Raw genomic sequence first — 71,158 nt, forward strand, 5'->3', positions numbered from 1 at the left:
ATTTTTTATCTTAATAAATAAAATATATTGTTATTTATAAGAAAAGTTATTATTATTTTCAATAAAAAATTATTATTGTAATCAATAAAATTTATTATTTTTTTAAAGGATCGATAATGGTTTTGTATTAAACATGTGATGACTCAACCCATTTAATCTTTTGAATAGATCGGGAGCTTGTTACTTACTCAACCTGACATCATCATCGAACCAGGAGTATTATTTTTGGGGATAAAATTTACATTTACTATGAAAAAAGTCGTAGTATTTAATATATAAAATTTATTACTCTAATATAGTTTAGTTGCAGCCAAGAGCTATTTTATTTTTTGGATAAAGTTATTTAATTTTGCTATTTTACAAGAGTTATTATAATTTTGAAAAATATCCATTTTAATTAATATTATCAATAAAAGCATTATTGTAACAAATAAAAGTTTATAGTTCTAGTAAAATAAAATATTGCTCCAATAAATAAAAGTTATTATTCTTATGAGTAAAATTTATTATACTAGTGAATAAAAGTTAAGGTTTTTGCGAATAAATGTTACTCCTAAATAAAAGTTATTATTTTATAAATAATGGTTATTATTCTTATTGATAAATAATTTTGATCTAATGAATAAAAAGTTAGTATAGTATTAATTTTGTGAATAAAAGATGTCAACGAAAGTTACATTTTTGCTAAAAACTTTCTTTTATTGTGAATAAAGTTGGTGTTTTAATAAAAAAAAGGTTATTCGTTCAAACTAATAAAAATAATAAAATTCTTGTAAAATAAATTTTATGTGAATAAAAACTACTACTATTTTTTTGAATAAAGATTATTAGTTTCATGTATAAAATTTTATTGTAATAAAAAAATTCATTGATCTTGAGCATAAAAAATATTTTTCTTGCTAAAATGTTATTTTTATAATTTAAAATTATTGTTATTCAGAATAAACTATTTTGAATAAAATAATTAATTTTAAAAATAAAAATTACGAATGTATATAAATAAAAGTTTATTTTCTTATAGTAGATAATAATTTTAATCATAACACATAAAAGTTATTGTTTTTATAAAATAAATTAAATTTGTATGAATAGCTCAATATAAATTTGAATTACCCTGATTTATCAATTAATAAGAAATTAAAAATGTTTATGGTATATAAAACTTGACAGAAGAATCAAATTTTTTCGTAAATGGTACAGATAGTGTAAAACTAGAGAAAACTAAGAACTGTATTTTTTATTAAATTATTAATTTATTTAAACTAAAATTTATGAAGATTAGTTTGATCACCATTATTTGTTTTCTAAATGATGGTAGTACATCATTAAATTATTCGTAAACTAAATATACAATAAATATATAAATACAATGATATTATAATATTTTATTTAAATATATATATATATATCTATAAATAAATGCAGTATAAAAAAGAAACAAAATTAAAAATGTTGATCATAAATAATGTGGATCTCTGATGCACTATTTATCAGCACTAAAAATACTTGCAAGTTTACAGGGTAGATCTAGTATAGCTAAAGGTCAGTACCGGGGTATCGAACACAGGGAATAAGATTGCAACTGTCTATCATATACTAAGCGTCATATACTATCTAGAGACACAGAGTTTTTGGGTTTTGGATTTTATAAACTAGGCAAAAATAAATAAACTAAAAATAGAAAACAAAATAATACAAAACAGGCTAAAGAATGTAGAGTTTTAGGATTCAACCACTACGACCTAGTGATGATTAATCTCATAGAACCTTTACCTTTATGTGTCTCTAGGATTATTAGGAAAGTCGCGATTCTAGAATAAGCCCTCTCTCGAGTGCACCTATCCAGTAGATTAGATTCTAACTATCAAAGTCTCCTTCCAATAGATTAGATTCTAACTCCTTAAGTTCCTAAGACTCAAGTCCTCACAAAGGGTTCTCTTCTCTCGAGTGCAGATAGACCTATGTGTTGTACTCGTTCCTTTTACCACGTAAAACTAGCTATCTCTCGATTAATCTAGTTAAACGGACATAGTTCTAAAGTTGGCCAGACAAAAGAACAATAAAAGCACAAGAACAAGCAAAACAATCACAAGAGCTAGGAAAATGTTCAATTCAATAAATCAAAACATGTTCATAATAGTCTTCACCAAAACTTCTACAAAAAAATATTTAACTACTCATAGACAAGTAGTAAATACAATAAAAGTACGAGAATGAAAGAAATTGATAAAACCCAAGGTTGAATCTTCAATCTTCATTCTTCTCTTGCCTGGATCTGCAGAGCTCCGCTCCAATGGAAGATGGATGAATTATGTGTGGAAGATGGAATGGAAGAATGTGTAGAGGGGGAGGATTGACGGCTCTGAGATAGAGATTGTGAATTAGGTTTGGGTATTTATAGGCTAGAAAAAGGGTTTAGGAATGGTAAAAATTATCCTCCAAGAAATATAGAAGATATTATTTTCGAATTCTTCAATTAATAGGAGAGATTTGAGCAATAACTTATTCCTTCGCCTAATTTCCCTCAGCTTTGACTGCATTGCGCAATGTTCGTAGAATAGTCATAACTTTCTCCACAAAAATCTGATTGAGACGTGCGAGATGTCCACGCGAAGCTCTTTCGAAGACGAAGAGAATGATATGAATTAAGCACTGATTGGACTTCAAACTCGCTGGCAGAATGGGCTCGAACAGAGGCTGCTGCACCTTGGTCTTTTTGCACATTTTTCTATCTTTTTCTATCATTTATCAACAAACACATTAAAAATACCAAATGTATAACATATGCAATTTAAGAACATAATTTGCATGATTGACATTTAAAACGAGTCAAATCTAGCCCTTCAAAACATGCAAAATCCGTGTTTGTCATGAAAGCAAATTACTCTCATACATAACTTCAAAGTTTAAGCTATATCCTTAAAATAGATCTAATTAATATGCACAATTAATGTAAAGGGTAACATAGTAAACATACGAAACATAAATTTAAATAAAAATATAAAATAATCTAAAATAACTATTTTAACCTCATTATAGTATTATGGCTTGGAGACATTATGTCTCTAAAACATTTTCCTTTTCTTTTTTTTAATATAAATCTCAAATAAATCGTACTACAGTTTAAAGAGGCACATCTGGACACATTTTACAAGGAAACTTTTAAATACAATTAATTGTCACTTTTGTAGTGCAAGTCATCTTCATTTTTTATTTCTTGAACGTTGATTCTTCAGCCCCTCTTTACCATACAATTTATAATGATTTAGTCTTAGACAACATGGGGCATATTAAGTGCCACTACTCCTTAAAATAACACCATACCACCATTTCTAGCCAATTATTTGTATACATGGACGAATAATAAGCTGCCACGTGGCAAAAAAAAAAACCCTCCAAAAAAGACGGGCAACAATGTGCTAGTCTTTAAACAACAATTTTTCTTAAACAGCAATATCCAACACGTTAGATAGCAATCTATAGATTGCTATCTAACGTGTTGGATATTGCTGTGTAGCGTTTATAATATTGCTGTATAAGCGTTGTCACGTTGTCATTTTAAGAGGAGTTTGTCATTTTAACACAAACCTAGACAACATAACTTAAGTAAGGACGGGAGATAAATTTCTGGATTTTTTTAAATTTAGCTAATAGAAAAAAAGGATATTCACATCTAATATCGTGAAATTTTTAAAAAGTTGTTTTTTCCATGAATTTTGAAATTGACAAATAATATCACGAACATTACCACGAGTTTGTTATTTCTCACCAATGAAAAAATTTCGGCTATAGTAATAGATTGAAGAACAATTTTGGAGGGTGTGCTTCAAGAAAAACTATCTTCAAAGATTGAGAAACTTGAAGTTCTCGAAGTTGTTATCGAGAAATTACGAAAAAAAAAATCATAAAATAAAATTATTTGCTGGAATTTTTCATTGGTGGAAAATAACAAACTCAGGGTAAAGTTCATGATATTATTTGTCAATTTCAAAGTTCGTGAAAAAAATCTAACTTTTTTGAAAATTACATGATATTAGGTGTCAATACTTAAAAAAAATTCGATAGGCGCTTAAGCCTCCCCTCCTTAAACATGTATTCGCCTCTGCACTTTAAATGTGACTCCGACTGTGGGACACAGAAAGTAGCAATTTAATTATTTAATGTGTTATCCAATAAGTGCATAGTCACCTCTACCTTTTGTTTTTGTAAGTTTTAATAAAAACAAATACTCATGTAAGTAGGGCTGACAATTTTTGACACGACACGATAACAAGACACGAACCGGCACGAAATTAATGGGTTTGGGTCAGAGCTTATCGTGTTCGTGTCCTTATCGGGTCAACCCATTAAGGACACGAAAATTTCGTGTCGTGTTCGTATCGGGTTCGTGTTATCTGTTAACAATGCGTGTTCGTGTCGTGTTCGTGTTATCCGTTAACACATAATATTTTAATATTATTATCCTTATTAACACATAATATTTTAATATTATTATCCTTATTAACACATAATATTTTAATATTATTATTCTTATTATTTTCATTTTTCAATACTTATTTTCGTGTCAATAATGGGTTCGTGTCGTGTTCGTGTCGTTAATGGGTTCGTGTTGTGTTCGTGTCGTGTTCGTGTCTGAGGGTAGCGGGTCGTGTTCGTGTTCGTGTTTGAGGTTTTCTTAACGGGTCGTGTTCGTGTTTGTTGTTATAGTGTTCGTGTCGTTATCGTGTCGACACGATAACGACCCGACACGCACGATTTGCCACCCCTACATGTAAGATTTACTTTTGAACGAAATCATTTAAAAATCAATAGATCGAACTAGAGCTGTCAAACTACTGGGTTTGACCAACATAATCAGAATCCAGAATCCCCATGCCAAATAACCAAATTTGGCTCTATTAAAAAAGTTGTGTTTCTAAATAATCTTTTCAAATTCATTTTTTAAAACTCTGATAGGTTTAATGTTATGCTCTCTTTCTCTCATTACTAGTTATCCAAACAAATAGTTTAGGTAATATTCAAATATTCATGAAAAGAATGACATTTTATTCGATAAAGACTAGAAAAGATATAGGCACACAAATAGTAGTACATGGTGATGATGAATATGATTGAGCTGATCATCTCAGTATGCAATGCTCTTCAATTCATTCACTGATCATGGCTTATTGAGCTTGAAATACCACAGTAAAGGAGTCTTCTCTATTCCTTTCGCATATCGACATGCAACAATCTCTTCTCCCTTGGCTTCTCTATAAATGGGTGGATTATTTTCCGACAGGAGCTCCTTGATCGGCCCATAAAGCCTGGAGCACCCGCTTCCTGCAAGATGCATCCTGAACACGAACGCCACCGAGATTCTGGGGCCTGAATTCTTCGCCACTACTCTGTGGTAGGCGCTCTTAAACCTAGCATTTGTGATCAACTGTAACAAACACCAACCCATTAACTCCCTGATAACATGGGTCCTACTATCTACTAATACTACTTTAATAACTTTTCTCTTTCTCTTACATACTTTACCAATTTCGCATTAAAATTTATATTGACAGATGGAGAATACCCAACCAACTTGCTTACCTCCATCATATCTCCGGAGATCACGAGAAGAGATCCGGGAGAAGGGGGAACATCAACCCACTGATCCTTGTGCAGGACCTGTAGGCCCCCGATTTCGTCCTGCAACAGAAAAGTCAGAAATCCACTGTCTGTGTGACTCCCGAAGCCTAATGTCTTGTCGGGCTCAGGACAAGCCGGATAATAATTGCAAGCAAGAAACTCTCCAATGGCACACCCCATGTCAAACATGTGACTCTTCTTCAGTCCAAGAGCCTCAGACAACAACTCAAACACACCGATTCCCACATTCTTAGCTTGCTCCGAGAATTCCATCATCGGATCCCTGCACATATAATCATTCCATCACAAAATCCAAACCATTAAACACATATCAGTTTGTTGATTCATTAATATTAACCGACATCACAAAACATATCAGTTGCTGACTTACAATATCTCTGATATTGTAAGTCATATTGAAAGTCATCAACTGATATGTTCTGTGACGACAACTTATACCTGAAAATTTGAGGAAGCTCCTGCGGTGTGGGAGGGTCGGGAGCCATGATCAAGTAGAGGCTGTCTCTCCAGTTAGTAACGGCATTTGTATAGAGATCGAAGTTGCTGTTGTAGACCACCTTCTTCAAGTAATCCCGCGAGTAGTACTGCTTCTTCGTCTCCGTGTCCTGCTCGTGGAACCCCTTCACTGCCTCCATCGCTTTGCTCATCGAGCTTTTCGGGATGCCATGATTTACGATCTTGAAAACTCCCCATTCTTCACAGGCAGCCCTAACTTGATCGATGATTTCACCGCGGTTATTGCTTAACGATCCCAAGTCAATTACCGGAACGCTTAGATCGCTGACCGCCTTGTCTTCCCGTATGTATTCTTCGTGGACGAAAATACGAGGAATCTTTGTGATCCCGGCGTCCACAAGCCCCTTCACGCCGCTCTTGGTGGCATCGAATGCTTCTACTTCCTTCCTTCGGTTGTATTCCGACATGCTTGCTGTCTGCACCCACAAACTGATTACTCTTAATTATTTTTGAATTTATTTTGGAATGTCACAGAAGAAATTAGTAATTGTTCTCTTTCCTTATAGCATGTGGCACGCTATATAGGCCAAAATCACAACTGGCGTAACGAATGTGTTCGATTGGGGAGACGTAATCTGGCGGACAGCTTTAATTTTGTGTTCGGTTGCCAATATTGGTAATTGATAATTGTAAAAGATCTGAAGCATGAACTTGAAGGCCTCCACAAACTGCTTTACATAATTGTGATTCCAACTAATTCCAACCATTAATTACAGTGTAAACAGGTGGGAAATGATATTTACAACATCTATTCAATCTACTATATATTTTTAGTTTTAGGAAAGATAACTAAATAAAATAAAATAAAAAATATGTATTTTAGATTATTTTTAATCATATAAATGAGTTATACTATAATATTCTATCATTATAATGGAGTAGATTATTATCTTACCGTCGTTTCTGTGTATTTGGGAGTATTCATTTCTGAAGCCACCAACTCGTCGACAACGTGGACATGGGTTGAGTTTTCCATGGTTTGTAGATGGAGGTTGCCACGATGAGTTTGAACTCGAATCAAACAAGGTAATGTGACTTATATAAAGGATAACGTATGTGGATCTCGAGGAGTATGTATATATATATACTTCCATCCGTCCATAAGAGCGTGCACTTTTAGTTGGGCACGTGTTTTAACGTACAATTGTAAAGTAAGAGAGAGAGAGATACACATAAAAAGTATTGTTAGTAAAGAATGAGTCTAATCTCAATAGAAATAAAAAGTTTTCAAAATTAGAAAGTGCATACTTTTGTGGGACGAACTAAAACAAATAGAGTATACTCTTAAGGGACGGAGGGAGGGAGTAATAGAAAATGTTAAGATCTTTGTAATGTTGCAAGCTCACCCACATCCTCAAAAGGCATAAATCATGTAGTACTAATAATTCACGTATCATTTCGACTTTTTATACTTTGTTCGTCCCATTGTAAGTGATGGATATCTGTCCGACCTATTCTAAGTGATGGATTTTTTTTAATAAGAAATTAAAGATAATATGGAGTAATAGTATTTGTTAACAATTGAGTTATTTCATGTGTTATCCAATCATATCAAACAAAAAAAATATTATCTTATGCACTATCTTGATTTTGGCCGGCCCGTATTTCACTATCTTGATGTAACTTAGCAAATCAACAAACGTAAGCTAATTAACTAGTACTTCCTTTTCATAAAAGATGTCATAATATTTTTTAGTTTGTCCTACTAAAGATGTCATATTTTAATTTTTGTAAAATGATCGCTTGCACATTAATATAAATATTGTTCATGTATACTCTTTTTTTTTTCTTTTTTTTTTTTCCGCTTAACACAAAACAAAATCTTTTAAAACCCTCTGCATACCTACAATGTGACATCTTTTATAGGAAGGAGTGAGTAGTATATACCTTAGAGATTCTTCTACCATTACACTAAATTCAAACCAATTTTAGTGCAAATATCACACAAAATATTGAATTTATTCCAACCATTTACACTAAATTCAAACCCAAAAAAAAATTTTCCACTTTACTTACATTATATACATTTCAATCATAAATATAATCTAAAAATACACACTAATCTCATAACACTTTGTCAATAACTTAAATTAAATTAAATAGTACTCCCACTGTAATAAGATTTATTAATTAATATAACTACATGTCAAATTTATTATTGGCAAGATTAATGATTCTGTCAATTTTTAAATTAAATAAACAATCCTTAATATTTAAAATTATGAAAGTGTAGGGTTCTCAAATATAATTTACATGTGTTAATCCAACTCTGTATATGTAGTATAATTTAACTAATAATATTAATTTAACTATTTTATATTTTACTAATATGGTCCAGCTCACTAATTAATAACTAACCAAATATTAACAGAATTAAATTATGTTATTTTCATATCTTCTTCTTCTCCACGCAGCTCTTCCGGTAAGTTGTTCTGTCTTTGTATTTTAATTTCTCTTCATTCCTTAAAATAATTTTGATAAATATAAATTGAGACTTACATGTAATAAATCAAAATCTGTGTTTTTAGCGAGTTTAGTGTAAACCTAAAAATAAGTATATTTTCTTTAAGAGGATTGATTTTGTAGTACTGTTGGAGGCATTTCTCCACTGCATATTAAATTTTGCAATACTATTGGAGATGGTCTTACCACAAACAGTCAAGCACGGACAACCATCAAACAACAAATTATACAAATTTTAATTATTTATTGTCCCATCATTTTATTTATTCATCCTTATATATTTAAATTGCAAAATTTGAAAATTGAATTCATGAAAATTATATAATCAAATGGAATACTACAAAATTGCATAATAAAAATGAATTAGTTTTGAATCCGTAATATTAAATTAAAATTGTGTGTAAATTAAAAACAACAAAAAATTGTAACAAATGATAGTATAAAATTGTAAATTTTACGACATATAAAAATTAATTTAAATATAAAAATAATATTTACAACTTAATATCACTCATACGATTGCTATTCTTCAGATACAAATTTCATGATCATTCACGGATTTAATTTAAAATAAACTGCCATCCAAAAATCACTAAGGATTGTAATTTATTTTGAAGATGCAGACATCCTTTGAGTTATTTACATGATTTCTAGCTCGAGGTTGTTGACGATGAGTTTGATCTGAATTCTGAACTATGTTCAAATCAAAGCAGCTGGCATTGTGTTTTTTTTTTTTTTTTTTTTTATCGATATGATAATATATGTGGATCTCGAGGACTAAACTATTCATTATAAAAAATGGTGGTAGTATTAATCTTTGTCGTATCGTCGTCTAAGCTCATGCACAACCACGAATTATACGTAGTATATACTTCCTCCGTCTTAAAAAAAATATGGACATAATATACTATGAGAATTAAGATAAAATTGATAAAATAAGAGAAAAAAAAAAAGGTAGTTAAAGTAATATTAATTAGTGGATACTGAGACTCACGTTACTACTAGTGTTTGATAGTGATATATGTTATAAATAATTAAGTTGATATATATGGTTGATATATATGGTTAATAAATTGAGATAACTTTCCAAAAATAGAATGCACATATTTTTATGGGAATGACGAAAATAAAAATTGCACGTGTTTTCATTAGACGGAGGGAGTATATTATTTTTTACATACTTTTCGTACATTATCATAAATACCAACAATTATCAAACAACAATTTAATTGTACCATATTTAGCATTAAATAATTTATTATGATTTCACATTTTACTTTTTTTAGTCCATTAGTATTATTTATATAAACTAAACATTTTGAAAATTAAATTCGTTTAAATTATATCCAAATTAAGTTTGGATATAATTTGTTAAGTTTGGTAGTCTTGGGAATGAGCTTGCGTGAAATATATGATTTCCATGTGTTAGGGTTGAGTTTGTGTGAACTATTTTATTGATTAATGTAATGTATTTGTTAGTCTCGTAGACGTAGATGATCTCAAGTGACAAGTTAGTAGGTTATAATTTAATACTCCTCAATAGTCCTCATTGTAGAAATGATGATGGTTCCAAATTCCATTCACAATTAATATTGCTCCACGCAAGATTATCCACAACCACAACTTAAGCGAGAAGTCGACACATTTAATGGAATGAGAATCACGATTCACTTCAATTGTGGAACAACCAAGACTATATTTTGAGAAATCGCGTAATAATTTATTCGTTGCTGAAAAAATAGACGAGTTTGTAAATAGTACAAATTTTAATATATAATTGATAAAAAAAAAAAGAAATGAGAAAAAATAAAAGAGAGGGGGAAAGAGTAGTGGAAGGAGTGTTAGTAAATTGTAGGATCCATATTATACTATTGTTAAAAACTTTCAATATTTAGACTTGGTCTAATTTTAGAAAATGACCCAAAACGGTAAAACTAGTCTATTTTTTGCGGACGGATGGAGTACATTGGCGTGAACTATAAAAATAGTACTAACAAAATTGGATTCGCACCTTTTCACTACCTAATATAGCTAGGAAGCTAGGAAAAGAAGTGAACTACAAAAACAGTCTCTGAACTAAGGGTTTAAATAGTCTCTAGACTTTAAAAATATCCTCAGAAGTCCTTGAACTAAGGGTTTATTTCAGCGGCAATCCTTTTGCACTATTTAGGGACAACTTATCCTGAAAATGCCCCCAAAAATGAGATGGACATTTTTGTCCATTCACAATTTCACCTTTTCAATCTGAGATTATTTCAAACTATTTATATTGTGTGCGATATTATTTTTTAGTATTGTATCTGATATTATTTCAAAACTATCTTCTTCTTCTTCCGTCTTTTTGAAAAGACGAAATTGTCTAGCAGCCGAAAAGGGTATTTTCGAAAGAAAACGGTGAAAAAGAACAATTTTGAAATAAACCCTTAGTCTAGGGATTTGAACGACGGATAATCACATTTTAGGTGACACTTTTTTACCATTTTGTCAAGAGACCATTGAGGGCATATCTATTTTTTACCTAGGCCATTGAGGGCATATCAGTTTTTTACCTAGTCTTCAAGTACCAAAAAGGTGCCTACCTCATTTTTCATTTACCAATTTTGTAGTTTAAAATAATACTGCTTCTATATTATTGTAGTAGAGGCGATTCGTTTTGAACACTCGTTCTGAAAAAATGATACTAATAAATAGTTATAATGTAGTCAGAGTAAAGTATTAGAGATAATACTCTACTCAATATTATTATCTCTCTTACTTTATTCTCTACATTTTAACTACTCCCTCCGTCTAGACCTGCCCAAGGTTTACCGAACCGGCGATTAACCGCGAAACCGTACTGTCGGTTACGGTTCCGAACCGAAACCGTGAGAAATATCTCGAACCGAAACCGTAAATTTTAGAACCGTGGTTCGGTTCAGGTTCCAAATTTTTCGAACCGAAACCGCGACCGAACCACCGGTTCCGGACGGTTCCGAACCGCCGGTTAACTGGCGCTTTCACGGTTCCATGTGTTAAATTTATTCTAATTTTGAATCTAATAACTAATTAAACTAAAATTTTAAAATTCACATCTAAAAAATCTTAGGATTAGCATTTTAACAAATGCACACAAAATTCTCAAATATTTATGAAGTAATATTGATTTGATTTCGACCAAAATTAAGAAGGAAACATGATTTAGGTAATCAAGAATTAAATTCAATTAATTTAGTTAGTGCAATCACACATGATTTATTAATAACTTAATAGGAGTACTATAATTAAATGAGCACAGTTTTTTACGTATGAATATGAATATTCTCATATGCAGTTTTCAAAATTGATTAATGAATATGGACATAGCATAATATAATAATACTATAATTAACATTTGGTTCAGGTATTCGAAATTGATGAGGGGGTGGATTGGGAATAAGCAATTAATAGGCGAGAAACATAAGATTGTTACTTTCAATATTTATTTTTATACGATTTACTGGAGAATAACAGAAGTTATTTAGACAGAAATTGTTACATAAAATTGTTACTTTCAATATTTTATTAAAACACATAATTATTACTCCATCCGTCCCAACTAAGTTGAGTCATATTCCTTTTTGGGATGTCCCAATTAAGTTGAGTCATTTCTTTTTTTAACAAAAAACAAAACATCAAATCACTCTTACTTTATATTCCACTATCTACTTTACTCTTTTTTTTTATCTTTCCTACTTTATTCATCTCCCCTACTTTTTAACACAATTTATTAATCTTCGTGCCCAAAAAAGTTATGTCCCAACTTAATTAGGACGGATGGAATACATAACTGGAATTACGCTATAACAAGGAGTAAGAGGATATATGGTTAATTATGTCTAGAAACATCAATATAAATAGTTCCACATCAATGCATACATAATTTATATATATAGTTTTATATTAATAAAATGTTTGATTATGTTAATAGTTCAACATTAATGTTTAAATAACTTTTTTCTAAAGGTGACACATATTTGATGGTTAACCCAATCCCATAATTAGACCGTTATATGCTAATAATATAATTAACATTTGGTTAATGAACATGCAGTCTTCGAAATTGAGTGGTTGGACTTGGCGGTGGGTGATGATGGTTGCACTTCTCAAAATTGATTACACAAAACACTATTTTTTATTTTTATTTATTTATTTTTTAAATGTTGATTTTAAATTTAAATTAAATCCCATTTCCCTCCATTTGTATCTATAAATATGCCCCTCTATTCTCACTTACATTCATCCCATTCTTGTGTTAATAGGAATTTCTCTCTTCAATCTCTCAATTTTCTCTCTTTGTTCATAGTATTTCTCATTTTTGCAATTATGTTTACATTTTGAGAATTCAAGTGCTAGTGCTACTTTTATTTATGTATTGTTTGTTATACTTATATCACATTGTAATTTGTTTGTATATTTTATCACATTGTAATTTGTTTGTATATTTTATCATATTGTCATTTGTTTGTAAATTTTATCGCATTGTAATTTGTTTGTATATTTTATCGCATTGTCATTTGTTTGTAAATTTTATCATATTGTAATTTGTATATGTAAATTGTAGATTTGATATAGTTTTCACCTTACTCGTCTTACTTCAATTTAAACTATTCATTTTCTTGTTCCAATTTATTTTATAATTTCAAACTACATGACAAAAAAAAAGAGGAAAAAAACCGCGAAACCGTGAAACCAAACCTAAACCGCTACGAACTGTCCGAAAACCGGCGGTTCGGAACCGAAACCGAAACCGCCGGTTTTTGAACCGAAACCGAAACCGTGAAACAGCCTAATGGTTCGGTTCCGGATCCATATTTCCCAAAACCGGAACCGGCGGTTCCGAACCGAAACCGCCGGTTCATGAACCGTGGGCAGGTCTACCTCCGTATCTAGAAAGATGACCCATTCCTTGGGCGGCATGAGAATTTATGCAACTTTATTTTGTGTATGAAGTGGAGAGAGTAAAGTAAGAGAGATGGAATAAAGTAGAGATAAAAGTGTTTCCATTTTCGGTAATGAATCATCTTGGTTGAGACAAACTAAAAAGAAAAATGAGTCATCTTCAGTGGGACGGATGGCTTATTTATTACTCTATTTCATCCTAACTAGTTGAGTTAAAACTTTTGGGGACAATGAGAGATGGATAAAGTAAGAGAGAAAAGAGAAAAGTAAGTGACGAAACACAGTAAGAGTGATTAGATAATTTTTCTTTTGTTAAAAAAGGAAATGACTCAACTTAATTGGGACATCCCAAAAAGGAATACGACTCAACATAGTTGGGACGGATGAAGTATCATTTTTCCAAAATGGGTGCTCAAAATGAAACGCTTATGATTTTTTACAATAATTTAATCATTTGCATAGTGAATTGATAAACTCGTTATTATGTGATTTCTGAGCATTGAATTGACTTGTTTATTGTCGAGTCTAGTAACTTGAAGTCAATATTTGTGTTAATTGTGCACCAATTGGTTATATGATGAGTTTGTTGAGTAAATATTGAGAAATAGGTGAAAAATGGATGAAAAATGGTGTTAAGTATGAAATGGAGTCGGAGACAGGAGTCCCGAGCGGTCCGCTTAGTTGATGATTTTGATGCCTACTCATGTTTGGAAACTTAGGGCATGAAATATATGATTTATTTGGCGATCTTTAGATCATTCTTCACCATTCCTATAATCCAAGATAGAGAGAAATAACTTTGAGAGCAAGAATTCAAGATTGAACTTCCACAATTCATTCCAAGGTTTGAAGAAAGAGCTTCCAATCAAGATTCCACAACTCAAGGGTGTAGTTAGTTTAGTTTTATGATATTTCATCCCTTTTGTTATTTGACTTTCGTGATGAAAAAATGTGGTTAAACCCTGCGTAGAGTTCTACGAGGGAGATACATTGATTCTTATGTTTAATTAAATTCTGTTATTCTATGTTTTGGCTCATGTGGTTATTTTGACTTCTTTTGTGCTTATACATTTATTTGACTGATCACATTATAAATGCATGTGGTTTCTACTACAATAATCGAGAGATGAGTAGTTTAATTTGAAAGAAGAGAAGTTGACGTCTTTGCCAATATAATCGAAAGGTTTGAGCCTTTGAATGAAGCTAAGTATCTTAGGAGCTTTTAGGAGTTGTTGCGTTAGTTCTAGGAAGGAGACTTTGGTTCTAGGTAGCAATCTACAAATTGTATGCTTCCGGAGAAGATATAGTTTTATCTTAGTGATAGCTTAATAACCCTTGAGACCTTTTGTTGGCATAGTTTGAAATTTAATTGAACATATGATAGTTGTTATCGAACTCGTAGGATTCTACCTCTCCAATTCTTGATTTACAACCGTTATCTTTAACTTGTTATTTTCTGTTTAAGTTGCTTTTGTTTGCTTAGTCATTTTAATCGTTGTTATTGCTTTTGCTTTCAAGTAGATTTAGAAACACACAACTTTTTCAATCCGTCCAAATAGTAATTAAGATTGGTTCATGATACTTAAGTTAACACTTATTATTTCAATGGATACAATTCTTTTGCTTTCTGTTTGCTACAGTAGCCCTATACACTTGTAGGTAAATTTTTCTTTAAAATTTGTTGAGTCATTAATTGAGTCAAATTTTTTGAATTATAACCTCCAATCTTCGGACATGCTAGACCTATTAAAATATATATGGATTAATTTTGAATAAAATATTGGCCAATAAGATTTTATGAGACATATATGCCCTGCTAATCCTATGATATTGCTTGTTACTCCCTCCGTCCCGCTTTAGCAGTCTCATTGATTTTTCTGCCTTTTTATTATAAAATGATAAAAAATAGTTAAAGTGGAGAAATGGTAAAGTAAGAGAGACAATAATGTAGATAAGACTCTTCTCTATATTATTCTCTCTCTTAATTTACCATTTTTCCTCTTTAACTATTTTTATTATTTTTATAAAAAAAGGGCAGAAAAGTCAATGGGACTACTAAAGCGGGACAAAGAGAGTATTTTATTATGAGATATTTTGTCCAACTTTACAAGTTATACTAATCAATTATGAAAGTGTAAAGCGATGACATTTTCGTGTGCATGTTATTTGACTTCATCAAATCCAAAAAGTTGCTCCCTCCGTCCCGGCTAAGATGACACATTGCTTAGCCGGCACGAGATTTTATGAGTTATTGGTTAAAGTGATTAATTGGAGAGAGAAAGGTAGGTGTAAGTATTAAAGTAGAAAGATAAAGAAAGATAGATATTTTAATAGGAGTGAGAAAAAGTGGTTGAATGTATTAATTGGAGAGAGAAAGTTTCCAAAAAAAAATGTGTCACCTTAGTTGGGACAAACTAAAAGGAAAACGTGTTACTTAAGCGGGACGGATGAAGTATTTATTAGTAGTAGTTATTATTTCTCACGTATAACGTACGGTTTAATTATTTCGTAAAACTAATTGTGAAATTAATTGGTTTTGATTTTGTTTACTCATTTTTTAATGTGTGAAATTAATTAATGCATTTAAATAAACAACGAAAAAGTGGGTTACAATAATTGCTTAAGTAATATCTAATTTTTGTTTGTTACTCCATCCCGTCCATAAATAGGAGTTCCATTTTTTTCGGGCATGAGTTTTAAGAAATGTAAGAAAAGTGGGTGAAAAAAGTTAATGAAATATGAGTTCCATTTATATATATTAGTTTTAAATGATATGTGACTTTAGAATGAGTTGATGAATATTGGGCCTTTTTACTATTTATGGTAATTGTGAAATGGGACACCTATTTGATAACGAACCAAAATAGAAAAACAAGACTCCTATTCGCAGACGGAGGGAGTAGACTAACTTAGTAACTAAAAGTGGGTTATAACAATTTAAGTAAAATCCCAAATTAGGTGTCTTAACTGACCAGGTAAAAGAATGATATGTCCTTATTGGCCTCAGGCAAAAAATGGTCACAAGTGACACTGAAAATGTGATTATCCGTTCGTCCAAGTACCTAAATGTGATTTTTCCTACATTGAATATTAAAAAGGTGTGAAACCAATTTTCTGGATACCATTTTTTATTTTAATTTTTTTTACTTTCTATAGTTTGAAGAGAACGAGAGAAAAAGAATATTTGACATAAACTGATTGAAAAAGTGACGGGAAAAATATCATTTCAAATACATATACTATAGAAAAGTATCATACCAAATACAAGAAAGAGATAAATAAAATACCAAACCTAGTACCAAGTACCTCAATTTTATGAAAGTCAAAAATGTCCTCTATGTCTTGAGAGACATTTTCGACGGAAAATCGGCTAAATAGTGTAAAAATACCACAGATGAGATTACCCCTTAAGTCTATGGACTATCTATGAGAATTTTAAAATTCAGAGAGAATTTATATGAAAATTCATAATTCAGATACTACCATTTATGTAGTTCACTCTTCATTGATATATATTCCTTTTGTCCCATTCTAAGTGCAATATTTTTCTTTTTGAGATGTCCCACTATAAATAACACATTTCTAAATATAGAAACATCAATCTCTCTACTTTTTCTTTCTTTCGTTTTTTTATTCTCTCCATTTTACTCACAAAACAATACTCCATCCATCCCGACTAAGTTGAGTCGTATTCATTTTTTTGATGTTCCAACAAAGTTGAGTCATTTTTTTTTATTTTTAAAAAGCATCCAATCACTCTTACTTTATTCCATCACTACCTTTACTCTCTCTTTATTTTTCCTATTTTATATATTTCTCATATTTTTCAACACAATTTCTTAATTTCTGTGCCTAAAAAGTTTTGACTCGACTTAGTTGGGACAGAGAGAGTATTACATAAAATCCCGTGCTGAATTAGAAATGTTCCGATTAGAATGAGATAGAGATAGTAACATTCAATATAATGATATTGGAACAAACACACCACCACCGTTGATTTTCTCATTTAATGTGAAATTGTGAATGGTAGTTGCTATATATACTAAAGTGTATTATTATTTTTATATTAATTATATTTTTCATATATATTTTTTCGTTTGAATCCATACAATTAAGATATTATTAAAATTATGATGAAATTCCATTGAATTTTATACTCCTACTATACATTTTATTAAAATTCTGATGAAATTCCATTTAATTTCATACTATATGATATATAAAAAATTAATTTATATCGATAGAGTTATATAAATTTAAATTTTTTGAGATATTTAAGGATCGATAACAACTATTATTAGAAGTAACATATGACATTGATTCGAAAAATCTATTACATTATAACAATGCATCGAGTTTATTATATGTGTATTATTGTACAACGGTGTACAAATGCATTTACAATATCATAAAAAAAAATCCGTAGTATAGTTAAAAAAAGATTGATTTCTTAATTTATTTACGTAAAATAAATACTAGTATAAATTTGCCAGATGTAATCGAGGCGATTGATCATCCTAGTGTATCATTATGTGTAATTAGATTGCTTATTCATCTATAACGGAGATTCTGATCCAAAAAAATCTGCAGGGTGATCATCACATGTCACATAGTATTTCATACTATCATCTAGCTAGTATATTTATAGTTAGGATTACATTAAAATGATGTTCCTAAATTCTTTTCGATCCGAATAAAATTTGACAATCTTGATCAAGATCGAGATCTAGGTGGTGGGGTTTAGTGAATGTAGAGTGGTAGGCCTACACTACAAATATGACAAAGATAATTTATAATACTATATAAAAAGATGAATGAAAAGTTCATCAGTTTATTGAACTTATTGTATGCAAGTGCGAATTATAAATAAAATATCTTTTGAGTCACATTATACTGAACTATTGATCGATCTGATCATAATTAATTTGGTTATGCTTAGAGTAGTGATTTAAGTAAATTAAATTTGAAAAGAGCCAACTCTAAGTTGCATAATAAGTATAAGAAAAAGTAGTTAGTTCCTTACATCGCTTCCATAATCCAACCAAAATCAATTTGTCTAAAACCCGAAATCAACAACAAAAAGTCGGGAAAAAAAAAACCTCAGAAAAATACAAAAAAAGATATACTACTATAAATTTAGGATGATCATGTCAAACTTGTTAATCAAGTTGGTTTGGTTGGTGGAGTAAATATGGGCAGATCAATTGCAACTGCAGATGTCTTTTCCTCCTCAACATTTCCTATACCATTATTATTATTATTATTATTATTAGCTTTGATGACTTCTGGAATTTCTTCAAGTAATTTGTTTTCTTGGTCTTCCTTGTACTTCCCCCACAGCACCGAGTAGAGCCCCACCACGATTATAGCTGATCCAATCATCCTGTTACATATATACATTTAATTTGTTACATACAATTGTATTGTGCATATATATATACATATATATTAATTAGGTAGATCAATTTACCCTCCAAGATAGATCTTCTCCGCTAGGATAAAGGATCCCATAACCGCAACTATGATCATCATGAGCGGGCTAAATGCCGTGGCGAAAACCGGGCCTTTCGTCTTCATCACCAGCCCTTGCACGTAGTACGATATGCTCGATGTCACTATTCCCTGCTCATTCAAACTCCAATTTAGTTTATTTATCTTAAAATCTGAATTTCCTATAACGACCTTATTTAGTTCTGCGTCCTGTATTTAAAGGGGTGTTTTGACTTTAACGCGCCAGATAGAAGAAAAAAAAAAAATGTTGTAAGAGAATGTTTGCTGACCGCGTATGCAGCAGCGAGTAGGTTCATGTCCCAGCCGATGGTCCAGACTGAGGGGTTGTGTTCCATGACGAAGGTGACAGCGATGGCTTGAAGGGTGCCCATGCCGCAGACCATTGTGGTGAGAGAGAGCTGGTGGTTGGAGTAGGTTTTCAGTGCTGCTTTCTGCAGGATGAAGAGGGAAGCCCATGCCAACGTGGCGATTATTAGGAGGATGCACCCGATGAACCAATCATGGTCGCTGCTGTCCTTGCTTGTGTCAGCGCTGCTGCTGCTTCCACTGGTGGAGTGGCGGTGGGCCGTCCACACCATTTCCACTAGTGGGCCTTTGTACAAGGTCATCAGCATCGCCCCGGCTACCGTTATCACTGTTCCCACCACTTTCGCTTGGTATATCACCTTCTTTATATTCACTTTCTCCATCCTATTTTTCCCATTTTCAATAAATTAATAATGTGATTTCGTGACGTGAAAATTAGAAAATGTGCTAGTAATATATAAGTCAACAATTAGTATGAAACCTAAAATAGACAATATAATACTAATGTGAGTTCAGGTGTGCATTGACGAACTCTCACCTGAATATGATGGCCATTACAAATGTCATAGCGGGTAGCATGTTGCTCATTGCACATGAAAATGTTGGTGATGTCAGCTTTAGACCAGCATAGTAGAAGTTTTGATCAATCACAGGCCTAACCCAAAAATCAAAACAAAAATTAATTAATCCACATGCATATATATGAAATGAAATGAGATAGTTAATTAGCTAATTAATTAATACATTACCCGAGAAGGCCAAGGATGAAAATTTGCATGAAGACAGGGAATGTTATCTTTGGCTGTGCTTTCCTCTCGAAGAAGAAAGCGAAAGGAGCGATGACAGCAGTGGCAATGGCGTGTCGATAAACGACTAGAACGTAATGGCTCATCCCTCCATTGAGTGATATTTTGGTTATGATATTCATGCCTGCATATCCAAATTGGAGAGATATCATAGCAATGTAGGGTTTGCAGGTGTTGAAGAAACTCCCACCACTCTTCATTTTGTTATTTTCTCTCAAAAATTGGTTTTGAAGAAGAGTTGAGTAATGATTAATTACTTCTTCTTAGGAGATGGAGAGTTAAGCAGCCCAGCTATTTATAGAGTGAAGAGAATAGTGTATGGAATCTAATGGAATATTGGGTGTGTTATCCATATACATTTTGGTATAATAAGATATCTTTTATTATTAGAAACAAAATTAAAGATGATGGATTACACGTAGTGATCGTAGAATAAGGTATCTGAGTCAGGAAACAAATGGGAAAAATAATTGCATGGCGTAAGCCATTTCCCATTATGTGAATAATCATTATTCTTGTCTCGATATTTATGTGACATGTGCATACACTATCTACTTTCTAATGAGGATGTTTAATTCACACAATACTAGATTGATCAGAATGAAATCAAATAAATTATAATCCCTAGGCTTTTATAGTTATACTTACTTAATTAAATAATCACCAAACAAGTATACATATATATTTTATACTGAGCTAATAAAAACAAATTAATAGCATGGCCGTACCGTAGGTTACTATAGGAAATATTTTTCCTTATTTGGGGAGGAGTGTGATCAAGATCAAGATATTAAAATATATTAATTCTATTTGTGATTAAGAAGTTTAAATTGTGTAGTACATTTTAATGCACACAATTTTTTTGCACGCTCTTAAAATTGCAATATATATACTAGAAAAAAGATCCAAACCTAACTATTTTATGAATGCCCACATGCAAGTTTCGGCAGTGACTAGTGTATACATATTTTATAAGTTTCTTCGAACAATAAAGAATATTGATCAGCTTTATTGAATTACTAATTAAGTTGATACAAAAGAAAAGAAAAGAATCTATATATAAGTCTTGATTTGATACGCTGTTATTTAATAGAAGTATAAAGAAAAACAAATCGATGATAGTTCGAGATCGAGTAGCGGAATCAAAATGGAGATATTAAAGGTTTGTATACGAATAAGAAAAGTGATAAGTGGAGCACCAAATAATAAAATGGACGTCTAATCATCTCCAATAATATTCTTAATTAATATGTATATATGTGCATTGATCGTTGTCGAGTCGAGCGTCGATAATGATCTATTTACAACTAATTATTTTTACTAAATCATGGGTTCTTGCCTTGCAGCCCATTAGCACTACAATAATATCTTTCTTCGTCTTAATTGCCAAATTGAATTACAAATTGTGGATTCAAACAATCTCTCTCTTGGCATATACATATGATTCATATTTGGACTTGCTCACCTATGTATATTCCTGCTTATTACCTGTATAGAGTAGGAGGAATTAATGGAACTGATATCATAGAAATGCAATCATCTTTTGATTCGACTTTTAAAATTTTAGGTTGCAATTACATGCAGTATAGTTATATCACTATATAAATATACAATTCCTGGTTATCACTGGCGGGTTTTAATCTATGCAAAACTAAATTTAAATATAGAAACGCAGAACAATATTATTATGCGTAGAATATTTTTAGGTCATTGTTGGTTTATATTTAGGTCATTCTTACAAAGGATGACCAAAAATGATCTTAACATGACATTAAATCCAAATTTTATATATGACCTAAAATTGTTTAATTATGACCTTCCGTGATTTTGGTTAATTATTGACCATTAGATCATTTAATCCTAAAGCCAAGATTTAAACTGCATTTCTTAATTTAAATACATGGAATACTTGTTTTGATCATCTCCTTGTCATTATATTAATGATTGCATACTGGCCCTCTAAAAATTACGCATCGGTGCATATATAATCAAAATATATTTAATATATTAACAAGTGTTTCATAGAAAGCCAATAACAACAAAATTAGTGAAGAAAAGTCATCTATCTTTGGCTGTTCTGAAATAAGAGTCTCATTATTGTTGAGTTAGTATCATTTCTTTCCGTGTAAGAAGAGGAATGTGTTACATTCTTTTTTTTTGTATACCTATTTTGATAAAAGGATGATGAAATCCTGTAATTCAAGTAATTAAAAAGAGTTCTAGTAAAATAAATTAGCAAACTCAAATAAACAAAGATATAGAAAATCCACAGTAAGCAGCAGAACAAAAGCAGTATTAAAAATCCACAAAATCTCAAGAAAACAAAGGCTCATAAAGTCAAAATTAAGGAAAAGAAATTCACCATACTATTGTTGGCCAACTTCTAAGTCCTTTCTTCCTATCTTCACTTTGGCCAAATCCTTGCAAACTTATTCAAGTACGAAAATGAAAATTTAAGCTACAATTTTTAATTAGTTTTATTTCAAGAACCATTTCAGTTCGAAATTAATTTTATTTCAAGAGCCATTCCAGTTCAAAAGATTTATATCTCATGTTTAAATATACATATTATATATGTTTGATTAATTAGATTGAATCTCACTATATAATCTTTACGTGAACCCACTATTTTGGTGCAAAGTCCACACAATAAAAGAGTGCCATTATTGGATAGGCAAATTTCCATAATACAACACCAAAAAAGTTCATTTACTATTAGCGTGATCGTCTATAACACTGTTAGGATTCGGTGGTGAAAAACGAGCTATAAAGAAAGCTTGAAACTAGAAGATGATCGACGCACAATATACGTGGTTCGGTGACAGAACACCTACGTCCACGGAGGAAGAAGAAACGATGTATATTGATCTTGCTTTACAAAGTGTATCCCTCTATGTTGAACTCTCAAACTACTCTCAAGATGAAATTTTCCTCAACAACAGATTCTCACAAGAATGCTAACTAACTATCTCTGCAAAATGTGTGTGTGTTATATACAATATGTGTGAAGAAGTAGAAAAGGAAAAATCGGTTGAAACTGTTTCCAACGGCTAGTTCTTTTCCAGCTCCTCACTTTCTCACACACGCGCCTCTTGCACAAGTGTTGACACGCACGGCTGCGTCAACTCATCCCAGCTTCACCGAGCCTACTTGATCAGTCCAGCATCTTGGGATTTGCTTGGACACAGAACCAACAGATCTCCACCTTGTCCGAGCAAATATCAGTTCATCATCCCTCTTCCTCAATCTCTCCTACCTTCAGCACTTTACCACATTAACCAGCTCCAAGCAATATTTGAACTTGGATGCCGGCAATGCCTTTGTCAACATGTCGGAAGCATTCTCCTCAGTAGCAACCTTTACCACTGCTATCCTCCCTCTCTGTACCTCATCTCTAATGAAGTGCCTCCTTACATCAACATGTTTACTTCTCTCGTGGAACACTTGGTGTTTTGCCAGACAAATTGCAGAATTGCTATCACAAAAGATCTCTACTCCATCTTGTTGAACTCCAAAATCTTGAAGAATCCCCTGCAACCAAATAGCTTCTTTTGCAGCTTCTGTCAAAGATATGTACTCTGCCTCAGTGGTTGATAAGGCCACCACCGACTGCACATTTGATTTCCAGCTAATTGCAGTGCCATAAAGAGTAAATATGTATCCACTTTGAGACTTTCTATTATCCAAATTTGCTGCATAATCTGAATCACAGAAACCCCTCAACACCATATCCTTCTCTGACCAAGCTCCACCTCCAAAATGTAAACCAACATCCACTGATCCACTAAGATATCTAAGTATCCACTTTAATGCACTCCAGTGCTCCTTGCCATGGTTCGACATATATCTGCTGGCAACACTTATAGCATGAGACACATCAGGCCTTGTGCATATCATGATATACATTATGCTCCCAACAATGTTAGCATATGGTAATAAGCTCATCTCCTTTCTTTCTTGGTCTGTCTTTGGCATTTGCTTCTTGCTGAGCTTAAAATGTGCAGCAAGTGGAATTGAGACTGATTTGGTGTCTTGCATCTGGATTTTCTTAATGATCTTGCTGATGTAGTCAGCCTGCACCAATTTTAATTCCCTCTTGCTCCTATTTCTCAGAATATCCATCCCAAGAATCCTTCTAGCATTCCCCAAATCCTTCATCTCAAATTTTTCTCTCAGCCTATCCTTCACCAATTGTAATTCTCCATTATCTGCCCCTGCAAACAGAATATCATCTACATAGAGTAACAAAAATGCCACAGCTTTCTGATCCCTTCTCTTGATGTATACACAACTATCAAAGCTTGATCTCTCAAAGCCCATACTCTCCATTGCCTGCTGCTCTGTTTCAGACCGTATAAGCTCTTCTTGAGCAAACACACCTTTTGCTCATCCCCAGCCTTAACAAATCCCGGTTGCACCATGTATATAGTCTCCTCCAGATCACCATGAAGGAAGGCCGTTTTAACATCCAACTGATGCAATTCCCAGTCATAGAAAGCAGTGAGTGCCAACAAAATTCTGATAGATGTGTGCTTGACCACAGGTGAAAATACTTCAGTAAAATCTACACCTTCCACCTGAGTAAAACCTCTTGCCACTAATCTGGCTTTAAACCGAATGGTCTCTACATCTCCCACCTCCACCTTCTTCTTGAAGATCCACTTGCAACTCACCAACTTCTGTGTTCCTGGATTCTTAATCAAAATCCAAGTTCCATTCTTAAGCAATGATTCTATTTCCTCTCTCATTGCCTACAACCATTTCTGACTTTCTTTGCACCTGATAGCCTCATCATAAGTTGTTGGTTATGCTATAAGCTCCTCAGCTACACATAGTGCATAGAAGCTCATATCATAGTCTGAAAACCAAGCAGGTGTTCTAGTATTCCTCTTTGGTCTTCCATCCTCAGCTACTGGCTACTGGTTGTCCATGCTTTGAGATGGTGGCTGAGCTTTACCTTCACCTTCATCATCTGAGAATTCTTCATTTTCACCATCATTTATCCCAGCAGAGCCATCACCAAACTCAAAACTTTGTAGATCACTTCTCTTATTAGCACCAGTGATCTGATCCCTTTTGAAAGGCATTTCTTGCTCATTGAAAGTTACATCCCTGCTCACAACAACCTTATGACCTTCTTGCTCCAAACTCCACAGCCTATAGGCCTTTACACCTTCCTGATACCCCAGCAATACACACTTCTTGGCCCGGGGTTCCAGCTTGCTTTGTTTCACTGCAGCATAGGCAGCACAACCAAAAGTCCTTAGCCCAGAGTAGTCACCAAGACTCCCATACCACCTCTGGTCTAGAATCTCATTCGATATAGCAGATGAAGGGCATTTGTTGATGAGCACAGCAGCAGTAGAAAGTGCCTCTGCCCAGAAACTTTTAGGCAATCCAGAAGAAAAAAGCATGCACCTCACCCTTTCCAATAAGGTCCTGTTCATACGCTCTGCAACACCATTTTGTTGTAGATTTCTAGGAGCCGTTCGATGCCTTTTGATACCCTTCAGTTTGCAGAAATCCTCAAATTCAGAAGATAGGAATTCCATCCCATTGTCTGTTCTCAGACACTTCAACACAGTTCCCCTTTCATTCTCACACCTAGTGTGCCATTCTTTGAATTTCGCAAAAGCTTGGGATTTGTCTTTCAAAATAGAGATCCACACCTTCCTAGAATAGTCATCTATGATAGAGATGAAGTACTTACCTCCACTCATAGATTCAGTCTGAGCAGGACCCCATAGATCACTATGAGCATACATGAAGGGTGCTGCAGAGTTGTGCTTTCCAGTTGCAAAGGGTTGTTTCTTTGCCTTGCCCAAGATACACGGCTCACACCTTCCAATCCCCTCCAATGTACTCAATTTGATAATTCCTTGTTTGGCCAGCTCCTTGATTCCCTTTTCTCCAACATGCCCCAACCTGGAGTGCCAAGTATCCCGGTCAACTGTCTGAGCAATATTTGCAGAACCAACCACTGTTTCTGCCAACAAGTAGTAGAGGCTATTTCTCCTCTTAGCTTCCATAATAATTCTTGTATCTTTGGTGACCCTCAAGATACCATCTCCAGAATTGAATTTATACCCTTTAGACTCCAACATACCTAGTGATATCAGGTTTCTCTTGATCTTGGGTATGAATCTAACTTCAGTGAGTATCTTGATGAAGCCATTGGCCATTTTTAGCCTTATATCACCTATTCCTTTTACCTCACAAGTCTGATCATTCCCAAGCATGACTGATCCCTGAGAGCTTTCCAGATTTTAGAACCAAGACTTATGAGAACAGATGTGAAAACTACAGCCCGAGTCCATAACCCATGACTCTTCTATAGGAGCTCCACTGTATACATTGAGGGCCTCAGGTGCCTCAACTTCCTGAGCTATATCAGCTGTATCTGCCCCATTTTCTTTTTCTTGTTCTTGCTTCCTTTTCCAAGCAAAACAAGCCTTCTTAAGGTGACCGGGCTTCTTGCAATAGTGGCAGCTTCTAGTCTCCTTCCCACCATCAGATTTCCCCTTATCTTGTTTCTTCTGGAATTTCTTCTTGGGATTTTTCTTCTCACCATTCTTCATATAAAGACTCTCAGCAGATGGGTCAGCCTGTTTTGTTGCAGATCTTTGAGAATCCTTGAGCTTTAAGGCTGAGTGAACCTCTTCATAGCTGATTTTTGATTCTCTTCCTAGGAGCATAGCATCTTTAAAATGTTCATAACTCTTTGGGAGAGAATTCAGCAACATAAGGGCTTTATCTTCATCCTTAATCTCCTCATCAATGTTCTCTAAATCATCGATGCACTTCCCAAACTCCTCCAGCTGTTCCAATATGCTCTTTGAGTCTGAAATCTTGAATGTGAGCAATTTCTGCTTCAAATGCAGACGGTTTGCAAGAGATTTAGTCATATATAATGACTCCAACTTCGACCACACTCCTGCGGCCATATCCTCCTTAGCAACCTCCCTAAGCACTCTGTCATTGAGATTCAAAATCAGTGTGCTATATGCCTTGTTTTGCATATCTTGTGACTTCGCTTTCTCCTTATCATCCATATCGGGTTTCTCCCCATCATCATCATCCTCTTTCAAGATTTTCCATAGGCCTTGCTGCATCAAGATTGCCTTCAATTTGAGCTTCCACAACCCAAAGTCATTTCGGTCGGTGAATTTCTCCACCTCAAACTTTGCTGCGGACATTCTTCGAACAGTTGGTGTGCTGAAACTGGAAAAACAGCTACAGCTCAGTTGCTTAATCAATCACCCAAAATAAAACGCCCAATCAATCCCCTAAAACAATCACCCAACCAATCGCCTAAAATAATCGCTCAAGATTCCCACAAACGGCGCCACTTGTTAGGATTCGGTGGTGAAAAACGAGCTATAAAGAAAGCTTGAAACTAGAAGATGGTCGACGCACAATATACGTGGTTCGGTGATAGAACACCTACGTCCACGGAGGAAGAAGAAACGATGTATATTGATCTTGCTTTACAAAGTGTATCACTCTATGTTGAACTCTCAAACTACTCTCAAGATGAAATTTTCCTCAACAACAGATTCTTACAAGAATGCTAACTAACTATCTCTGCAAAATGTGTGTGTGTGTGTGTTATATACAATATGTGTGAAGAAGTAGAAAAGGAAAAATCGGTTGAAACTATTTCCAACGGCTAGTTCTTTTCCAGCTCCTCACTTTCTCACACACGCGCCTCTTGCACAAGTGTTGACACGCACGGCTGCGTCAACTCATCCCAGCTTCACCGAGCCTACTTGATCAGTCCTTCATCTTGCGATTTGTTTGGACACAGAACCAACAAACACAATGTCTATTGATCAAGAATCAGTGCTTAGGAAATGAAAGATTCAAACATGCATGATCTATACCATATACTGATCAATTACTTTTTCTTTTTATCTGTCTTTTACTTTATTAATGTATTAAAACTCGCATCCAACCAATAGTACATATTTTTGTAGGATGGAGAGAGTGGTAGAATTAAACTTTTGAATCGACGTGAGTTTTAATGCAAAATTGGTAAAATTGGAGAGTGGAAGAGAAAAATAAATAAAATAAAAGAGAGAAAGAGACATAGTAGAGAAATTAGTGTTAATTAATGGATTATAGGTTCCACTTCCTAAAAAAGAAATATAGAATTTTTTTTTAAGGGACAAAGGTAGTATATACCTTATTAAGCAGATTTATAAAATCAATTTGACTTAATTTAAATTTATGACTAACTTTATTTTTTTTTCAGCTATCAGGAGTTCTTCAAGTTTGTTTATTTTGGAAGTGTTGAAATCTCAAATATCTTAATGGCCTCAACTTGTATAGCATGTTTCTACGATACAAGAAACATGTTTCATTTTAAATCTCAAACTATTTTCCATTATAGTGACGTACGTAGTTATAATTTCTCCAAAATAGTGCTACATAATTACAATGATGACAACCATTTAATCAATCATGCTCGTGAATTATGGTATACATTCGGAGTAACAATTTAGCAATAAAAAAATTGCACGTAAACTACATTTGTATATATGGATTGGTTTGCATTAGGATACGCAACAAATAATATATTGCTAAATTCTTTTCGATCCGAATAAAACTTGACAAAGTATCAAGATCGAGATCTAGGTGGTGGGGTTTAGTGAATGTAGAGTGGTAGGCCTACACTATAAATATGACAAAGATCATTTATACTATATAAAAAGATGAATAAAAAGTTCATCAGTTTATTGAACTTATTTATGCAAGTGCGAATTATAATATAAAATATCTTTTGAGTCATATTATACTGAATTATTGATCGATCTGAACATTTAATTTGGTTATGCTCAGAGTGGTTTAAGTATATTAAATTTGAAAAGAGCCAACTCTACTTTGCATAATATGTGAAAAAGTAGTTAGTTTCTAAAGCCCGAAATCAACAACAAAAAGTGGGAAAAAAACCCTCAGAAAAAATACAAAAAAAGATATACTACTATAAATTTAGGATGATCGTGTCAAACTTGTTAATCAAGTTGGTTTAATTGGTGGAGTAAATATGGGCAGATCAATTGCAACTGCAGCTGTCTTTTCTTCCTCAACATTTCCTATCCCATTATTACTGTTATTATTATTATTATTAGCTTTGATGACTTCTGGAATTTCTTCAAGTAATTTGTTTTCTTGGTCTTCCTTATACTTTCCCCACAGCACCGAGTAGAGCCCCACCACGATTATAGCTGATCCAATCATCCTGTTACATATATACATTTAATTTGTTACATACAATTGTATTGTGCATATATATATACATATATATTAATTAGGTAGATCAATTTACCCTCCAAGATAGATCTTCTCCGCTAGGATAAAGGATCCCATAACCGCAACTATGATCATCATGAGCGGGCTAAAAGCCGTGGCGAAAACCGGGCCTTTCGTCTTCATCACCAGCCCTTGCACGTAGTACGATATGCTCGATGTCACTATTCCCTGCTCATTCAAACTCCAATTTAGTTTATTTATCTTAAAATCTGAATTTCCTATAACGACCTTATTTAGTTCTGCGTCCTGTATTTAAAGGGGTGTTTTGACTTTAACGCGCCAGACATATAAAATAAAATAAAAATAAAAAAATGTTGTAAGAGAATGTTTGCTGACCGCGTATGCAGCAGCGAGTAGGTTCATGTCCCAGCCGATGGTCCAGACTGAGGGGTTGTGTTCCATGACGAAGGTGACGGCGATGGCTTGAAGGGTGCCCATGCCGCAGACCATTGTGGTGAGAGAGAGCTGGTGGTCGGAGTAGGTTTTCAGTGCTGCTTTCTGCAGGATGAAGAGGGAGGCCCATGCCAGCGTGGCAATTATTAGGAGGATGCACCCGATGAACCAATCGCGGTCGCTGCTGTCCTTGCTTGTGTCATCGCTGCTGCTGCTTCCGCTGGTGGAGTGGCGGTGGGCCGTCCACACCATTTCCACTAGTGGGCCTTTGTACAAGGTCATCAGCATCGCCCCGGCCACCGTTATCACCGTTCCCACCACTTTCGCTTGGTATATCACCTTCTTTATATTCACTTTCTCCATCCTTTTTTTCCCATTTTCAATAAATTAATAATGTGATTTCGTCACATGAAAATTGGAAAATGTGCTAGTTATAGTATAAGTCAACAATTAGTATGAAGCCTAAAATAGACACTATAATATTAATGTGAGTTCAGGTGTGCATCGACGAACCCTGGCCTGAATATAATGGCCATAACAAATGTCATAGCGGGTAGCATGTTGCTCATCGCACATGAAAATGTTGGTGATGTCAGCTTTAGACCAGCATAGTAGAAATTTTGATCAATCACAGGCCTAACCCAAAAATTAAAACAAAACATAATTAATCCACATACATATAAAATGAAATGAGAGTGTTAATTAGTTAATTAATTAATTAATTAATTACCCGAGAAGGCCAAGGATGAAAATCTGCATGAAGACAGGGAATGTTATCTTTGGCTGTGCTTTCCTCTCGAAGAAGAAAGCAAAAGGAGCGATGACAGCAGTGGCGATGGCATGTCGATAAACGACTAGAACGTAATGGCTCATCCCTCCATTGAGTGATATCTTTGTGATGATGTTCATGCCTGCATATCCAAATTGGAGAGATATCATAGCAATGTAGGGTTTGCAGGTGTTGAAGAAACTCCCACCACTCTTCATTTTGTTATTTTCTCTCAAAAATTGGTTTTGAAGAAGAGTTGAGTAGTGATTAATTACTTCTTCTTAGGAGATGGAGAGTTAAGCAGCCCAGCTATTTATAGAGTGAAGAGAATAGTGTTTGGAATCTAATGGAATATTGGGTGTGTTATCCATATATATTTTGGAATAATAAGATATCTATTATTATTAGAAACAAAATTAAAGATGATGGATTACACGTAGTGATCGTAGAATAAGGTATCTGAGTCAGGAAACAAATGGGAAAAATAATTGCATGGCGTAAGCCATTTCCCATTATGTGAATAATCATTATTCTTGTCTCAATATTTATGCGTGTGACATGTGCATACTCTACTTTCTAATGAGGATGTTTAGTTCATATACTAGGATTATAGTTATACTACTTATTTAATTAAATAATCACCAAACATGTGTACATATATACTTAGGCATGGTTTGATAGCTATGTTAATTTTTTTGTAATTAATACATTTAAATTGTGTACATTTTAATGCACACAATTTTTATGCACGCTCTTAAAATTGAAGTTATAGAAAACTAGATCCAAACATGTTTCGGTAGTGTATACATATTTTATAAATCTCGTCGAACAATAAAGAATATTGATCAGCTTTATTGAATTAATAATATAAGTTGATAGAAAAGAATCTATATATAAGTCTTGTTTATATAAGCTATTAGCAGTAAATAATAGTAGTATAAAGAAAAACAAATCGATGATAGTTCGTGATCGAGTAGCGGAATCAAAATGGCGATATTAAATTTAAAGGTTTGTATACGAATAAGAAAAGTGGTAAGTGGAGCACCAAATAATAAAATGGACGTCTAATCATCTCCAATAATATTCTTAATTAATAGTATGTACATCGTTCGTAATCGAGTCGAGCGTCGATATTGACCGATTTACAACTAATTATTTTTACTAAATCATGGGACTTCTTGCCTTGCAGCCCATTTGCACTACAATATATATCTTTCTTCCTCTTAATTGTCAAATGGAATTACAAACTGTGGATTCAATCAATCTCTCTCTAGCATGGATGGGGTATCTTGGCATATAAATGTGATTCATATTTGGACTTGCTCACCTAGGTATATTCCTGCTTAATTATTACTTGTATAGAGTAGGAGGAATTAATGGAACTGATATCATAGAAATGCAATCATCTTGATTCAACTTTTTAAATTTGAGGTTGCAATTATATGCAATATATATAGTTATATCACTCGGGTGGGTAGTGATAAAATGCAAACTTATATATTGTACAAACTCAAAACTCCTCAACACAGTTTCAATACAATATCAACACAGTCTAAAATTTCAAAATTTTAATGTCAACACAATATCAACATAACATCAATAATTGACTACCGTTAAATTCTGTTGACATTTTCCTGTTAATGCTTTTTTTGTGATCTATTGACATTTTTCAATAGTCCAGATCATAGTTTTGAGTTTGTACAATATTTAGATATTTCATTTGATCACATTCCTATATCACTCTATAAATAAACAATTCCTAGTTATCACTATATTAATAATTGCATACTGGTCCTCTAAAAATTACACATCGGTGCATATATAATCAAAATATATTTAATATGTTCACATATGTCTTTCATGAAAAGCCAATAACGACTAAATTACTGAAGAAAAGTCTTCTTTTTTTGGCTGTTCTGAAATAAGAATCTCATTATTGTTGAGTTAGTTCCGTGTAAGAAGAGGAATGCGTTACAATCTTTTTATTTTTAAACCTATTTTGATAAAAGGATGATGAAATCCTGTAATTCATGATCAAGTACTTAAAAAGAGTTCTAGTAAAAAAATTTAGCAAACTCCAATAAATAAAGATGGAAAATCCACAATGAGCAGCAGAAAATAAGCAGTATTAAAAATCCACAAAATTTCAAGAAAACAAAGGGTCATAGAGTAAAAATAAAGGAAAAGAAGGTCACCATACTATTGATGGCCAACTTCTAACTCCTTTCTTCCTATCTTCACTTTGGCCAAATCCTTGCAAACTTATTCAAGTACGAAAATGAAAATTTAAGCTCTAATTTTTAATTAATTTTATTTCAAGAGCCATTTCAGTTCGAAATTAATTTTATTTCAATAGCCATTTCAGTTCGAAAGATTTATATCTCATGTTTAAATATACATGTTATATGTTTGATTAATTAGATTGAATCTCACTATACCAGTTTGGTGCAAAATCCACACAATAAAAGAGTGCCATTATTGGATAGGCAAGTTTCCATAATACAACACCAAAAAAGTTCATTTACTATTAGCGTGATCGTCTATAACACAATGTCTATTGATCGAGAATCAGTGTTTAGAAAATGAAAGATTCAAACATGCATGATCTACACACCATATACACATCAACTACTTTTTATTTTTATCTCTCTTTTACTTTATTAATTATGTATTAAAACTCATGGGTTTTAATGCAAAATTGGTAAAGTCGGATAGAGGAAGAGAAAAATAAATAAAATAAAAGACAGAAAGAATAGTGAAATTAGTATTAATTAATGGATTATAGGTTCCACTTCCTATAAAAGATATTTAGAATTTTTTTTAAGGGACGAATGTAGTACCTTATTAAGCAGATTTATAAAATCAATTTGACTATATTTAAATTTTTGACTAACTTTATTTTTTTTCAGCTATCTGGAGTTCTTCAACTTTGAAAGTGTTGAAATCTCAAATATCTTAATGGTCTCAACTTGTATAACATGCATGTTTCTACGATACAAGAAACATGTTTCATTTTAAATCTCAAACTATTTTCCAATATTGTGACGTACGTAGTTATAATTTGTACAAAATAGTGCTACTTAATTACAATGATGACATAACCATTTAACAATCATGCTCGTGTATTATGGTATATATTCGGAGTAACAATTTAGCAATAAAAAAATTGCACGTAAACTACATCTGTATATATGGATTGGTTTGCATTAGGATACGCAACAAATAATATATTGCTAAATTCTTTTCTATCCGATAAAATTTGACAAAGTATCAAGATCGAGATCTAGGTGGTGGGGTTTAGTGAATGTAGAGTGGTAGGCCTACACTACAAATATGACAAAGATCATTTATACTATATAAAAAGATGAATAAAAATTTCATCAGTTTATTGAACTTATTGTATGCAAGTGCGAATTATAGTATAAACTATCTTTTGAGTCACATTATACTGAATTATTGATCGATCTGGTCGTAATTAACTTGGTTATGCTTAGAGTGATTTAAGTAAATTAAATTTGAAAAGAGCCAACTCTACTTTGTATAATACTCCATATAATATGAAAAAGTAGTTAGTTCCTTACATCGCATCCATAATCCAACCAAAATCGATTTGTCTAAAACCCGAAATCAACAACAAAAATTGGGAAAAAACCCTCAGAAAAAATACAAAAAAAGATATACTACTATAAATTTAGGATGATCATGTCAAACTTGTTAATCAAGTTGGTTTAATTGGTGGAGTAAATATGGGCAGATCAATTGCAACTGCAGCTGTCTTTTCTTCCTCAACATTTCCTATACCATTATTATTATTATTATTATTATTAGCTTTGATGACTTCTGGAATTTCTTCAAGTAATTTGTTTTCTTGGTCTTCCTTGTACTTCCCCCACAGCACCGAGTAGAGCCCCACCACGATTATAGCTGATCCAATCATCCTGTTACATATATACATTTAATTTGTTACATACAATTGTATTGTGCATATATATATACATATATATTAATTAGGTAGATCAATTTACCCTCCAAGATAGATCTTCTCCGCTAGGATAAAGGATCCCATAACCGCAACTATGATCATCATGAGCGGGCTAAAAGCCGTGGCGAAAACCGGGCCTTTCGTCTTCATCACCAGCCCTTGCACGTAGTACGATATGCTCGATGTCACAATACCCTGCTCATTCAAACTCCAACTTAGTTTTATCTTAAAATCTGAATTTCCTATAACCACCTTATTTAGGTGTTCTCTCCTATATTTTAAAGGGGTGTTTTGACTTTACCGCGTATGCAGCAGCGAGGAGGTTCATGTCCCAGCCGATGGTCCAGACCGAGGGGTTGTGTTCCATGACGAAGGTGACGGCGATGGCTTGAAGGGTGCCCATGCCGCAGACCATTGTGGTGAGAGAGAGCTGGTGGTTGGAGTAGGTTTTCAGTGCTGCTTTCTGCAGGATGAAGAGGGAAGCCCATGCCAACGTGGCGATAATTAGGAGGATGCACCCGATGAACCAGTCGCGGTCGCTGCTGTCCTTGCTTGTGTCATCGCTGCTGCTGCTTCCGCTGGTGGAGTGGCGGTGGGCCGTCCACACCATTTCCACTAGTGGGCCTTTGTACAAGGTCATCAGCATCGCCCCGGCCACCGTTATCACCGTTCCCACCACTTTCGCTTGGTATATCACCTTCTTTATATTCACTTTCTCCATCCTATTTTTCACATTTTCAATAAATTAGTATGTTACGACAGAATAGAGCGCTTAAGCAATTGTAACAAACAGAAAATGTCAAGAGAGACAGATTTATATGGTTCACTAACGTTGTGTTGGCTACGTCCAAGGGTAAGAAACGAAGAGCATATTATATATAATGATAGTGATTACAGATTACTGAGTTATGTGTCCTACTTCTATACAAATAGGTTCAAGGCATACTGATATAGTATGTTATTTCGTCATACTAACATAGTATGTGATTTCGTCATGTTGAAAATTAGAAAATGTGCAAGCAATATATAAGTCAACTTCTGTTCCATTAGTATGAGGCCTAAAATAGACACTATAATACTAATGTGAGTTCAGGTGTGCATCAACGAACCCTCACCTAAATATGATGGCCATTACAAATGTCATAGCGGGTAGCATGTTACTCATCGCGCATGAAAATGTTGGTGATGTCAGCTTTAGACCAGCATAGTAGAAGTTTTGATCAATCACAGGCCTAACCCAAAAATCAAAACAAAACTTAATTAATCCACATGCATATATATGAAATGAAATGAGATAGGAGTAGTTAAATTAGCTAATTAATTAATTACCCGAGAAGGCCAAGGATAAAAATTTGCATGAAGACAGGGAATGTTATCTTTGGCTGTTCTTTCCTCTCGAAGAAGAAAGCAAAAGGAGCGATGACAGCAGTGGCGATGGCGTGTCGATAAACGACTAGAACGTAATGGCTCATCCCTCCATTGAGTGATATCTTGGTTATGATATTCATGCCTGCATATCCAAATTGAAGAGAGATCATAGCAATGTAGGGTTTGCAGGTGTTGAAGAAAGTCCCACCACTCTTCATTTTGTTATTCTCTCTCAAAAAATTGTATTGAAGAAGAGTTGAGTAGTGAATAATTACTTCTTCTTAGGAGATGGAGAGTTAAGGAGACAAGCTATTTATAGAGTGAGGAGAATAGTGTTGTAGTGCAGGAATCATGTGTGTGGAATCTAATGGAATATTTGGTGTGTTTGTTATCCATATTTTGGAATAATAAGATATCTATTAATGTTTGAAACAAAATTAAAGATGATGGATTACACGTAGTGATCGTAGAATAAGGTATCTGAGTCAGGAAACAAATGGGAAAAATAATTGCATGGCGTAAGCCATTTCCCATTATGAGAATAATCATTCTTTCTTGTCTCAATATTTATGCGTGTGACATGTGCATACACTACTTTCTAATGAGGATGTTTAGTTCATATGCAATATATACTAGATTGATCAGAATCAAAATAAATAGATTATGTGAATCACTAGGAGTATATATAATTATACGGGGTATATTTTAAAAATAGAATCACAACATCCTTCCAATCATATCCTATCATATGACACTTATAAGCAACAAAACAGCATTATTAAGTAATAAAATTAGTGGATGGCATTGATAGATTTTCGTGGTTGCATAAATTACTGTTTATATGTTGCATTAAATGCAACTTATTTTGCACTATAAACTAAAATGCAAAATAAATTGCATTTAATGCAACATAAATAGTCATTTATGCAATTCACGAAAATCCGTCAATGTCATTCATTAATTTTGTTGTTTAATAATGTTGTTTTGTTGCATATAAGTGACACGTGCTAGCATATGGTTGGAAAGATGTTGTGATTCTAAAGGTAAAAGAACACTAGTGCTCCCATAGTTATACTACTTATTTTAATTAAATATTACCAAATAGGGGTGCGTTAAAATGTCAACACCTCTTAAAGTGACACTGTGACACCACGCTAGACTGCAATATTATAAACGCAAGACTGCAATAGTATAAACGCTAGATTGCAATCCTTGAAAATTTTTATGATTGCCACATGACAGCTAATTATTCGTCTACATGTACATATGATTGGCTAGGAATAGTGGTATGATGTTTTTTAAGAGGTATTGTCATTTTAACATAATTCTTACCAAATATGTATGCATATATACTTAGGATACCAAACTTCTTAATTTTATTGTAATTAACAAATTTAAATTGTGTACGGAGTATATTAATTTTTATGCTCGCTTTTAAAATTGAAGTTATAGAAAACAAGATTCAAACAATATACATATATTATAAATCTCGTCGAATAATCTAAAATATTGATCAGCTTCATTAAATTAATAATAAAGTTGATAGAAAAGAAAAGAAAAGAATCTATATAGAAGTCTTGTTTTGATAAGCTATAAATTAATAGTAGTATTAACAAAAACAAATCGATGATAGTTCGTGATCGAGTAGCGGAATCAAAATGGCGATATTAAAGGTTTGTATGCCAATAAATAAAAAAGGTAAGTGGAGCACCAAATAATATGGACGTCTAATCATCTCCAATAATATTCTTAATTAATATGTATCTCATCGATCGTTGTCGAGTCGAGCGTCGATAATGATCCGATTTACAACTAATTATTTTTACAAAATCATGGGATTCTTGCCTTGCAGCCCATTTCCACTACAATATATATCTTTCTTCCTCTTAATTGCCAAATTGAATTACAAATTGTGGATTCAATCAATCTCTCTCTAGCATGGATGGGGTATCTTGGCATATATATATGATTCATATTTGGACTTGCTCACCTAGGTATATTCCTGCTTAATTATTACTTGTATAGAGTAGGAGGAATTAATGGAACTGATATCATAGAAATGCAATCAATCTTTTTATTCGACTTTTTTAAATTTGAGGTTGCAATTATATATATGAAGTAGATTTTTTTTTTTAAATAACTGCGCCTCTTAAAATAACACCTTATCACCATTCCTAGCTAGCCAATAATTTGTGTATATGGACGAATAATCAGCTGCCATGTGGCGATCATAAAAAAACTCAATGATAATTTTTCTCGATCTGTAATATCTAATACGCTAGACTGCAATTTTTCTTGTCTGCAATATCCAATACGCTAGTATTTATACTATTGCAGTGTAGCGTTTATAATATTGCAGACTACGTGGTGTCACAATGTCACTTTAAGAGGTATTGTCATTTTAACTCACCCCTATGCAATGTATATATATAGTTGGAGTGATCAATTGCTAACTCATCATTTAATTGCTAACTACAACTAATTTAAGACCATAGGATTTTAGAAATCTTGTGGTCTAAAATTTGCCACGTGCAATTTTCGTTTTTATAAATTAAATCGAATAAGATAAAAAAAAAAAACTACAAAATTAGGGTTTTGGATGAAAATGTAAATATAGTGTTTCGAAAATATCAACACAATGCTTTGAGAATGTTAACACATTGCTTATATTGACCTTCTATATGTATTATATTGACATATTTTATATACTATGTTCACATTTGTTGTTGTACGAAAAAATTGAATTTCGAATTTTTTTTCAAATTTTGACATAGGAACATATGCAAGTGAGATCTCGTTAGAATCCCTATAAAATTATCTTTAGTTTGATATATGTTGTGCGAAAACATAATTTAAATCAAGAATAAGTTATATGCGTTTTAAAGTTATGGAATTTTTTCAAAAATTAGTTATAACTAATTTGTTATAAATTGACCTTAGTACCTTTATTGACGTTTTTTGTTGATCGTATTGGCATTCCAGGGCTGATGATCTAGGCCCTTGATTTGAATATCTAATGGCTATTATTTAATTGTAGTTAGCAATTAAGTATTGATTTAGCAATATAACACTCTCCTATAGTAATATCACTATAGGGGCATGTTAGAGTGCCACCACCCCTTAAAATAACACCATACCACCATTCATATCCAATCATTTGTACACGTGGACGAATGATAAGCTGCCACGTGGCAAAAAAAAATTAAAAAAAAATCTGAAAATGATGGACAACAATTTGTTGGTCTTTATCCAACAATTTTTCTTGTCCAGCAATATCCGACACACTATACAGCAATCTATAGATTGTTGTGTAGTGTTTGTAATATTATTGTGTAGCGTTTATAATATTGTTGTATAAGTGGTGTCACGGTGTCACTTTAAGAGGGGTTGTCATTTTAACACAAACCTATCACTATATAAATAAACAATTCCTAGTTATCACTATATTAATAATTGCATACTTGTCTTCTAAAAATTACACATCGGTGCATAAGGGGTACGTTATAATGCTAACTTTTCTTAAATTACTAACTTGCTAACTCATCAACGTAGTGTATTAAAAATGTCAACACGATCACATTAAAATGTCAACACAATGTATTAAAATATCAACATAAGTTTATGTTGACATTTCAGTATCATCGTGTTGACATTTTTAATACACTACGTTGATGAGTTAGCAAGTTAGCAATTTAGGAAAAATTAGCAACGGATCACAGGCCTCGGTGCATATATAATCAAAATATACTTTCATAAAAAGCAAATATCGACAAAATTAGTGAAGAAAAGTCATCTCTCTTTGGCTGTTCTGAAATAAGAGTCTCGTCATTGTTGAGTTAATGTCATTTCTTTTCGTGTAAGAAGAGGAATGCATTACATTCTTTTTTATATATATACCTATTTTCATAAAAGGATGATGAAATCCTGTAATTCAAGTAATTAAAAAGAGTTCTAGTAAAAAAAAATTTAGCAAACTCAAATAAACAAAGATATAGAAAATCCACAGTGAGCAGCAGAACAAAAGCACTATTAAAAATCCACAAAATCTCAAGAAAACAAATGCTCGTAAAGTCAAAATGAAGGAAAAGAAGGTCACCATACTATTCTTGGCCAACTTCTAAGTCCTTTTTAAACAGCCCGGATTTTTAGGGTATAATAAATACGGCGACTGCTACTAAAACAGACTCAAAAGCAATAAAATATATAAGCTAGGGTTTCATTTAAAGAGATTTAACCAAGGTATTAAACGAACTACCAAAGCAACAAGTCAACGGTTTAATCAAGAGAAATAAATGAAGGATAAATACTATAAACTATGATCAAAATTTAAGGGTTCGACATAATTCCAACAAAAAAACCACAAAGCTTCTAAACCGAAAGGAACAAGTGCAAATTATCCAAATAGTACTAAAGTATTTCAAAAATCCAGCGGAAACGACCAAGAGAAAGTGAAGTCATGTTTGAAAACACAACTACACTCGAAGTTCAAAACATCCATCTTAATTAATTAATGTGCTCAACACCCGTCACCGCTCGTCGTCGTTCAACCTGCACATAAGGAAAACACATGCAGGGCTGAGTATTTTGAAATACTCAGTGAACTCATTGCCAAAACATTTTATAAGTTATGCCACCCTTACCATAGTGAACTCGAGGTTTTACAATTATCAAAATAAATATTCAACGAGTATCACAAAAATATTTCCATAGACTGGCCAGTCAAACAACTCCCCACTTTTCTCATCAATTTCCACAATCACAACATTTCCATGGTGCGACGAAAGTGTGGCCACACTTTTCGCCCACGAGACCGGCCGACTAGCAAGGACGGCTCCCGATCCCACTGTGTACACAGCCTGGTAGGATTTGCGGCCCTACTCAGACCCGAATTCGTTTATACATATCCATAGCCCTATAGCCCAATGGAGCGAACTCACAAACTAGGCATCAGGCGCACAATATCATAACAAAACAAACATAGGCATGGCATAACAGTTAAACCACCCTTATATCTCCACATTCATAAATTTGCACATAAAAGAGTTTAAGAATAAAGCCCACCTCGACTGCTTAGATTTCAAGTATGTTTCTCTCTTTCGTTATCCGGCTTCGCAACCGAGGTTCCACCTTTTAATCACATAGGCATATATCACAAATCAGTTTCAAAATCCACTCCTAAAACATGCATGTCTCAACGCTTTCCCTTTTCCCATCGATTTATCTTAATATCACCAATCAAAATCATGTTCATCATATAAATCTCATTCGCATCTTAACTCTAGATCAACATATATCACACATGAGTGTTTTGCCAACACACGACACACACACGCACACACATACGGTTTCACACACACACACACACGGTTTCACACATACACACATACATCCCAACCATCAATTTATTTCTTTTTTTTTCACTCGTTTTATATGCATGAGGGTTCAAGAGCACCGATTAATCGGTTAGAAGAAGAAGATTAATATGAGAATACCTTTTTGAGAAAACGAACGGTAGAAATCAAAGTATTAGCCTTGGTTCTTCAAGATTCTTGAGTTAAACTTCAATTCTTCTCCAAAAGATGACGAAATATTGGAGAATAGAAGAAGAAAAATTGAGAGAGTGAGAGAAGAGAGGGAGGAAAATTTGATGGCTAGGGTTAGGTGTTTCTCTTATTTATAGGGTTCAATAAGATCTTTAGGTAATTAAAGAGAATATTTGGGAAGTTTTGATTCTACACAATTAAATAAGAATAAATATTGTGGAGTAGGGAAGAAGAAATAAGAAAGTGAGCTAGGGTTCAAGGCATGAAGTTTTCGAAAATCATGGCTTGTATTTAGCCAAGATTTTGTTTGGTATATTTTCCGGAGTAGTCTAAAATATCACGGAGCAAAATAAAAATAAAAATCCTCCCATTGGAGAAAGGAAATAGGCGTGTAATATGGCCTTTTTATAAGGAATGAATTTTTAAATATTAACTAAAATAAGATATGGTAAGATCTCCTTGAGGTATGGTAAGATTTGCTAGAATATTTAATTTTAGGTATGGAAGGAAATCAATAAGGGGTCAATTAAATAATAAAATAAATTCTTCCTTCCCAAGCATAGGTGATTTTCGAAAATCACCTTAAAAACAATAGGGTTCGATTTTTTTCTCATTAAGAAATAGAGAATAATTGGGTTTTGGATTTAATTTGGATAAATATCCCAACAATTAAATCCGGAAAAAATAGAATTCCTTCTCCAAAAGTGAAGGGGTCTAAAATCTCAAAATTATGTGGCTATAGTATTTATGGAAATTTTTCCTAATATTCTCACTCACCCTTAAACAAATAATTCACCTCGTAATTCCCTTAATTCAAATATTCACATGTCACGTCATTTATTCAACAAGTTTGACTTTTCAAACTCCAATGCAACCCTAGACACAACTTGATCATAAGAACTCATGCAATTAATTCATTCATCAAATAAATTCACGTCTCCCACGTCATCGATAAAAATTTTACGATTCTAAAATTAAGGTTCGAAAAAGTGGGGTGTTACATCTTTCTTCCTATCTTCACTTTGGCCAAATCCTTGCAAAATTTAAGTTATATTTTTTAATTAATTATATTTCAAGAGCCATTTCAGTTCGAAATTAATTTTATTTCAAGAGCCAGTTCGAAAAATTCATATCCCATGTTTAAATATACATATTATATATGATTGATTAATTAGATTGAATCTCACTGTATAATCTTTACGTGAACGGACCATTTTTGTGCAAATTCCACACAATAAAAGAGTGTCATTATTGGATAGGCAAGTTTCCATAATACAGCACCAAAAAAGTTCATTTACTATTAGCGTGATTGTAACAGCCCGGATTTCTAGGGTATAATAAATACGGCGACTGCTACCTATGCGAACTTAAGTGCAACAAGAACATAGACTAGGATTTCATTTAAAAAGATTTGACCAAGTGTTTAATGAAGTATCAAGGCAATAAGTCAACGACTTAAATACGAAAATCAAGATTTAATAGATAACATAGACTAAGCTCAAAAGTCAAGGGTTTACTGTAACTCCAACAAAACGCAATCTTTCACAATATTCCAATTCAAAGAACAAGTTCAAATCAACCAAAGATAATAAGTTTTCCAAAAATTTAGCGGAAGCATTCCAAGAGAAAGCGAAGCCATGTATGAAGACACGACTACACTCAAAATCCCAGCCATCCATATTATTCGATTCAACTGTCTCAACACCACCGACCGCCCATCGCCGCTCAACCTGCACATAGGGAAAACACATGCAGGGCTGAGTATTTTAAGCATACTCAATGGACTCGTGCCAAAACGTTTTAATAGTTATGTCACCCTTACCATAGTGAACTCGAGGTTTTGCATTTATTTAAAGATAAGCATCGAGTATCACAAAATATATATCATGGACTGGTCAGTCAAACAATACCTCCCATTTTCTCATCAATCAACAATATCATGGTGCGACGAAGTGTGGCCACACTTTCGCCCACGAGATCGGCCGACTAGCAAGGACGGCTCTCGATCTCTCGTGTACACTAGCCTGATAGGGTTTGCGGCCCTACTCAGACCCGAATTCGTTTATATAGCCCTATAGCCTAATGTAGCGCACTCGCAAACTAGGCATCAGGCACACACAATATCCAAAATAATTATAGGCATGGCATAACAGTTTAATCCACCCTTATTGCTCCACTATCATAATTTGCAACATAAGAGAGAGTTTAAGAATAAAGCCCACCTGGATTCCTAGATTTCAAGCACGTTCTTCTTCTTGTTATCGCACCGAGAACGCGAGCTATCACCTTTAGTTCAGGTATTTCAAATAAGTCTCAATCATGGATCAAATCATGCATGTTCTCACGTTTCCCTTTTCCCATAGATTATTTTCAATAACACCATTCAAAATCAAAGTACGATTATCATATCGTTTTTATTCACACAACAACTCCAGATTTATCATCAAATCGTGTCACGCATGAGTGTTTTCCACACACAACACACGCACACACACACAACACATGTGCACGCATACCGAGGTGTGCACACACACACACGGTCACACACACACACACACAACACATATGCATCCCAAATTCATCGATTAATTTCCCCTTCACTCATTCTAAATGCATGTGGACTCAAGAACACCGATTGATCGGTAGAGGAAGAGAATATCAAAATAAAAATACATTTTCAATAGAACAATCGGTAGGAAACAAGTAGGATCTTGATTCTTCAACAAATCTCGAATTTCAGCTTCAATTCTTCATACAAGATGAAGAATAAATGGAGAAAGTAGAAGAAAAATTTGAGAGCGTGGGGAGAGAGGAGAGAACGAGATTTTTGGGAGTGGGGGGGCGGTTTTTCTTGATTTAGGGTTTTAGGTCTTCTCTCTTATTTATAGAGTGCAAGATATAATATCTTTAATTAAATAAATTAAAGATTTGAAAAGATTTAGGGAGTCATTAGCGTTATTTCTAGTGAGAAATAAGGGGGAATTCGAAATTTAGGCTATATTAATTAGCCTGTGATTTAATTTGAATATTTCACGGAGTAGAATAAAATATCACGGAGCAAAAATAAAAATAATAATTCTCCCGAATTAAAAAAGGAACTAGGCGTGTATTTTCATTCCTCCACAAGGAATTTAATTAAAATCCTAATTTAAATAGGATATGGCAAGATCTTCTTAGATTTGGCAAGATATGCTAGGATATTTGAATTTATTTATGGAAGAGAATAAACAAGAGATCAAATAATATAATAAAAATAATCCCTTCTCCCATAATAAGAGATTTTCGAAAATCTCCATGAAACAATGATAGGGCCGAAAATTCATGGACCAATTTAGGAATATTCGGACTTTGGATTTAATTCGGATAATTATCCCAAGCAATAATTTAAATCCAAGAAAAAATAAAATAGGATTTCTTCTCCAATAAATAGGAGGGGTCGAAAATTCCACTTAATTAAATAATGCTCCTATTAAATTCTCACGCATCCCTTAGGAAAAAAAATAATCCACCATACTATTATTTCACCCCGCATCACAATATTCACATATTCGAACTTCACCTCCACTTCACATTTTCCAACGACTTTGACCATTCCACGGCCACGTCATAATTTCCACAATATTGACTATTCAATAGCCATGTCACATATTCAACAAGTTTGACTATTCAACTCAAACTCAACTCCATATCGCAATTAGGTCACAAAGAATATTGCAATTAATTACTCATCATTTAATCCACATATGACATAGCATTAAAAACATTTAATGCAAAAATTTTCACGTCTCAAAAATTAGGGTTCGAAAAAGCGGGGCGTTACAGTGATCTTCTATAACACAATGTCTATTGATCAAGAATCAGTATTTAGAAAATGAAAGATTCAAACATGCATGACCTACACCATATACATATCATGAACTACTTTTTCTTTTTATCTCTCTTTTACTTTATCAATTACGTATTAAAACTCACATCCAACCAATAGTACATACTTTTGTGAGAGGGAGAGAGTGATAGAAACTTTTGAATATGACATGAGTTTTAATGCAAAATTGGTAGAGTCGGAGAGAGGAAGAGAAAAATAAATAAAGGAAAAGAGAGAAAGAGAAAGAGTAGTGAAAATAGTGTTAATTAATGGATTATAGGTTCCACTTCCTAAAAAAAATTAGAATTTTATTTTTTAAGGGACGAAGATTCTTATTAAGCGGATTTATGAAATCAATTTGACATAATTTAAATTTATTACTAACTTTATTTTTTTCAGCTATCTGGAGTTCTTCAAATTTGTTTATTTTGAAAGTGTTGAAATCTCAAATATGTTAATGGTCTCAACTTGTATAACATGTTTCTACGATACAAGAAACATGTTTCATTTTAAATCTCAAACTATTTTCCATTATATATGGTGATGTACGTAGTTATAATTTGTCCAAAATAGTGCTTACATAATTACAATGATGACATAACCATTTGATCAATCATGCTCGTGTATTATGGTATATATTCGGAGTAACAATTTAGCAATAAAAAAACTGCACGTAAACTACATTTGTATATATGGATTGGTTTGCATTAGGATACGCAACAAATAATATATTACTACTAAATTCTTTTCGATCCGAATAAAACTTGACAAAGTATCAAGATCGAGATCTAGGTGGTGGGGTTTAGTGAATGTAGAGTGGTAGGCCTACACTACAAATATGACAAAGATAATTTATAATACTATATCATTAAAAAGATGAATAAAAAGTTCATCAGTTTATTGAACTTATTTATGCAAGTGCGAATTATAGTATAAAATATCTTTTGAGTCATATTATACTGAATTATTGATCGATCTGAACATTTAATTTAGTTATGCTTAGAGTGGTTTAAGTAAATTAAATTTGAAAAGAGCCAACTCAACTTTGCATAATATGTGAAAAAGTAGTTAGTTCCTTACATCGCTTCCATAATCCAACCAAAATCGAAACAAAAAGTGGGAAAAAAAAACCTCAGAAAAATACAAAAAGTATAAATTTAGGATGATCATGTCAAACTTGTTAATCAAGTTGGTTTGGTTGGTGGAGTAAATATGGGAAGATCAATTGCAACTGCAGCTGTCTTTTCTTCCTTAACATTTCCTATCCCATTATTATTATTATTAGCTTTGATGACTTCTGGAATTTCTTCAAGTAATTTGTTTTCTTGGTCTTCCTTATACTTTCCCCACAGCACCGAGTAGAGCCCCACCACGATTATAGCTGATCCAATCATCCTGTTACATATATACATTTAATTTGTTACATACAATTGTATTGTGCATATATATATACATATATATTAATTAGGTAGATCAATTTACCCTCCAAGATAGATCTTCTCCGCTAGGATAAAGGATCCCATAACCGCAACTATGATCATCATGAGCGGGCTAAATGCCGTGGCGAAAACCGGGCCTTTCGTCTTCATCACCAGCCCTTGCACGTAGTACGATATGCTCGATGTCACAATACCCTGCTCATTCAAACTCCAACTTAGTTTATTTATCTTAAAATCTGAATTTCCTATAACGACCTTATTTAGGTGTTCTCTCCTATATTTTAAAGGGGTGTTTTGACTTTACCGCGTATGCAGCAGCGAGGAGGTTCATGTCCCAGCCGATGGTCCAGACCGAGGGGTTGTGTTCCATGACGAAGGTGACGGCGATGGCTTGAAGGGTGCCCATGCCGCAGACCATTGTGGTGAGAGAGAGCTGGTGGTTGGAGTAGGTTTTCAGTGCTGCTTTCTGCAGGATGAAGAGGGAAGCCCATGCCAACGTGGCGATAATTAGGAGGATGCACCCGATGAACCAGTCGCGGTCGCTGCTGTCCTTGCTTGTGTCATCGCTGCTGCTGCTTCCGCTGGTGGAGTGGCGGTGGGCCGTCCACACCATTTCCACTAGTGGGCCTTTGTACAAGGTCATCAACATCGCCCCGGCCACCGTTATCACCGTTCCCACCACTTTCGCTTGGTATATCACCTTCTTTATATTCACTTTCTCCATCCTATTTTTCCCATTTTCAATAAATTAATAATGTGATTTTGTCACGTTGGAAATTAAAAAATGTGCGAGCAATAAATATAGTATGAGGACCAAAACAAACAATATCATACTAATTGTGAGTTCAGGTGTGTATCGACGAACCCTCACCTGAATATGATGGCCATTACAAATGTCATAGCAGGTAGCATGTTGCTCATCGCACATGAAAATGTTGGTGATGTCAGCTTTAGACCAGCATAGTAGAAGTTTTGATCAATCACAGGCCTAACCCAAAAATCAAAACAAAACTTAATTAATCCACATACATATATATGAAATGAAATGAGATAGTTAATTAGCTAATTAATTAATAAATTACCCGAGAAGGCCAAGGATGAAAATCTGCATGAAGACAGGGAATGTTATCTTTGGCTGTGCTTTCCTCTCGAAGAAGAAAGCAAAAGGAGCGATGACAGCAGTGGCGATGGCATGTCGATAAACGACTAGAACGTAATGGCTCATCCCTCCATTGAGTGATATCTTTGTGATGATGTTCATGCCTGCATATCCAAATTGGAGAGATATCATAGCAATGTAGGGTTTGCAGGTGTTGAAGAAACTCCCACCACTCTTCATTTTGTTAGTCTCTCTCAAAAATTGGTTTTGAAGAAGAGTTGAGTAGTGATTAATTACTTCTTCTTAGGAGATGGAGAGTTAAGGAGACAAGCTATTTATAGAGTGAAGAGAATGGTGTAGTGAAGGAATCATGTGGGTGGAATCTAATGGAATATTTGGTGTGTTTGTTATCCATATTTTGGAAATATAAGATATCTATTATTGTTAGAAACAAAATTAAAGATGATGGATTACACGTAGTGATCGTAGAATAAGGTATCCGAGTCAGGAAACAAATGGGAAAAATAATTGCATGGCGTAAGCCATTTCCCATTATGAGAATAATCATCATTCTTGTCTCAGTAGTTATGTGTGACATGTGCATACACTACTTTCTAATTAGGATGTGTAATTCATACTCCAATACTAGATTGATCAGAATTAAAATAAATAGATTATGAATCCCTAGGGGCTAGGCTTATAGTTATAATTATTTAATTCAATAGTCACCGAACATGAATACATAATTTTGTTTTATAAATCAAAAATCAAAAATCTCAAATCACAAAAGTGATAGGAAGAGTACAAGAAAGTAACAATCCAACAATAACAAAAAGAAAAGAAACATAAATACAAACGACATCACAACAATCAAAGAACCGACAAAAAAAAGAAGATAATAAGAGTCAAAGCCGGAAGAGAACAAGTCAAACACTAACACGTACTCCCTCCGTCCCGCTTTAGCAGTCTCAATTGACTTTTTTGTTCTCTTTTTGTAAAAATGATAAAAAAAATAGTTAAAAAGGAGAAATAGTAAATTAAGAGAGAGAATAATATAGAGAAGAGTCTTATCTATATTATTGTCTCTCTTACTTTACCATTTCTCCACTTTAACTATTTTTTATCATTTTAAAAAAAAAAACAGAAAAGTCAATAGGACTGCTAAAGTGGGATGGAGGGAGTAATTTATACCGAGGTAATAAGAACAAATTAATAGCATGGCCGTACCGTACGTGTACTATAGGAAATATCTTTCATAATAAAGATCAAGATATTAAAATATATTAATTCTATTTGTGATTAATAAATTTAAATAGTGTAGTAGTACATTTTAACGCATACAATTTTTTTGCAGGCTCTAAAAATTGCAATATACTAGAAAAAAATATCCAAACCTAACTATTTTATGAAAGCCCACATGCAAGTTTCGGTAGTGTATAAATTTCGTCGAACAATAAAGAATACTGATCAGCTTTATTGAATTAATAATAAGTTGATAGAAAAGAAAAGAATCTATATATAAATCTTGTTTTGATAAGCTGTTAATTATTTAATGCTAGTTTATAGAAAAACAAATCGATGATAGTTCGTGATCGAGTAGCGGAATCAAAATGGCGATATTAAATTTAAAGGTTTGTATACGAATAAGAAAAGTGGTAAGTGGAGCACCAAATAATAAAATGGACGTCTAATCATCTCCAATAATATTCTTAATTAATATGTATCTACATCGATCGTTGTCGAGTCGACCGTCGATAATGATCGATTTACAACAAATTATTTTACTAAATCATGGGATTCTTACCTTGCAGCCCATTTGCACTACAATAATATCTTTCTTCCTCTTAATTGCCAAATTGTATTACAAATTGTGGATTCAATCAATCTCTCTCTAGCTTGGAAGGGGTATCTTGGCATATATATATATATATATGATTCATATTTGGACTTGCTCACCTAGGTATATTCCTGCTTATTACCTATATAGAGTAGGGGGAATTAATGAAATTATGGAACTGATATCATGATATCGCCAATATTTTTCGAAATGCAATCATCTTTTGATTCGACTTTTTAAAAATGAGGAGTATAGTTGTATACTTGTATCACTATAGGGGAGTGGGGAGTGTTAAGGTGCCACACCTCGTAAACTAACATCATACCATCAAACCTAATCAATTATTTGTACACGTGGACAAATAATCAGTTGCCATGTGGCAATAAAAAAATGTTCAAGGATTAAAAAACGGCCAACAATATTTTATACACTATACAACATTTTTTCTCGGACAGCAATATCCAACACGCTAGACAGCAATCTATATATTGCTGTCTAGCATATTGAATATTACTGTGTAGCGTTTATAATATTGTTGTATATGTGGTATCACGGTGTCACTTTAAGAGGTGTTGTCATTTTAACACAAAATTGATTATTCGTCTGCGTGTACAAATAATTGGCTAGGAATGATAGTATGTTGTTACTTTAAGAGGTGGTGGCACTCTAATAGTACCTATCACTATATAAATAAACAATTCCTAGTTATCACTATATTAATAATTGCATACTGGTCCTCTAAAAATTACACATCGGTGCATATATATTCAAAATATGTTTAATATATACACATGTGTTTCATAAAAAAGCCAATAACGACAAAAATTAGTGAAGAAAAGTCATCTTTCTTTGGCTGTTCTGAAATAAGAGTCTCATTATTGTTAAGTTAGTATCATTTCTTTCCGTGTAAGAAGAGGAATGCATTACATTCTTCTTTTTTTTACACCTATTTTGATAAAAAGATGATGAAATCCTGTAATTCATGATCAATTAATTAAAAAGAGATCTAGTAAAAAAAATTAGCAAACTCAAACAAACAAAGATATAGAAAATCCACGCAGAACATAAGCATTATTAAAAATCCAAAAAATCTCAAGAAAACAAAGGCACATAAAGTCAAAATGAAGGAAGAGAAGGTCACCATACTATTGTCGGCCAACTTCTAAGTCCTTTCTCATGTTTGGCCAAATCCTTGCAAACTTATTCAAGTATGAAAATTTAAGCTCTGATTTTTAATTAATTTTATTTCAAGTGCCATTCAGTTCGAAAGATTTATATCTCATGTTTAAATATATATATTATGTTTGATTAATTAGATTGAATCTCATTATATAATCTTTTATGTGTACGCACCATTTTGGTGGTAAAATCACACAATAAAAGAGTGCCATTATTGGATAGGCAAGTTTCCATAATACAACACCAAAAAAGTTCATTTACTATTAGCGTGATCGTCTATAACACAATGTCTATTGATCAAGATTCAGTTTTTAGGAAATGAAAGATTCAAACATGCATGATCTATACCATATGCATATACTTTTTTTTTTTTTTATCTCTCTTTTATTTTACTAACTGTGCATTAAAATTCGCATCCAATATAGAGTATATTTCTCTTGTGGGCGGAGGAGTGGTAGAAACTTTTGAATTGACATGAGTTTTAATAAAAAATTGGTAAAGTAAGAGAGATTAAGAGAAAAATGAATAAAGTAAAAGAGAGAAAGAGAAAAGATGGTGGAATTAGTGTTAATGGATTATATGGTCCACTTCCTAAAAATGAAATTTAGAAAAATTTTATTTTTAAGGGACGAAGGTAGTATTTAGTGTGCAGATTTATAAAATCAATTTGACTTATTTTAGATTTATGACTAACTTTATTTTTTTCAGCTATCTGGAGTTCTTCAAATTTGTTTATTTTGAAAGTTTAAAATCTCAAATATCTTAATGGTTTCAACTTGTATAACATGTTTCTACGATACAAGAAACATGTTTCGATTTAATCTCAAACTATTTTCCATTATAGTGACGTACATAGTTATAATTTCTCCAAAATAGTGCTACATACAATGATGACATAACCATTTAATCAATCATGCTCGTGGATTGTAGTATATATTCGGAGTAACATTTTAGCAATAAAAAAATTGCACGTAAAACTACATTTGTATATATGGATTGGTTTGCAATAGGACACTCAAAAAATAGTATATGTTCCGAATTCTTTTTTTATTATTTTAATTTTGTTTTGGATATGTCAATGAGGTCTGACATGTTATTCTATATGACTCGATTAAGAGCGTCACCTTATAACCATTTATATATTTGAAGCTGTCGATATCTCAACAGCAAAATGTAACCAAAAAACTAATAAAATTCAACTCAACAAATTAAATGGTTGCACTATCTTAGTGGAATACACATATCAAACCACCCAAAAATTTAGTACTACTTGGCACTGAAAGATGAAACTGATTATGACGTTAATTCTCTTTTAATGCTGACAAATTGATTAACAATTCTATTTTGAAACCCTAATTTAGTTAACAACACCCATCTCCACGATTAACCAATCATAATTTAAATGCTCATGACTACTTGATTAACCAATTATGACTAATAAATTTGAATTGTAAATTAGTTAAGTATATTAAAATTGTAACTAATAGAAGTTTAATAACTACCAATTAGAAATAATGAATTGGAATGAGGAGATTTACTAAACTTAACTAAAACCTTAATTAACCTAATTATTATCGATGGTCCGATCGAATGCCTAAAGGGGGTGTTCAGTTTGCAAGATGATCTCATAACTAAATTTGTATTATGTTTGGTTCATGAGATTAATCTCATGACTTAATCCTAGATGAATAGTTATGTGATAATTAGTCATAGCCAACTTCTTTCTACTAAATAATCTCACACCACCATAAATTTATCTTGCTCTTATTTTATTTAGTAAACCAAACACCGCCATGAAGTAGTATAACATACGTTAATTAGTGAAGGATCGGATGCATAGATATAAATAAATGAATATAGATTTCACATAGTTTTGATGTCATTAAAGCAAACATATGTGACACGTAGCGATATAGAGATATATTAGGAGGATCAACTTTATCGTAGGATGTAGAGGTATAATAAAGCAACACTCCTACTGAATGATTATATTTCCAATTAAACCCCTTGTTAAGAGAATAATTAAGTTAATACGTTGATTGACCACTACTTAACAATCTTGGTGGAAAGAACCAAGACTCTGAGAAAAACTTAAATCAGTAACATTGTGGAGGTGGTAGTTAATTGTACGTCTTCACTTTTCAACTTTTTTTAGTTGAGGAGTTTCGTATATCCAGGTCTTGGTGGTCTTATTTTTTTTTTTGGTGTTTTTTTTATGCTTTGGCTGTTACTTCTTTTACTGGTTGGATTTCTTTTTATGGCATATGTTTTTCTGCTCTCCATGCTTTCTTTTTTGTTCCTTGTTTGTTTTGCGATAAGTGTTTTTGATTTTTTGTACTCTTGGTCTCTTAGCTCGCCATCGTTTCTTGACTTGAGCATGCTCCATACTTATAAAAAAACGTTGCTAGTGCTTTACCGATTAAAGTTATCGCACCACCGAATTTTATTTTTGTGATATTTAATTTGAATTAAATAATTTACAAATATCTTATAACTTGAACATTATATTGATACTTTGGAGATTAAAAAAATTTAAGACAGAAGACATATATATGAGTCATTTTAGTTTATCCCCACATTAACTATAATCAATATGACAATTAATAATTAACATTTCAGTGTCCTAATCTAATTTTGCGTGTATGACCATAATATATGATCAGTAAGAACCAATATTTGGAGTTGAAATTTATGTGGACGCACCATTTTGGTGCAAAATCCACACACTAAAAGAGTTCCATTATTGGATAGGCATGTTGTCAAATAATATATAGCACAAAGAAAAGTTCATTTGCTATTATTTCCAATCTTACTTAGCGTGATCGTCTACAACACAATGTCTGTTGATCAAGAATCAGTATTTAGAAAATGAAAGATTTAAAAATCACGATCCACACCATATATACAATCTTGTTCTATTATAATTAAAATATTCAAATAATGGGGCTTCTATAAGTTAATTTCCCGATTGGAAAAGCAAAATCAGATAAGGGTCATTGTTTATTAGTACCAATTCGAAGTCATCTCCAACTTAATTAGCTTCATAAAATTGAAAGGAAGAATATTCAATTTTGCTCTAGTATCTGCAAGGGAAAAATGTATATTTAAGAATGTATATTTCTCATTTACCTTCTCGAAAAGGTTGTTATACCTTTTTAAAAAGTAAAGGACTCCAAGGAAATAAAATAAATTAAAAAGACAAACAAAAATAACTTAACTTTTTAACTTTTATATCAAGAAGAGGTAAAGATACCTTCTCAAAATGAAAGAAAGTATAATACCTCCTCAACTACCTTTTCTCCTAGAGCATGGAATTTTATGAAGAAGAGGTAAATATGGTAGTTATTTCTACTTACCCTTTCCCTTGGAGATGCTCTTAGGTCTAACAAATCCTGGGGGCAAAAGGTTGAATCCCAACCCCAAGGGCCTCACACCCCGGCACAACGAGACATCTGAAAGGATGTAAAAGTATATTGTATAAGAAAAACAAATGTAATCAAAATCCAATGTTGCATTAATGTGGATTTGGTTGGAAACTTGTGTTGGTATTAGACTATTTGTGGTTAAGTCCATTCGGGCATATCCGATAAAATTGGAACGACACAGAGAAGATTAGCATGACACTATGCAATGATGGTATGCATAAATCGAGAAGTAGACTATTATTAGTTTTAATTATATTAAAAAAATTTAATTATATAAGGCGTGTCTTTGATGGGCCAGATTTAGGCTAGTTCCAGGTCTGGGATTATAAAATGGCCTGGTTGGAGCATAGTATGGGCTTACTACATTTAACTGATGTGCTGGGCTTGGTTTGAGCTAATTGGCCAGTTCGACCCAGTTGGAAAGTTTAGTTCCACTAACTCATTTACCTTTCTTAAAATTTATGCCAAATCAAATGTGAACTTCTATTGCATAACGAAATGAATATTCAATATTATTGCATAACGAAATGAATATTCAATATTAACACGTATTCATTATTTGTAGCGAAAGAAGTTGAACTAAAAAGCAAAGTATAGCTTCGATACAAACTTTGTTAGACATCAGTATTTATTTTGTTGTGCTTATTTTCTTTAAACTTAATATCATATGTTGGGAAATTTCACAACATCTAATTATTAAAAAAATGAAAATAAAGATATAGGAGAAATTATTAATAATTAATAAAAAATTTCACCAAAGTTTAATCACTAAAGATGTTCATGTTGCAGTTACAAGATAGTACATGATATATATTCATAATATGTCTAAATGGTAAACAACACTAATTAAATGAAACAATAATTTGTTGTCGATTCTTCAAATGTATATCTATTTAATTTATGCGTAGTAACTATTTTTCTTTTCACAACCAATCAAAAAAGTTGGTAAGCTTAGTGTATTAATGACTGATTATTTTTTTAAAAAAATTAGTGCAAGGTAAATTATAAGGTAAATATGTGTTGTGCATGTGGATACGCAAGTGAAAGGTTTGAGAAGATTTGTCGTAGCTCCATCCATTTCCAACAAAAAAATTCCATGAAAATCGAAAAGTAATACAAGAGTGAATGAAAGCAAACAAAAGTTTGTTTCCCCCTTAGCCTCTTGCACCTCCCCTTCCAAATTGGAAGCCGAGGATAAATCCAAGAGGTCGGAGCCATGGATATGGGGTCTTCCACCGGCCACGGTGGCAGGGAGCGCCCCGGCAACATTACTACCGATTTCTGCTATGTTGATATGGCGCTGCACTCCACCGGCATTTGGGGCTCCCACGACAATGCAAACCTACTCGACTTCGCTCTCCCCCGCCTCCAGCTTCAGCTCGCCATCATTTTCTTCGTCACCCAATCCCTTCATCTCTTTCTCCGTCGCTTCCATTTGCCTCGCCTTGTCTCCGAAATCCTCGTACATATTTATCTATACTATCATGCAATAATGTTCATTTTCTCTTGTTATATGGGCTTATTTGACTGTTTGGTAGATCAGATGAGGCGCATGTTAGGCACTTAAAGCCCATCTTACTCTAATTATCTTGTGCTATCTTAACATGCCTACTAAACAGGCACGCAATGGATAAACTTTCCTTTTTCAGGGTAAGTTTATCATATGTAATGTAACATAACTAAATGAGTCATGTGTTGTTTGAAACAGGCTGGAATCATACTTGGGCCTACTATTCTAGGACAGTTTCCAAATGTGGAGAAAGCATTATTTCCACCAAACGGAGATGTCTACTTGGACTTACTCTCCAAAATTGGCTACATATTTTTTATATTCCTTAGTGGTGTGAAGATGGATCCGAGGACCGTGCTGAGGACCGGTATCAAAGCGTGGACTATCGGTGTTCTTGCTGTCACACTTCCGCTCGGTGGTAGCTTGATGATGACCGTGCTACAACAAAACGAGATCCACAAGTATCGAATCCCCGCTTACAAAAACACTATCTCCATTCAGAATTTATTCCCCTTTCCTGTCATTGCAACCATGCTTGTTGATCTCAAAATCATGAACTCTGAGCTTGGCCGCCTTGCCCTGGCTTCGGCACTCATCAGTGACTTGGTTAGCAACCTCTCGTCGACTGTGATCACCTATGGCAGAGTCGGAATCATGAGCTTTGCAAATGTTATCATGGTGCACTCTACTTTCTTGACCGTTTGCCTAATTTTGTTCATCTTCTGCGTGGGGCGCCCGCTCAGCCTTTGGATCATCAAGAATACACCTGAAGGGAAACCAGTTAACAAATTTCATGTCATCCTCATGTCTTTCATGGTGTTGATTGTGGTGTTGCTTACTGATAACGTCGGCCTCAACTATCAGTATGGCCCCTTTTTGCTCGGGTTAGCAGTGCCAGATGGCCCGCCTTTGGGGGCCACGATGGTGAACAGGCTGGAAACGTTAGTTTCGGGCTTGTTGGCACCACTTTTGGTCACTTATTGCGGGATGAATGTGAATCTCGTTGAGGTTTTCGATCTACAATTCGTTAGCCTAGTCTGGTCTGTTGTTGGATACTGTTTGGCAATGAAGCTAGTGTCTGTTTTCGTGCCGGCAATCATTTGCAAAGTGCCTGTTAAAGATGCTGTTGCTCTTGCCTTCATCATGAGTGCTCAAGGAGTTGTTCAAATGTCCTTTTACTACTACAACTATGTTAACCAGGTCAGCTGGCGTCTACTGCTGGAACTGTATCAGTCTCTTTCATTATGTCTTATTTCAAAAATATTGATCTTTTTTGCTATTGAACTACAGACATTTGATGGAGAAACCTTCTCTATGCTGACTACATCAGTCCTGATACAATCCGCTCTCTCGAGTCTAGTGGTGAAGTCTCTCTATGACTACTCAAGACTGTACACTGGTTACCAAAAACGAGACATCCAACACGCATCAATCAACTCCGAGCTGCGTGTCCTCGCCTGCGCACATCGCGTGGACGATGCACTAGCAATCCGGAAAGTCGTTGAAGTTTCCTTCCCGAGCAAAGAAAGCCCCATTGCGTTATACGCTCTCCACATGGTGGAGCTCGCCGGCCGAGCCTCCCCGCAGCTAATCGACCACCAACTAGGCCAAAAATCATCAAACAGCACATCCCGCACGCAGAAAATGATCGACATCCTCTCCTCCCTCGAGCAGCAATACTCAGGCGTCGCAACCGTCCAGCAATTCACCGCAATGTCGCTAACAAAGTTCATGCACCACGACATCTGCACCGTGGCATTCAACAAACTGGCGTCGTTGATAATTCTCCCATTCCACAGGAAGTGGAACCACCAGGGCAAGTTCATACTCGACTCCAGCACGATGCGGTCCATCAACTGCCAGGTCCTCGACCTGGCGCCATGCTCGGTCGCCATCCTGGTCGACCGCCACAAGGTGCGCCGCGGGGCCGCCTCAGCGTACAACGTGGCGGTGGCGTTCTTCGGGGGGGCGGACGACAGGGAGGCGCTGGCGTACGCGAGGCGCATGGCGCTGTCGCCTGACGTCTGCCTGACGGTTGTGAGGTTCGTACCGTGGGACATCTACTCCGGGGACAGCCAGTGGGACGCGGTGCTGGACGCGGAGATACTGAAGGAGACGAGGATGCAGGGGGCGCAGCAGGACAACATTGTTTACAGGGAGGAGAGGGTGAAGGACGGGGCGGAGACGGCGATGCTGATACATGCGATGGAGGAGGCGTTTGATCTGATCATGGTGGGGAGGAGGCATAAGGATGACACGCCGCAGCTGTTGGGGCTGAGTGAGTGGAATGATTTGGCGGAGCTGGGACCGGTTGGGGACATGCTGGCGTCGCCGGATCTGACCGTGCCTGTGTCCGTGTTGGTGGTGCAGCACCAGAATATCAAATCTATTTGAGCACTATTTTTCGGTATTAATGGTTTTTTCTAATATCTATTAGAAATTTGCTGTTCATGGAGATGTATACTTTTTTTTTTCTAATATCAATTAGAAATTTTACGTCAATCTTACTTGAAGAATTTTACAAACTTTGAAAATCGTTCAATTGTCTATTTATTCTACACGCTACAAGAGGAAAAATCATTCAATATAATGTAATAGAAGTAATATATTAAGACGATGGTATGACCATGTCAACGTAATTTCATATTGACATTGTACGAGCAACTATATTCACACACTCCCTCCGTTCCTAGAGGCGGGATTTAAGAAATTGTGTTAAAAGTGAGTTAAGTGAAGGAAGAATAAAGTAGGAAAGAAAAAAAAAAGTAAAGAGATCCAGAGAGAATAAAGTAAGAGAGAAGAAAAGTTGGTGTTTCTTACTAAAATAGGAAATGACTCAGCTATAGTGGGACAACCAAAAAAGGAATACGACTGAGCTACAGAGGGACGGGGGAGTACTATTTAAGTTGTATTGATATAAAACTGCTTTACGAAATATATAAACATTTACGAAAGTTTTATTAAATTTTGAAATCGAAACATATGTATGTAGGATCTTGTTGGAGTCCTTTTAAAATTATCTTTATTTTGATATATGTTGTGCAATAAAATAATTTAAATTTGAGATAGTTATATGTATTTAAAGTTTTGAAATATTTTTCAAAAGTTAGTTATAACTAATTTTTTTTTACAATGTATTGATACTCATTGCTAAATTACCTTGGCCCTTGATTTGAAGATCTAATGCCTTCATTTAGTTCTGATTAGCAATTTAAAGGTGAGTTAACAATATAACGCACTCATATATGTATGCTTGTAAGAGCATCTCCAATGGTAGGCTAGCCACCGGCTAGCCGATTGACGTGGCTAGCCGGTCGGCTAGCCGAACCATTGGAGTAGGCTAGCCAAATTTCGGCGAAAAAAATGGCCAAGGCTAGCCGATTGCGTGTGGCTGGCCGCCATTGTGGCGGCCCGATCGGCCAGTGCCGATTTTTTATTTTTTATTTTTTTTAAAACCTATATAAACGCGATTTTAGTCTCACTTTCATTTGCACCGCTTGTTTTAACGAGTTTTCTCTCTCTCTAACTTTCTGTACAAGAGCATCATCGAGCGATGAGTAACGCTGGTGGTGGTAGTGGTGGGGATGCTGAGGAGTACGAACGGAGGATGAACGAGGCTATGGAGGCCTACATGAACCGCGAGATGGAGCGGTACATGCGTAGGGTGGAATAGCAGGCGATACCTCGCCCTCCACGGGTTATCCACCACCGAGCAGTGATTGATCGGGATCACGCCGCTGCACATCAGCGGCTGTACGACGACTACTTTTCGGAGAACCCGCGGTTTCCCGCACACATGTTCCGGCGGCATTTTAGAATGCGCGGGGAGTTATTTATGCGTATCGTTGGCGCATTAGAGCGTCGATATCTGTGTTTCCGCTTCAGGCACGATGCGGTTGGCAGACCCGACCACACCCCTATTCAAAAGTGCACGGCGACAATCAGGCAGTTGGCCTACGGAGGCGCGGCAGACATGTGGGATGAGTACCTCCACATCGGTGAGTCGACAGCCCTGGAATGTCTGAAGTATTTCTGTGAGGGCGTGATGAACGTTTTCGGTGAGCAGTACCTTCGAAGCCCTACTCCCGAAGATTGTCAGAATTTGATGCAGATGCACGGGGAGAAGCATGGGTTCCCCGGGATGTTAGGCAGCATAGACTGTATGCATTGGGAGTGGAAGAACTGCCCGACTGCCTGGAAGGGGGCCTACACGACCGGGTACAAGTCAAAGAATCCCACGATGATCCTCGAGACCGTAGCTGATTACCGGCTGTGGATCTGGCACGCGTATTTTGGGGTAGCCGGGTCGAACAACGACCTCAACGTCCTGAACTCGTCTCCCCTCTTCAACGAGAAGTACCAGGGCGTCGGTCCAGCAATCTCGTTTGTGGCCAACGGCAACCGGCATGATATGGGCTACTACTTGGCGGATGGGATATACCCTAGGTGGCCTGTCTTTGTGAAGACGATCAGGCACGCAAGTGATGAAAGGAAGGCCTACTTTGCGGAACGACAGGAGTCGGTGCGCAAGGACATGGAGCGCGCATTTGGTGTGCTCTAGTTTCGTTGGGCGGCAATTAAGGGTCCAACGCGTTTGTGGGATGTCACATGCGTATCCCAAATAATGTACGTCTGCATTATCCTGCACAACATGACCGTCGAAGACGAAGGCGTACAACTGACTAGTTGGGCCAATGATGATGAAGCCGGTCCAAGCCACGGAACGGCCACCCCTAACATACGACGTGGGGTACCTCTCGATGAAGCCGGCCGCCTCAAGGAATTTGCCGACATGCGCCAAGTGGATGCTCATATTCAACTCCAAAAGAATATAATTGAAGAGTTGTGGGCACGAAGGACTGCACGGCGATAGTTTTTTTTCTTTATTATGTAACTTTTTAAATGTAATTTTTTTTTTATCTATGTACCTTTTTTAATGCAATTAATGAATTTTCTCGTAAATTTAATTCCGTAATTTAATCGTAATTTTAATTCCGTAAATGTAGTATATTTTGAATTATTTTTTTTGCGTCTGGCCTATGGCTGGCCTAAATCTGATGTGGCAGGTGGATTTTTAGTGCTGCTGACGTGGCAGGGAGAGAGAGTGGCTGGCCTATGGCTGGCCTAATAGCATTGGAGATGCTCTAAGTATGTATGTGTATACATGTATAGGGTTTTGATTAAAAAAAACCCTATATATATCATTTTAATGAAAAATTAAAACATAATAAAAATGTAATATCTAATTTTATGAAACAATATACTACCCCCGTCCTCCAAATTTTGACACGGTTTGACCCGGCATGGATTTTAAGAAATGTAATGGAAAGTGGGTTGAAAAAGTTGGTGGGATGCGGGTCCTACTTTTAAAGTATTAGTTTTATAATAAAATGTGAGTAGGAATGAGTTAGTGGAATATGGGGTCCACTACCAAAAATGGTAAAAAGTGAAGTGTGTCAAACTTTCAGAGACGGACCAAAATGGTAAACTGTGTCAAAATTTGGGGGACAAAGGTAGTAATTATTAAAGCGTAAAGTAAGAAACAATTAATTATTGACAGGTCTAATAACTAAAATTTTATTTCAACAAAATGCAAAGTCATCATAATTGATACTAATAATAATAATGTCCAAATTTAAAAATTTAAATTATTAGCCGACAAGGGTTGGAGGTTTATGGAGATTCTAGATGAAAACGGTGGTCGTCGGCACCAGGGGCGGGCTGATGATGCCGACAATAGGCGGAGGTGAGTGGTGCTGCTAGGGTAGATTTTTGGGTGCGAGAGAAGAAGAGTTAGGGTTTACAGTTCTATTTTTTTAAATTCGGATATCTTTTTAACTAAAATTTGGGTCGGTTTATATGGGTAAATGGATCAAGTTATATGCATAAATGGATCGGGCCTTGATTAAATAGACTGAAGAGTCAAAACTGAATGCCGTGATAGCTATGCTGACACCATGGCGCCACACTCATGACCGATATGTAACAACATTGGTCTACTTCAATACGTTTTGTTCTATCACGTTTGTATTTGATTTTCTGAGATGCATATGATTGGAATTTTTGTGGTGGGAACCAATTTCAACCATTAACCTTCTCAACCATAAGATTTCAGTTAATCCACTTTTAATCCTGCTGAATTTTGCTTTAGCACTAGACAAGGCGACTACTATTTGCTTCTTGCTCTTCCAAGTCATCAATTTCCATATGGCCAGCTTTTGGTTGATACATGAACCGACTGACGACCCCGACAACATATGCAATATATGGCTTAATGTAGGAATGGTAAATAAATTTCACAACTAGACGTTAATATACACTTCGATATGCTAATTCGGCTCCATATCAATTTTGAACACGTGGTTTAATAGAATAGGGGTATAAGATAGCTTGTAGTCTAGTATCCATGTTTAAAGCATGTGCTAAATTACTAACGGGTCGCAGTGCAGTTGGTAGCGCGGAACTATAGTGACCTTAAGGTCACGAGTTCAAACTCCGCCATTCGCTGAAAAACTTTTGGTCTTAATCCGCAAAACTAGTCGAGTAGGATTAGTCGGATTCCGCTAAAGGCGTGTTCGATACACCCGTGGTCAAATAAAAAAAAAGGCATATGCTAAACTCAAACACAAATAATAATAAAAAATTAAAATATGGCATGATAAAAATATACTATTTGATATCTTGAGTTATTATAGGAAATATTATAATGGATCTTGACATTTAAAAATATTACTAGTATTCAAAATTTATAAAATTAAAGTGAAACGTAAAAGCATTATGATCGTTTTAAAGCATGTCTTGGAATTGAGAATACATGTATAGAGGAGCTAAAACTTTAAATTTATTTATATATTATTATATTATATTAAAAAAAGTTTAACATATAGTAGTGGGGTGCGTTATATTGCTAACTATTTAAGTTCCTAACTCATCAATGCAGTGTATTAAAATGTCAACACGGTGACATCAAAATGTCAACACATAATATCAACACATTATATTGAAGTTCAACAAAATTATGTGTTGACATTTTGATGTCATCGTGTTGACATTTTTAATACACTGCATTGATGATTTATCCAGTTAGCAACTTAAAATTATGTGTTGGCATTTTGATGTTACCGTGTTGACATTTTTAATACACTGCATTGATGAGTTATCAAGTTAGCAACTTAAAAAATTTAGCAATTGATCACATCTCTAATAGTAGATATTAAATCAAAATGACATAGTTAATTTCATTTTATTTTGGTGCAGTTATTCAATTTACAAATATTATAATTAATGTGTCGAATCAGTTTTCAAACATGGTGGAAGAATAAGTAATACTCCCTCCATCCCATAAAAATATGTGCAATTGATATGACACGAGAATTAAGACAAATTGGTAAAATAAGAAAGATGAGGAGATGAGTAGTTAAAGTAGTGTTATTGGATGATGGGACCCACATTTTCTTAGTGATGTTTAATGGCGGTATAAGGGCATCCGCAATGGGGCGGATGATGCATCGTCCGCCACTGCAGCATCGCGGACGATGGGTAACCCATCGTCCACGTCCGATACATCGTCCGCGGACGATGCTCGGAGGATACCCATCGTCCGTCGCATCGTCCGCCACTGTGGACGACGCGGACGATGGGTCACGGACGATGCGACGCGGTTCAGTTTTTTTTTTTTTTATTAAATTTTTAAAACTTATATATTCCTCTTTCACTTCATTTTTCACGCTTCATTTTTCTCACTTCACTCTCAAATTCACTACATTTTCAAGCAAAATGGATTCCGGAGATTATCCGAATAGTCCGATGTTCGGTGGTGTACGATGGCCGGGTACAGAACCCGACGAATACCGGCCATTCGACACCAACGCCGAGTACGATCCCGACTTTTCCACCGACTCATACGGGCTGTCCGACATGGAACCGTCTTCCCACCGCCCCTCCGCCTGATGCACTTTTTATTAGCATTAAAAATACCTGCAAGTATACAGGATAGATCTAGTATAGCTAAAGGTCAGTACCGGATATCGAACACGGGGACTATAATTGCAACTGACTATCATGTACTAAGCGTCAAATACTATCTAGAGAAACAAGAGTTTTGTTTTAACTAGGCATAAATAAATAAAGTTAAACAATAAAAGCAAGAAGATAGAATTAGGCAAATAGAGGAATTTCAAGGATAATGATTTCACTAACTCTTTAGTTATTCTAATTAGTTCTATGATCATCCGACTCAAGTTTTACCACGATCTCTCCCTGTCATGCATCAATACTCGTGTAACAATTATTGTATGAACATATAAGATAAACCAATCAAAGCTATCACCGATCAAAGATTGACAATAATCAAGGTAACGACCAATTAGTCAAACAAAAGTTCAAGAAAAATCAAGTGGAAACGAGTTCTGAACATTAAACATAAAAGAACTACTCAAAAGTCAAATACTATCAAACCTCAAAATTCTATTGTTTAGTAATCCATAGACAGATGAACTAAAACAATAATTAAAGTACGAGACATGAAATAAACAAACAAAACCCAAGGATGAATCTTGAAGTCTCCATGCTCCTATTGCCTTGCTTCAATCTCCAAGGATGGTGATAGAAGGATGGATGAAGGAATTAGGGTTGGAGAATGGAGGGGGAGCCATGAAGGCTCCCCTTTTAGGGGCTATGAAAGGGTTGAATTCTATGAATGAGGTTATGGGGTATATATAGGCTTTAGAAGGATTTAAATTTGGTAATAAGTGTCCTCCAAGCATTAGGAAATATGTAATTTTCGTTCCCATAGTAGAAGGAAAAGATTTGGCTTCACAAGGTAGGGTCGAACTTTGGTAGCTGGCAGGTTTGCGCGACTTTGGTAGAACGGTCATAACTCTCTCCACAAAACTCCGATTGAGGTGATTCTTGTACCATCATAAATCTCTTTTCAAGACGAAGAGAATGGTGTGTAGAACTCCAGGATCGGACTTCAGGATCGCCGGAAAATTGAGTTTGAAGACAGCTGTCATGCGCCGCATTTTTGTGGCGGGCCGCCGCACCTTGGCCGGCGGTCGCCGCGCGCAGTCCAGTAGCTTCTGACTCCTTGTGACGGTCGCCACGCACTTCCCGGATGTCGCCGGGCATGTCTTTGTCTCCGCTAAGCGCCGGCAGTCGCTGGAAGTGTTGCGGCGGTCGCCGAAGAAGCTCCAGATTTCCTACTTCGCGTTTTTACTCCCTTTTTAGGCTCAAATATGCACATTTCTCACAAAACATGTCAAAATACCAAAATAGATAAAATATGCAAATAATGGACATGTAATACAACTTTGACCTTAAAAATGGGCCAAATAATGGCCTTAAAACCGTGCAAAATCCGAGCGTATCACCGCCGCCGCCGCCGCCGCTTCTGGGTCCGCCACCAAGAAGAAGCGGACTAAGGCACGAGCCCAGAAGTTGCCTACAACGGAGGTGTGTGAAGAGTTCGCCCCGGGAAGGACGAACTACTATGACCCCGAATCCATCATCTTGACGAGAGGTTGGATTGGTGTTTCGAAGGATCCGGTGTACGCCAACAACCAGAGGGTGACTGCGTATTGGGAGCGCATCGCCGAGAAATACAACGCGGCCAAGCCGGCGAACGCGTACAAGCGCCACAGGGAGCAGCTCCGCAAGCACTGAGATCAAATAAAGAAGCAGGTAAATTTGTTCATGGGGGAGTACGAGAAGTGCGAGAGGGAGCAGGCTAGTGGCGAGAGTCTCGCGAATGTGCGGGACAAAGCGATGCAGTCGTACATTTCATTGTACGGCGATTTCAAGCACTACCAGTCCTGGGCGCTCTTGAGGGACAAACAGAAGTTCGTTGGTGGTGTGATTCCCCAATCGACGGCGGCGAGGAGGAGGGCGTCGAAGCGCACCTTCACTGATTATACAAGTAGTGATAGCAGCGCGTTTCCGATGGACCTCAACAGTCCGGTGTTCGAGGATGAGAGTTCCGGCACACCGATGTCCTCCCGGCGTCCCCCTGGCGTCAAGGCTGCCAAGGGCAAGGGCAAGGCCACATCCTCCTCCGCCGCGCCGCCTGACCAGGCCCCGTCGCCGACCCCGAGTTCGACGCCATCCGCGACTTCGACTGCGGCCCATGCGTACGCGGATTTGGCGGCCTCCTCCGACTACCGGACGTTGTTGGACGCGCACACCGCCCTCATGCAAGCGACCAACCCGGCTCAAATCGAGGGCATCCAGCGGATGATCGATGGCCTCAGCCGCAAGTTGGGACTTCTCTAGACTAGCCTCCTTTTTTTGTATTTAGTGCTTTTTTTATTTCTTTTTATTTTGTAACTTTTTTTTAATTAGTAAATTTAGAATCTCCCTTTAATTGTGTTGTTTTTATTTACATTTGCAAACATAAAAATATAAATACAAAATAGTAAAATGCTTAGGGCGTCGCTTAGGGCGGGCTATAGTCCGCCCCACTGCAGGTGGAATAGGAGGAGGATAAAATGCTGACGTGGCGGTGCATAGGGCGCCGCTTAGGGCGTCCCATTGTGGATGCCCTAAGTTGTAAATAAGTTGTTGTATAGGAGTAATAAATTGGGATAATTTTCCAAAAATGGAATGCACATTTTTATGTATGACGAATGAAAGTAGAAAGTGTACATATTTTTATGAGACGGAGGGAGTGATTGCATGTATGAGCAATCTACAAAGTTAGGCTTGTATGAGCAATCTATTAAGTTAGGCTTGTTAGTCCTACTCATACTGTGAGAAAAGTGAGTTGAAATGTTATCGGATTTATTCCAACTTACTAAATTTAGCATTGAGATCCTTATTTATTTATGACTAAACAAACAAGAGTATGCAAGCTCTTTGAATTTCTTTGTAAGGTTGAGCTTCAAATTTATTTATTTTTTCCAAATTTGTTAAATGACTAAATTCCGATTGTTGGTTATCGTTCAATACCAGTCCCCTGATTGGTAAGGAATAAACTTCTGAATGCATATTAGGAATTAAGTGGATTTGGTCTTTGATGGGTAATGCATATAATGTTGTGTCATAATTTTATAATTTGATGGCTTAGACTTTAGACATAGTGTAGATCTACGAATGCCCCACTCACTAATAGTGGTCGACATTTCTTGGAATTTTTAAGAGGATCCAATTAGAGTAGACAATACACCTTTCATGATTCATGTATTTAGGTCTACAAGATAATGACAATACCCGTCCAAATTTAGAATTTAATAGTATGACATTGCAATTTAAACGTTAAATAAATATTCTATTTCAAAAGAGGAAGATAGTTTAAGTGATAGATGTGACGATCTCAATTAAATGCAATTTCATATATACCCTTTATGTCATTGTATGTTTGGCTTCATGTATGTTCAATTACTCCTTCGTCCTATATTAGATATCACATTTGGGAGATGATATGTAATTTTAGGAGATGTTATTTTATATGTTAAGTGGTGAGAAAAAATATAATTGTATAACTGATATAAAAGATAACTTTTTTTAAGAAAAGAAAATGTGACATTTTTTGAGACAAACTAAAAAGGAAAGTGTAACGCCTACTGTAGAACTGAGGTATATTATATTTCGATTATATATTCAAAATAGATTTACTTCGAAATTAAATAACTTAAAAGTAAAATTAACCGTCTTTCATACTCATTCGGTGCAGTTGTCACTCTCGATTTCTCTTGACCGCCGAGATAACTATTTTAATTTTGTTTTTTTTTTTAAGAAAAATTGGCACTCAATTCAATTCCACAATAACTCTTTCCTCTCAATTCGTGGGAGCTGCAGCATCGCTAAATCTCTGTAATTTGGTTGTTCCTTTTTTCTGAATCGTGTGATTCTCTGGAAACCCCTAAAGATTTCACTCCGGAAACAGTCTTATTCAGTTAGGGTTTTGATTTGATCCGGGAAGGAACTTGATTCCGCCTAGTCACGAAGCATTTTGATTTGGAATCCAGTATTTCTTCTTCTAATTGAAGAATTCCCCCGAGATTTAAGTGTTTGGATTTGATCAGATTGTGGCTTGCTTTTACGTACGAATTTCGCTTCATGCTCGTATATTGAGTGACACAGAGAGAGAGAGAGAGAGAGAGAGAGAGAGAGAGAGAGGATGCTGTCGAATCATTTGCAGAATGGGATGGAGACGGCGAAGTTGATCTGGTCAAGGGTGCCTAACTCGGAGGTGGAAGCAGATGGGATTGCTGCCGGAGATTTCAGCCGGATTAACAAGGACGATGGCGGCACTGTTGAAAGCCTTGACTATGAAGTAATTGAAAATTACGCTTACAGACAGGAACAGGTGCATCATCATAACACTTGCGTTTATGCGTGAAGTTTTGATCTTTATCAGATTTATGGGTTGAATCATGTAGCTTGATTGTAGATTTGTTAAGAACAAACTGGATCATGGATTTAGATGGTATTTGTGACTGATTTTTACTTTGTTGAGCTGAATTTACTAGTTTGATTTGTTTTTTCAAAAGGAGAATTATGTTTGGATTATTAGCATTAATGTGGAGAAAAGCTTGTCGTACCTCCATGTTGCTAACTCAATTGGCCTTTTTATGCTACTATTGCATTCAATTTTATATCTTCTTTGAAGGTATCTTGCATTCCATTTTATCAATAGGATCCTTTTTTGTTAAAAGAATAATTTAGGCAAATGCAGAGAGACCAAAATCGATGCTAGTCAAGAAATTATGGAGTACAAGTCAGTTTTAGTGAAAAAATAATTCAGGACTGGGTCATATATCCATGAATATGACTTACACATTCTTTTTCTTATTATCGTAATGGTTCAGTCTGTATTGTTGAATTACAGGCAAAAAGGGGGAAGGTTTATATGGCATATAGTGTGGTGGTAAAATGGCTTATGGCATTACTTATTGGGATCGGTAAGTTTGCTACCTCTATCTTCGTCTGATCAACTGATTGATTAGATATTCATTTTCTCGGACTAAATCTCCAGAGCCAACAGAGGGCCCAGAAAGTAACTTCTTTCATTGATTTCTTGATATTTACCATCAGGTACTGCACTAGCTGCCGTGTTTATCAATCTTTCTGTTGAGAACTTTGCCGGATGGAAATATTCCTGGACATTCAATCTGATTCAGAAGTCATACTTTGCTGGATTTTTGGTCTATACACTGATCAACTTGGCTCTAGTGTTATCCTCAGTGTATATTGTTACACAATTTTCACCTGAAGCAGCAGGATCGGGAATCCCTGAAATAAAGGGTTATTTAAACGGTAAGTTTAAATGAGACAAATCTCTTGGTGGTTACTTTCTTGTTGAATCTCATGGCAATCCTCCACATGTGCAGGAATTGACACACATGGTATACTATTGTTCAGGACTTTAGTAGGCAAGGTAGGGTGTCTGTTCTCTGCATGTTAATTGATACTAAATGATTGCTGTGTGAATGCTTACATTAATTTACCCCATCTATAGATTTTTGGAAGCATAGGATCCGTGGGAGGTGGTTTAGCACTTGGTAAAGAAGGTCCACTTGTGCATATTGGCGCTTGTATTGCTTCCATGCTTGGACAGGCAAGTGATAAATGTTTGTGTGAATTTCTTGAGGACCTTGTTTCCATGGTATATTGAGGCCTTCAAATTTCATTCAAATTCTATGCATAGACTAGTCAAATAAATGATCACTTGTTCAAATGCTTTTTTATTTATTGGTAAAGAAGGTTCACTTGTGCATATAGGCACTTGTATTGCTTCCACGCTTGAGCATGCAAGTGTTTAAATGTTTGTGTGAATTTCTTGAGGGATTTGTTTCAATGGTAAATTGAGGCCTTCAAATTTCATTCAACTTCTATGCGTAGACCTGTCAAATAAATGATCACATGTTTAAATGCTTTTTTATTTATCGCTAGGCAACTCCCAAGGGAAGATTAATTACAGTGACCACATAAGAATTCTTTTCTATTTCTAATGTGCTGCTGCTGGACCAAGCTGCTTTCTTAACTTCCCTCTTGTTTATTGCTACAGGGTGGATCCACAAAGTATCATCTGCGCACTAGATGGCTACAGATCTTTACCAGTGAACGAGATCGGCGTGATCTTGTGAGTATGATCTTAACATGTTAGATATCCCGAGATGGATTTAATGGGGAACTTGTATTTTTAGTTCTAAGTTCCTTTTCCCCTTGTGAATATTAAATTGATCCAAACCTTTTCTGTAACCTATGTGGCCAATTGAATGTGGTTTTTTTAAAAGGGTACATTGTTGTTGTGATTGAAGAGGCGACAAGGCCTCTCTGGTTTGCTCATTTGTACTGTTTTAATTTTTTGAACAAGGTCACCTGTGGATGTGCAGCCGGAGTGGCTGCTGCATTTAGAGCTCCAGTTGGTGGTGTATTGTTTGCACTAGAAGAAGTAACATCATGGTAATATGCTCTCTTCATGTCAGCAAATCATTTTTGGTTTGATCTGCCAAGTCTTCCTATGCTAGTGGGCATTAATTACTATGGCTAATTTGTTTCAACAGTCTACTTGAATTCCCTAAGTTGCTTGGATTGGTTGAGTATGATTGTTTCCTGAACCCAGTTATGTCTTTCTTATTCAAGGTGGAGGAGTCAGCTCATGTGGCGTGTCTTTTTCACATCTGCCATTGTGGGTGTGGTTGTACGGACAGCGATGGCGTGGTGTAAGAGTGGAAAATGTGGACATTTTGGTTCTGGAGGCTTTATTATTTGGGATATCTCAGGGTGACGATCTGAATGCTTTACTTGATTATGTCTAGTTTATTTCTGATCCATCTGTGTTGACATCCATTCTGACAAAGGTTCTTTTTAGTGGTCAAGAAGATTACTCATTTCAGGAGCTGTTGCCAATGGCAGTTATAGGTGTTATTGGGGGTCTTCTTGGTATGTGCAAATAAGTAAGAAAATTTTGACAACACTAGAGTGATGGTCTTTGCTGATGTAGTCTTGCCTCACTGCTGCCTTTGCAGGAGCACTGTTCAATCAACTTACTTTTCATATAGCATACTGGCGCCGAAATTATTTGCATAAGAGAGGGAACCGTGTGAAGGTAAGTTCCTGAAATAAGATTACTATGCTTTGGCAGTTGGCACTATCTTGGTGAACTCTAAATTGACTTTTCCCACCTCGTATTGTAGGTTATTGAAGCGTGCATTGTCTCTTTGATAACGTCTCTTATTTCGTTTGGATTGCCACTCTTTAGAAAATGCACACCCTGCCCTGAAGCAGATGCTAATTCTGGCATCGAGTGTCCACGTCGCCCAGGGATGTATGGGAAT

General features: G+C 34.9%; 7 protein-coding genes and 1 non-coding gene across 9 annotated transcripts in view; 3 read left to right on the top strand and 5 right to left on the bottom strand.

Moving 5' to 3' along the window:
• Nucleotides 1-5,025: 5,025 nt before the first annotated feature.
• LOC125202753 (deacetoxyvindoline 4-hydroxylase-like) lies at nucleotides 5,026-6,632 on the bottom strand. Its single transcript, XM_048101203.2, has 3 exons — nucleotides 6,079-6,632; nucleotides 5,581-5,902; nucleotides 5,026-5,425 (listed from the first exon to the last, which is right to left on the bottom strand). The coding sequence occupies exons 1-3, from the start codon at nucleotides 6,561-6,563 to the stop codon at nucleotides 5,159-5,161; spliced, it is 1,074 nt and encodes a 357-aa protein (XP_047957160.2). The 5' UTR covers nucleotides 6,564-6,632; the 3' UTR covers nucleotides 5,026-5,158.
• Nucleotides 6,633-18,516: 11,884 nt separating this feature from the next.
• LOC125222272 (WAT1-related protein At5g07050-like) lies at nucleotides 18,517-20,420 on the bottom strand. The gene is made up of 5 exons (XM_048124829.2): nucleotides 20,103-20,420; nucleotides 19,892-20,008; nucleotides 19,317-19,737; nucleotides 19,007-19,158; nucleotides 18,517-18,919 (listed from the first exon to the last, which is right to left on the bottom strand). Exons 1-5 carry the CDS (start codon nucleotides 20,357-20,359, stop codon nucleotides 18,700-18,702), a joined length of 1,167 nt encoding a protein of 388 aa, XP_047980786.2. The 5' UTR covers nucleotides 20,360-20,420; the 3' UTR covers nucleotides 18,517-18,699.
• An 8,595-nt stretch (nucleotides 20,421-29,015) lies between these two features.
• On the bottom strand, nucleotides 29,016-30,916 carry LOC125222192 (WAT1-related protein At5g07050-like). The gene is made up of 5 exons (XM_048124720.2): nucleotides 30,595-30,916; nucleotides 30,378-30,500; nucleotides 29,808-30,228; nucleotides 29,488-29,639; nucleotides 29,016-29,400 (listed from the first exon to the last, which is right to left on the bottom strand). The coding sequence occupies exons 1-5, from the start codon at nucleotides 30,849-30,851 to the stop codon at nucleotides 29,178-29,180; spliced, it is 1,176 nt and encodes a 391-aa protein (XP_047980677.1). The 5' UTR covers nucleotides 30,852-30,916; the 3' UTR covers nucleotides 29,016-29,177.
• Nucleotides 30,917-34,224: 3,308 nt separating this feature from the next.
• On the bottom strand, nucleotides 34,225-36,255 carry LOC125217029 (WAT1-related protein At5g07050-like). Its single transcript, XM_048118855.2, has 5 exons — nucleotides 35,945-36,255; nucleotides 35,731-35,847; nucleotides 34,917-35,337; nucleotides 34,659-34,810; nucleotides 34,225-34,571 (listed from the first exon to the last, which is right to left on the bottom strand). The coding sequence occupies exons 1-5, from the start codon at nucleotides 36,199-36,201 to the stop codon at nucleotides 34,352-34,354; spliced, it is 1,167 nt and encodes a 388-aa protein (XP_047974812.1). The 5' UTR covers nucleotides 36,202-36,255; the 3' UTR covers nucleotides 34,225-34,351.
• A 10,154-nt stretch (nucleotides 36,256-46,409) lies between these two features.
• Nucleotides 46,410-48,240, bottom strand: LOC125211532 (WAT1-related protein At5g07050-like). Its single transcript, XM_048111373.2, has 5 exons — nucleotides 47,913-48,240; nucleotides 47,702-47,818; nucleotides 47,135-47,555; nucleotides 46,874-47,025; nucleotides 46,410-46,786 (listed from the first exon to the last, which is right to left on the bottom strand). Exons 1-5 carry the CDS (start codon nucleotides 48,167-48,169, stop codon nucleotides 46,576-46,578), a joined length of 1,158 nt encoding a protein of 385 aa, XP_047967330.1. The 5' UTR covers nucleotides 48,170-48,240; the 3' UTR covers nucleotides 46,410-46,575.
• Nucleotides 48,241-54,510: 6,270 nt separating this feature from the next.
• Nucleotides 54,511-54,614, top strand: LOC125202938 (U6 spliceosomal RNA). The gene has a single exon (XR_007173267.1). It is a non-coding gene; the product is annotated as a U6 spliceosomal RNA (small nuclear RNA).
• An 846-nt stretch (nucleotides 54,615-55,460) lies between these two features.
• LOC125208449 (cation/H(+) antiporter 4-like) lies at nucleotides 55,461-58,382 on the top strand. Its single transcript, XM_048108106.2, has 3 exons — nucleotides 55,461-55,832; nucleotides 56,079-57,080; nucleotides 57,171-58,382. The coding sequence occupies exons 1-3, from the start codon at nucleotides 55,587-55,589 to the stop codon at nucleotides 58,272-58,274; spliced, it is 2,352 nt and encodes a 783-aa protein (XP_047964063.1). The 5' UTR covers nucleotides 55,461-55,586; the 3' UTR covers nucleotides 58,275-58,382.
• A 9,190-nt stretch (nucleotides 58,383-67,572) lies between these two features.
• The window catches only part of LOC125195511 (chloride channel protein CLC-d-like), a 7,165-nt gene continuing 3,579 nt past the window's right edge, over nucleotides 67,573-71,158 (top strand). The window contains exons 1-11 of one of the 2 annotated variants that reach the window (XM_048093683.2): nucleotides 67,573-68,184; nucleotides 68,707-68,779; nucleotides 68,913-69,134; nucleotides 69,209-69,255; nucleotides 69,337-69,435; nucleotides 69,886-69,960; nucleotides 70,195-70,283; nucleotides 70,464-70,604; nucleotides 70,693-70,763; nucleotides 70,850-70,929; nucleotides 71,018-71,158. The exon at nucleotides 71,018-71,158 is cut by the window's right edge and continues 9 nt beyond it. In XM_048093683.2, the coding sequence (XP_047949640.1) occupies nucleotides 67,996-68,184; nucleotides 68,707-68,779; nucleotides 68,913-69,134; nucleotides 69,209-69,255; nucleotides 69,337-69,435; nucleotides 69,886-69,960; nucleotides 70,195-70,283; nucleotides 70,464-70,604; nucleotides 70,693-70,763; nucleotides 70,850-70,929; nucleotides 71,018-71,158 (1,227 nt within the window). In that variant the 5' untranslated portion in view covers nucleotides 67,573-67,995. The remainder of the gene's footprint in view (nucleotides 68,185-68,706; nucleotides 68,780-68,912; nucleotides 69,135-69,208; nucleotides 69,256-69,336; nucleotides 69,436-69,885; nucleotides 69,961-70,194; nucleotides 70,284-70,463; nucleotides 70,605-70,692; nucleotides 70,764-70,849; nucleotides 70,930-71,017) is intronic. The other variant, XM_048093736.2, reaches the window with a different exon arrangement.

This window comes from Salvia hispanica, chromosome 2, assembly GCF_029641045.1.
Source record: "Salvia hispanica isolate PSC_SH4W2 chromosome 2, Shi_PSC_v1, whole genome shotgun sequence".
NCBI lineage: Eukaryota > Viridiplantae > Streptophyta > Magnoliopsida > Lamiales > Lamiaceae > Salvia > Salvia hispanica.

Excerpts from the sequence above, each read along its gene's own strand:
- LOC125222272 (XM_048124829.2), bottom strand. The coding sequence starts at position 20,359 with ATGAAGAGTGGTGGGAGTTTCTTCAACACCTGCAAACCCTACATTGCT. Across the intron at positions 20,009-20,102 it reads TTCATCCTTGGCCTTCTCGG|GCCTGTGATTGATCAAAACT; the intron begins GTAATGTATTAA and ends TTTTTGGGTTAG. Across the intron at positions 19,738-19,891 it reads GTAATGGCCATCATATTCAG|GATGGAGAAAGTGAATATAA; the intron begins GTGAGAGTTCGT and ends TGGGAAAAATAG.
- LOC125202753 (XM_048101203.2), bottom strand. The coding sequence starts at position 6,563 with ATGTCGGAATACAACCGAAGGAAGGAAGTAGAAGCATTCGATGCCACC. Across the intron at positions 5,903-6,078 it reads GAGCTTCCTCAAATTTTCAG|GGATCCGATGATGGAATTCT; the intron begins GTATAAGTTGTC and ends TTATATGTGCAG. Across the intron at positions 5,426-5,580 it reads TCTCCGGAGATATGATGGAG|TTGATCACAAATGCTAGGTT; the intron begins GTAAGCAAGTTG and ends TGTTTGTTACAG.
- LOC125211532 (XM_048111373.2), bottom strand. The coding sequence starts at position 48,169 with ATGAAGAGTGGTGGGAGTTTCTTCAACACCTGCAAACCCTACATTGCT. Across the intron at positions 47,556-47,701 it reads GTAATGGCCATCATATTCAG|GATGGAGAAAGTGAATATAA; the intron begins GTGAGGGTTCGT and ends TGGGAAAAATAG. Across the intron at positions 46,787-46,873 it reads GAGAAGATCTATCTTGGAGG|GATGATTGGATCAGCTATAA; the intron begins GTAAATTGATCT and ends TATATGTAACAG.
- LOC125217029 (XM_048118855.2), bottom strand. The coding sequence starts at position 36,201 with ATGAAGAGTGGTGGGACTTTCTTCAACACCTGCAAACCCTACATTGCT. Across the intron at positions 35,848-35,944 it reads TTTATCCTTGGCCTTCTCGG|GCCTGTGATTGATCAAAACT; the intron begins GTAATTAATTAA and ends TTTTTGGGTTAG. Across the intron at positions 35,338-35,730 it reads GTAATGGCCATCATATTTAG|GATGGAGAAAGTGAATATAA; the intron begins GTGAGGGTTCGT and ends TGTGAAAAATAG.
- LOC125208449 (XM_048108106.2), top strand. The coding sequence starts at position 55,587 with ATGGATATGGGGTCTTCCACCGGCCACGGTGGCAGGGAGCGCCCCGGC. Across the intron at positions 55,833-56,078 it reads GCCTTGTCTCCGAAATCCTC|GCTGGAATCATACTTGGGCC; the intron begins GTACATATTTAT and ends TGTTTGAAACAG. Across the intron at positions 57,081-57,170 it reads ACTACAACTATGTTAACCAG|ACATTTGATGGAGAAACCTT; the intron begins GTCAGCTGGCGT and ends ATTGAACTACAG.
- LOC125222192 (XM_048124720.2), bottom strand. The coding sequence starts at position 30,851 with ATGAAGAGTGGTGGGAGTTTCTTCAACACCTGCAAACCCTACATTGCT. Across the intron at positions 30,229-30,377 it reads GCCATTATATTCAGGCCAGG|GATGGAGAAAGTGAATATAA; the intron begins GTTCGTCGATGC and ends TGGGAAAAAAAG. Across the intron at positions 29,401-29,487 it reads GAGAAGATCTATCTTGGAGG|GATGATTGGATCAGCTATAA; the intron begins GTAAATTGATCT and ends TATATGTAACAG.